The 72,089-nt window shown below is 37.7% G+C and overlaps 4 protein-coding genes across 4 annotated transcripts; 1 reads left to right on the forward strand and 3 right to left on the reverse strand.

Moving 5' to 3' along the window:
• Positions 1-13,174: 13,174 nt before the first annotated feature.
• On the reverse strand, positions 13,175-13,606 carry LOC142174528 (uncharacterized). The gene has a single exon (XM_075240339.1). The coding sequence runs from the start codon at positions 13,604-13,606 to the stop codon at positions 13,175-13,177; it is 432 nt and encodes a 143-aa protein (XP_075096440.1).
• Positions 13,607-15,028: 1,422 nt separating this feature from the next.
• Positions 15,029-15,679, reverse strand: LOC142174529 (uncharacterized). The gene has a single exon (XM_075240340.1). The coding sequence runs from the start codon at positions 15,677-15,679 to the stop codon at positions 15,029-15,031; it is 651 nt and encodes a 216-aa protein (XP_075096441.1).
• A 22,152-nt stretch (positions 15,680-37,831) lies between these two features.
• Positions 37,832-41,823, reverse strand: LOC107802923 (tryptophan aminotransferase-related protein 4-like). The gene is made up of 5 exons (XM_016626502.2): positions 41,474-41,823; positions 40,474-40,780; positions 39,508-39,800; positions 38,659-38,939; positions 37,832-38,162 (listed from the first exon to the last, which is right to left on the reverse strand). Exons 1-5 carry the CDS (start codon positions 41,758-41,760, stop codon positions 37,936-37,938), a joined length of 1,395 nt encoding a protein of 464 aa, XP_016481988.2. The 5' UTR covers positions 41,761-41,823; the 3' UTR covers positions 37,832-37,935.
• Positions 41,824-68,521: 26,698 nt separating this feature from the next.
• Positions 68,522-71,954, forward strand: LOC142174530 (uncharacterized). The gene is made up of 4 exons (XM_075240341.1): positions 68,522-68,782; positions 68,891-69,575; positions 70,366-71,449; positions 71,678-71,954. Exons 1-4 carry the CDS (start codon positions 68,522-68,524, stop codon positions 71,952-71,954), a joined length of 2,307 nt encoding a protein of 768 aa, XP_075096442.1.
• Positions 71,955-72,089: the final 135 nt, after the last annotated feature.

Raw genomic sequence — 72,089 nt, forward strand, 5'->3', positions numbered from 1 at the left:
GTCAAGAGGTAAATTCAGCAGGATGGGTAACACCTATTAATACTGCAAGGAACACAATTTGCAAGCAACAAGGAAATAGAGGAATTCAAATTAACCAACAGAACACTTTCAAACCACTACCTCAAGGTCCTAGTGGGTTAGTAGACCAATATTTTCAAGAAGTACAAAGTCAAGTGAAGAATGGGGGTGGGACAGTTAATTCCCCCTCTAATCATGAATAGTATTCTTTGTTGAATGTTAAGGGAATTAATGCCCCTAACAAACAAAAGAAGGTAAAGCTCCTTTGTACAAAAGAAAATATAGGTATGATTGGAATTTTGGAAACAAAAATTAAAGTCAATAGGATGGATCAACTGACAAACAAATTATTTGGAGGTTGGAGATATATCACTAATATGGAGTAACATTATAATGGAAGAATATGGCTAACATGGCGGCCAAATTGCTTTCAAATTGACCTAATCAGTAAAACTGCTCAAGCAGCCATATGCAAGGTTAATCACCTTAGTTTAAAGCTTACATACTTGTCAACATTAGTGTATGCTTTTAATACAAGAGGGGAGATAAGATAATTGTGGACATATTTGGAGTCTATAAGTGCAAGACTCAATATGCCATAGATAGTGATGGGAGTTTCAACTTTGTACTTCAACCAAATGATAGAATTGCAGGAAACCCCATTAGCATGTCAGAAATAGTAGAATTTAAAAGTTGTGTGGATGCTTGTGGTTTGATTGAACTACCCAAATGTGGAAGTAAATACACTTGGAATGATAGACATGGAGATAGAAGAGTGATGTCCAAAATAGATTGGGTGTTTATTAATACAGAGTGGTTGAATAGCATGCCAAGTTTCAAAGCTCAATTCTTACCTGAAGGAATAAATGATCATTGTACCATGAAGTTAGTTCTCACTTATGGCCCTAGAAGAGATAGAGCTACTTTTAAGTACTGCAATGTTTGAGCCACTCACCCATCCTTTTGGGATATAGTAAAGGAAGCGTGGAATCAACAAGTAGATGGATACAGTATGTTTACAGTGATGAAAAAACTAAAATACCTGAAGAACAAATTGAGAAAACTAAATGGCCAACATTTCAGTAATGTCATTGTAGTAGTTGATGAAAACACAACTAATCTTGCTCAGGCGCAGGCAGAACTACATTTACACCCTTAGGATACAGCTTTGCAGGCAAAGGAAAAGGTTTCAAAAATTCAGACAATCTTCCTACTTAGCTGAGTTATTCTTGCAACAAAAGAGTAAGGCAACATGGATAAGGTTGGGAGATGACAACACCGGATACTTTTTCTCTGTGATAAAGCACAAGAAACTTCAACAATATATCATTCAACTACCAGATAATCAAGGTATTGTACAAACTGACCAAAGTACAATTGCATCTATTTTTGTTGATTACTACAAAGACTTGCTAGTGAAGAAAGCTTCTGGCAGGATAAAAGCTTTCAAGAGTTTTAAGAGGAATGACAAATGTTTATCAGTAGAACAGTAGGTTGTATTGTTGAAACCATATACCAGTGCAAAGGTCAAAGCTGCAATATATCAGATAGATGTGAGTAAAATCATTGGGCCAGATGGATTTGGAAGTGGTTTCTTCAAGGCTTCTTGGTCTGTGGCTGGAGAAGATATAAAAAATGCAATCCTGGAATTCTTTGATAATGGTCAGATGTTGAAGCAACTAGACTCAACTATCATAGTTTTAATTCCAAAAGTTAAAGATCCTCAAAATGCAAGCCAATACAGACCTATTTCATGTTGTAATACCATATAGAAGTGCATTTCAAAACTCATTTGTTATAGACTGAAGGAAGTACTTCCAACTATAATAGCAGGGAACCAAGCAGCTTTTGTAAAAGGTAGATCCTTAATTCATAATGTTCTGATATGCCATGATATATTGAGATATTATAATAGGAAAACTACTCCAAGATGACTCATGAAGATAGACTTCAGAAAAGCATATGACATGGTTAGTTGGGAGTTTTGAGGAGGTCCTAAAGACTATGGTTTTCCTGCATCATTTGTCCAATTGGTGATGTTTTGTGTTACAATTCCTAGTTACACTGTCAAGGTCAATGGAAAGGGATATAGATACTTTCAAGGGAAAAGAGGACTCAAGCAGGGAGATCCTATGTATCCCCTGTTGTTAGTTCTAGTAATGGATTACTTGACAAGAGGCCTTGGTAAAATGAGTGAGCTAGCAGATTTCCACTTTCATCCAATGTGCAAAGGGACTAAACTGACACATCTAATTTTGCTGATGACTTGATGTTGTTCTGTAAAGGAGAAGTTGCCTCAATTAACAGGATGATGGAAGTGTCACACCTCCTTTTTACCACCCGAGGGTATATGGGAGTTTTTCTAATTAAAGTGACATAAATAGAAATGGGATTAATTAATTTATTAGAGTCGCCACTTGGAATAGTTTATTTGGTGTCCCAAGTCACCGATTTATTTTAAAATCCCAAATCGAGGAAATTTCGACTTTACTTTATAAGCCTGCGAACTAGAAATTCTAGATAAGAAATTATGTTAACCCGGGAGAAGGTGTTAGGTATTTTCGGATTCCGTGGTTCTAGCACGGTCTCTTAAACTATTAATAATTGGCCTATTATCTGATTTACTACATGTTTTAAACCTATTGTGCATTTTTAACTTTATAACCGCTTTTAAATTATTTTATGGAATTATTCTGGAACAAGTCATGATTGTCGTACACTTGTTTGTCTGATACACATTGTGAATCATGTCATCGGGAACCGTACCCATGATCTACAACATGTTTAATTTATTAAAGTTATTAAAAGTTGTGGTCGGGTCACATAAATGTATCCCCGAATTTGGGATTTAGGTATCTTAGCTACGCCACGGAAATCGTACATGTAGCTATGACAATTTATTTAATTAAATGCGCCTAAAGCAAACTACGAGAGTTCAAGGCATTTTCTACATTGGTTAAGATATCGATGTGAGGGCCATAGACTAGGTGATTGGATGGAACACCTCAATTTATTTTAAAAGAAAATATTTGTATTTCACTAAGGCAAACTAAAGATGCTCCTACTTAAATCTAATTTAAAATTAGGCATCACAACCACGTCACGGGAGTCGTACCCGTAGTTGTAATAGTTTAATCGCGTGCCTAAAAGCAAACTACGATTGTTTCATGATTATTCCTCTCTAAGTTTAAGATTATTGCAAGGTCAGGAATTATAATATTGGGATTAAAACTAATTCATTCATAAAGACTAAACTAAATGCAAACTAAATTCACGTCTAACGGGCTAAGCTTTGATTCATGCAGCGATCTAGTTTGGAAAAGAAAATAAAAGGAGAAGGAAAAAACCAATTTGGTCTTGTTTGCCCATATCTGGGCTTATCTATCCCACTTTAAGAAGGCCCACAACTAGAGTTTGTACAAAAAACCAAAATGGATAAAGGCCTCCATACGGGAGCTTTACATGCTTGCCAAGTCCAATGTACATTAAATAAAATAATTATAATGGTCTCATCCGTAATCCCAAAACCATATTTAGAAAAACAAAATGCTTCTGCCTAACAAACCATATGAGCAACTCAAAACAATGATATAAGATAGACTGACTTTAACAATCTAAAATTCATGATCCAATTAACGTGTCATATAGGACTTAATTACTTGATTCAGTAAAGAAAACAACTTGGCTTTACGGAAAACAAGATGAAGACAAACAAAATTAAGGCTGATTAGCTAAGGTTAAACCCAATCCTTAACTGGAAACAAATATCAAGGTAGTTCACTGCATATCATCATAAGCTATTTCACTATTTTTATCCAAATTAAAATCCAAATACACATTCATAGCCCATTAAAGCAACATAAGTTCTAACTTTGGCCAACATGAAATAGTTAGGAGGAAGTTCAATCAATTCTTAATCATTCAACAAAGCATAATACAAAGGGTTCAAAAACGTCCAAAATCAAACTTAGAGCAGCTGCTATACAGTGCTGTATACATGGACTATACACGAATTTTGTTTGGCATTAAGGCACATATGATTGAATTGAATTCAAACTCTTCAACACCGTAAAAATATTAAAACACTAACCCGAGTATCTAAATTTGTTTAAACCATTTTCAGATGGATGCCCTCACGCTTCAACACCAAACAAACAAGTCATTACTATATAATTTTGTGCTGGCCCTTTTTAAGGGATTAACCAACAAAAAGAAAAAGAAGAACAGAAGTTAAGAAAAATTGCATCACACGCTGGTTTCTCATGAACCAGCTCATAAACACTCCTAATCTAACAAAGTCTCAAGCATCATCACATTTCGATCAATACTAAAACAAATTAAGAAAGAGTAAAGAGATAATCCTGAAATTAAAGCTTTCAATTAACAAAACATTAGTGATTACAACAATTTAAACCGACTCGAACAAAGCCGCGACTCAAACCTTGAAACGAACAGCAACAAGACAACAGGAATCGACCAACTTGAACCAAATCAACACTGAAATTTCGAACCCCAAACTCAACTCCAATTTAAACTTTAAATCAAGCTTCCTTTTGAGAACTATAAATGAAGAGAAAGAATAAATGCTAAAAATCTGTTTTAGTGATTTTTGTTTTTTGAAATTTTCTCTTGAAATGAAGTAAACTCGAATGAAAATGAACTCAGACCATTTGTGCTTTTTGTGTGTTTTCTGAAGAGAAGCAAACTAAAAAGAAACAGCCTGAAGAAAGTGGCAACTTCAAGAACCCTAGAAAATTTTACTCTCCTCAAATTTCGAAATTTTTTTCTTAGATTTTTCTCTGATTTTTTTTCTACCCCTTAAACAAGAAAACACATCTTGTATATAACCCTCAAAAATCATGAAGCTTCTGCCCAAAAATCCGAAAAATCCCCTCGTTTTTGAACGATTTTAGGGACAAATGGAAGGCATGGATCAATTTACATCCATCCACGGCTCCCATTCATCCAGCAAATCGATCCATAGTACATAAATCGTGCAAATTTGGGGGGAATATTCCTTCTTCTCTGACAGAAATCCGTTGGAATAAAGTAACGTGGAGAGGAGGGGGCTCATTTGTGTGAACTCGCCTGAGTTTCAGGCGAGTTGAGGCTGACTCAGTGAAAAAGACGATGAATTGTACAGGTGGGTGTCGTTCTTGTTGTTTCTAGATTTAGGGTTTGAATTAGGGGAAATAATATAAGGATCTTATATAGTAAAGGGAGACGGGCGGGTCAAATAGGCGGGTCAGGTATCATTTTTTGGGGCTGGACCGGCGGGTATTTGGGCTGGGGGTTAAGACAAATGCATTTCAACCCAAATTGTTTTTCTCTTCTTCATTTTTTCTTTTTTTTTTAATTAATGAATTTCTAAGATAAAAATCCTAAATTACCTAAATTGTAAAATTAGATAATTATCTAATTATAAAAATTATAAACGTTACTTAATCTTAAATTAAAAGAGAAAAATTAATAATTTAAAAATAAAGGGGAAAATGTAGAAATGGGCCATTTTTTGTGATTTTTACTTTAAATAAAGCAAATATTTAATTAATTAATACTAAAAATATATTTAAAAAAATCTAAATGCAATGCATGGTATTTTGGAATTTTCATGATTTTCTAATAAAATTAAACATGCACAGAAAAATGCAAACAATTAATAAAAATTCTACAAAATTCCTAAAATGGCAAATAATTAAGAAAAAATTTATTTTCTTGGGATTTTATAGGGGTAGTTTGTATAGGGCAAAAATTACATGCTCACAGTTGCCCCTCTTTGCTCGGAAACATGAAGGGTTCTTGGACAAAGATAAAATGAGCAATTATGAGGGATTTTTGCCCATTGGAAAACTCCATGAGAAGCAGCTTTTGATAGAGTCTGACTGAACCTTGCTTCGGAGGTTGCCTACATATCATTGGCTATAAAGGAATCAGGTCAGTGTAGTTTTGGAAGTTTTGGTAGTTGGGACTACCGGTAAACTGTGATTTTACTGTTGTTGCTGTTGTTTCTGCTTGTTGAGCTCCTTATTACACCGAAATAAAAGATAAAAAGCTAAACTAGCTAAACCTATCAACTACGAGTTACAAGATTCCTATCTATAAACCTTCTAAAGCTTGATCTTGAGTCTTGGATGGTTCTTCCTGCAGACTTTGATCTGAATCTTGATGCTCGTCAGCTGCAACTGCTGGTTCATTCCACTTTAACTTTTCGGATCAAGGCGGGACATGAGAAGCTTGTGACTTCAATCAAATTTTGAGTAGTCCGCATCTTTTCTCCGCTTTTGCACCTTGATTTCAACTTCTTTTCTTGTTTTTTCTTCTCTTTTATTTGGGTTGAGACTTCTTCTTTTGGTCATCTCAAACCTTGTGCCTCACGATGAAAATCTGTTCAAGCACCAACACAAACAAATGAACGAACTTTTTTGCCCCAATTTTCACTAGAAAAATTTCGTGAGTTATTGTAACAAAATCAAAACTATTTCTTTATTGAAAGCAATAAAATCAGGATTGTGTGTCCTTGGAAAAAAGAGGTTAGGGAGTGGAGCCCTATATCTAAAAATAAAATAAACTAGGGAGTGGAGACCCTATGTCGGAAAAGGAGACTAGGGATTAGAGACCCTATATCTAAAAATAACTTCAACTAGGAAGTGGAGACCCTATGTCTATAAATAAACTCAACTAGGGAGTGGAGACCCTATGTTGGAAAAGCGACTAGGGAGTGGAGACCCTATGTCTAAAATAAACTCAACTAGGTAGTGGAGACCCTATGTTGAAAAGGCGACTAGGGAGTGGAGACCCTATGTCTAAAAAATAAACTCAACTAGAGAGTTGAGACAATATGTTGGAAAGGCAACTAGGGAGTGGAGACCCTATGTCTAAAAAATAAACTCAACTAGGGAGTGGAGCCCCAAGGCGACTAGGGAGTGGAGACCCTATGTCTAAAAAATAAACTCAACTAGAGAGTGGAGATCCTATGTTGGAAAGGCGACTAGGGAGTAGAGACTCTATGTCTAAAAATAAACTCAACTAGGGAGTGGAGACCCTATGTTGGAAAGGCGACTAGGGAGTGGAGACCCTATGTTGGAAAGGCGACTAGGGAGTGGAGACCCTATATCTAAAAATAAACTCAACTAGGGAGTGGAGATCCTATGTTGGAAAGGCGACTAGGGAGTGGAGACCCTATGTCTAAAAATAAACTCGACTAGGGAGTGGATACCCTATGTTGGAAAGGCGACTAGGGAGTGGAGACCCTATATCTAAGAATAAACTCAACTAGGGAGTGGAGACCCTATGTTGAAAAGGCGACTAGGGGGTGGAGACCCTATGTCTAAAAATAAACTCAACTAGGGAGTGGAGACCCTATGTTGGAAAGGAGATTAGAGAGTGGAGACCATATGTCTAAAAAATAAACTCAACTAGGGAGTGGAGACCCTATGTTGGAAAGGCGACTAGGGAGTGGAGACCCTATGTCTAAAATAACTTCAACTAGGGAGTAGAGACTCTAGGCTACCATATTTTTGATTTTTTTCTTCTTATCTTTTTTTTTTCTTTCCCTTCTTCTTTTTTTCATAGAATGAGTAAATGCGGGAAAGAATTTTGGGGGAACTTTCCTTTATGGATTGTTTCTACAAAGTTGTTTCTAGCTCTTGCGCAGTTTCTTTTGGTTGCACCTGCTTCTTGCAAGGTTGCTTTGGATTGCACTTGTTTCATGTTTTCAAACAAAGAACAACGGTTAGTTTGGAACGGTGGTTGGTTTTGTGGCCTTGATGTTTTGATCTTGGCCCAACTCTTTTAATGAAAACCTCTACTACTCATTGGCTTTCTGGAGATCGATTTCTCTTCTAAAACCAAGGACCTTGACTTTCCAAAATTTCACATGAGGGTTCACCCATGTGGGACTTTGTCCTTTTCACCTTATTCTACCTTTACGGACACTTGACTTTGGATTTCTTTCCTTTTCAATAAATTTGAACCTGGATCATTGGCCATCATGGCCAGTCGAGATCGACTTGATGCACCTGCTGAGGCTGGGTGCTTTTTTTGGATTTGGCTTTTGTTAAGCAGAAACCTATAAAACCAATCTTGCTATCTTTTCTTTGTACCAGTTTCGAATAGGGATTAGACCGAAAGAGACTCAATGAAAAGTAAACAAAAGATAGGATAATGAACTTAACGAGAAGCGTCCCTTTTTGGGGAAAGAAAGAAGGAATTATCTAGAGTGCATGCAGACTTCAATAGGCATGACATGCTTTTTGGACTGGATACCCGATCTGCGCAACCATCCGATCTTGCAAAGACCCTTCATAATCCATATCTCAAAACTGAGAAACCTTGCAACGACTCATATCAGTGCTGATGGTTGTAAAGAATTCCCTCTTTTCGATCAATGGTGCCCTTTGCAGGTTTTCGCCAATGGACCTCTCTCATTTCTCTTCTCATCGTCACCTTATAGTGCTCTTTGCGAGTTTTCACTAACAAGACTCTCTCATTTTTCAGCTTCTCTACTCACCATTGCCTTACAGTGCCCATGTTGGTTTTCACCAACAAGACTCTCTCATTTTGTTTCTCTAATTTTGATTGCATCGGATCCAAGTAGCCACGTTCTCCGATTTTGAACATCTTTTACCGATTGATCGGAAGGACTTGAACAGGGTTTGGGGTAAAAAGAATTTGGATTGAATTACAACTTTGGAATCTTTCAGGCGAACCGTCGTCAAATTATTATAACATCTGCTCCAGTTTCACTTTTGGGGGAATTTGGAATTTTGTTTTGGTGTGAATGAACCCCAGAGAGAGGCTGCCTACGTATCCTTTCAGAATCAAGTCGAACATAGTTCAGGTAAACTTTTGTTTTTGTTTTTTTTTCTTTTTGTTTTGTTTTGATTTTTTTCCAAACGTTTTCAGGTTCCAAATAGGGTAATCAAAGAAAGGTAACCGGCTCAAAGGGTTAGCAAAAGAGTTGAAGTGTTTGGGATAGCGAGAATGAAGGCCTTCGTCATCTCAATCAGATAATATTGTTGCTGCAGCAAGATTAAATATAATACATTTTGACTGCGTCTGCATATACAGCTGTTTTGGGGTCATTCTGCTTCATTGTCTCCCAGGTACAACACCCTTTTTGGCAACAGTTTCCCTATAATGTATGGACCCTTCCAGTTTGGAGAGAACTTTCATTTTCTTCTTGGTGGTGAGGGAGAATACGCCTCAAAACGAGTTGCCCCACTTCAAAGTTCCTAGGCCGCACTTTCTTGTTGTAGGCACGGGCCATTCTTTGTTGGTACAACTGCCCGTGGCAGATTGCGGCCATTAGCTTTTCATCGATCAGGGTTAACTGTTCCAGATGGGTTTTGACCCATTCACTATCCTTAACTTCAACCTCGACGATAATTCAGAGAGAAGTAATTTCAACTTCTATAGGTATTACGGCTTCAGTTCCATAAACCAATAGATAGGGGTCGCTCCGAATAATGTGCGCACAGTTGTGCGATATCACAACAATGCAAACGGCAACATTTCATGCCATTGCTTGGAACTTTGGATCATATTCCTAAGAATCTTCTTGATATTCTTGTTTGCTGCTTTAACAGCACCATTAGCTTTGGGCCAATAAGGGGTAGAGTTCTGATGCGTGATCTTGAATTGTTCGCATATCTCCCTCACCAAATGACTATTCAAATTCGTAGCATTGTCCGTAATGATGGTTGTAGGGATACCAAAATGGCAAATGATGCTGGAGTGCACGAAATCTACTATCGTTTCTTAGTGACGGCTTTAAGAGTGACCACTTCAACCCATTTTTGTGAAGTAGTCAATGGCAACCAATATGAATCTATGCCCATTTGATGTTTTTGGCTCGATTGGCCCAATGACATCGATACCCCAAGCAACAAATGGCCAAGGTGCTGACATAGGATGTAGTTCTATAGGCGGTGCATGAATCAGGTCACCGTGCACCTGACACTGATGACATTTTAGAACAAAACTGAAGCAATCTTTTTTCATAGTCATCCAGTAATAGCCTGCTCGAAGGATTTTCTTTGCCAGGATGTATCCATTCATGTGGGGTCCACACACTCCTGCGTGCACTTCATGCATGATTCTCCGGCCTCTTCGGCATCCACACATCTTAACAAGTTGAGATCTGGAGTCCTTTTATATAAGACCTTGCCGCTCAAAAAGAAACCACTGGCAAGCCTTCTAATGGTTCTTGTTTGGTCTCCATTTGCATGCTCAGGATATTCCTTCATTTTCAGAAATCTCTTGATATCATGATACCATGGCTGAACATTTGGTTCCACCTCAACCATATTGCAGTAACCATGCCTTTCCCCGATTAAGATTTCCAGTGGGTCAATGTGGAGATTGCTTGGATATGGAAACATCGAGGCTAAAGTAGCGAGTGCATCGGCTAACTCATTGTGAAACGAGGAATGTACCTAAACTTGACTTACTTGAACTGCTTGCTAAGATCTTCCACATGTTGCCTGTATGGAATAAGCTTGACATCCCGAGTTTCCCATTCTCCCTGAGCTTGTCGGATGATCAGATCCGAATCTCCCATGATTATCAATTCTTCCACATCTTGGTCGATTGCCATATTCATACCCATAATGCATGCTTCATACTCAGTAGTGTTGTTTGTGCATAAAAACTGAAGCCGAGCTATGGCTCGATAGTGTTGACCAGTGGGTGAGATTAAAATTGCCCCAATCCCGACACCTTCTGCGTTCACCGCTCCATCAAAGAACATTTTCCAAGTATTGGCATCTTCTGAAATTACCTCAACTGAATTCACCTCCTCATCCGGGAAGTAAGTACTCAAAGGCTGATATTCATCATCAACGGGGTTTTCAGCTAGGTGATCTGTTGAAGCCTGGGCTTTCAGTACCGTGCGGGTGACATAGACTATGTCAAATTCAGTGAGCAGTATCTGCCATTTTGCTAACCTCCTTATGGGCATCGGCTTCTGGAATATGTACTTCAAAGGGTCCAGCCTGGTGATGAGGTAAGTAGTATTGGCCAACAAGTAATGCCTAAGCTTCTGAGCGACCCAAGTTAGGGCGCAGCAAGTCCTTTCCAACAGGGTGTATTTGGCTTCGTAGCTAGTAAACTTCTTGCTCAGATAGTATATTGCCTGCTCTTTCTTCTTGGTCACATCGTGTTACCCGAGGACATAGCCGAAGGAATTCTCCAAGACTATCAGGTACAAAAACAAAGGCCTCCCCGGTTCGGGTGGGACCAAGACTGGCGGATTTGACAAATATTCTTTGATTTTATCGAAGGCTTCCTAACACTCATCCGTCAATTTAATTGATGCATCTTTCTTCAACAGCTTGAATATGGGTTCACATGTGGATGTCAACTGAGCAATGAACTGGCTGATGTAATTCAATCTTCCCAGCAAGCTCATAACCTCTTTCTTGGTTCTCGGAGGAGGCAAATCCCGAATAGACTTTATCTTTGTTGGATCTAGCTCGATGCCCCTCCGACTGACTATATATCTCTAGAGTTTGCCCGATAGAACTCCAAATGCACACTTCGTTGGATTTAGCTTCAAGTCATATTTGCGCAGATGCTCAAAGAACTTTCTTAGGTCCCGAACATGGTCATCTTGTGTCTTGGAATTAATGATCACATAATCCACATACACCTCAATTTCTTGGTGCATCATGTCATGAAAGATGGTGGTCATAGCTCTCATGTACATTGCCCCGGTGTTCTTCAAACCAAAAAGCATGACCCTGTAACAATAGGTGCACTAGGGTTTGGTGGAGGCTGTCTTTTCCGCATCTTATTCATCCATCAAGACCTGATGATATCCAGCATAACAATCCACGAAAGACTACATCTCATGTTTGGCACAGTTGTCAATGAGGATATGGATGTTTGGCAGAGGAAAGTTGTCCTTAGGACTTGCTTTGTTCAGATCCCGATAGTCAACGCACACTCGGGTTTTCCCATCTTTCTTTGGCACTGGGACCACATTAGCCAGCCATGTGGTATATCGGACCACTCAGATCACCCCCGCCTTCAACTGTTTTGTGACCTCTTCTTTGATCTTGTCACTGATATCAGTTTTGAACTTCCTTTGTTTTTGCTGGGCAGGGGGTAATCGGGGAAAGTCGGCAACTTGTGGACCACTAGATCAACACTTAATCCTGGCATATCATCGTATGACCAAGAAAACACAACTTTGAATTCAAACAAGAGTTTGATCAGTGCATCCCTATTTATTTCATCTGTGTGAAGGCTTATCATAGTTTCTTGGACCTCTTCTGAATTACCCAAATTTACTGGCTTGGTTTCGTTTAGATTTGGCTTAGGCTTATTCTCAAATTGTTCCAATTCTCGATTTATTTCCCTAAAAGCTTCTTCTTCATCATATTCCGGTTCTTGATTCATTATTTCATAATTAAACAACGTGTTTGGATTTGGGCATGAAGTCTGCAGGCATGTCATGTTATTAAAGCCGCATTATTAGAACTAAAAGAAAAAATAAGAAAAAGTAAAAAATCTAAAAGAAGAAAGAGAGATTCATGAACGATGAAATATTGATTTCATTTCATTGAACTTTGAATATAATAGGGTTTACATTGGAATTTAAAGACAGTAAACTAAAAGAAACATCCGAGTTACACCCTGGAATAACTCGTGATATAGAAAAGGTGGCAAGACTAAACTACCGGGTTCTCACCTGACTGGTAATGGAGTAGCCTTCCAGTTTTGCAACTTGGCATTAAGCACCATATACAGACCTCAGCGGTGCTCGAGCCTTCTCCTGGCTGGACCATGTTAGTTTCATACAATATCTGCCTCATGGCTCCACATATGTCCTCAATTTCCTCGGTCGTGAAGGCCTTATCTTCTTCCTCTTCGTTGTACTTAGGCCTGACGAATGTTTTGCAGAGATATGGAACCGGCTGAGGTAAAACCCAACCATTGCTCTTTCGTTCATTTTCCATGTCACATAAGCTTCTGTGGCGTGAAAACCCATACCGAAGAACTTCTCGCTGGTCGGTAAAGTGATAGGTTCTGTTATACCTTGCAATGATGCCCCGAGTCCCTACCCAGGCTTATAACCATGCTTGATTATTTTAGTAGTGACCATGATGGACGCATTTGACAGAAAGGGCTGAGGATATGGGCTTCCCTCATCTCATTGATCTGCGACCACCACCTCGAAGGCTTGATAAACTATATGCTCGCTACCTTCCCTGGCTTTGAGACATGGGACTGATGGGTCCCGGTAAATTGACTGCTCGTCTTCTCCATGAACCACAATTTCCTGATCTTCATATTGAAATTTCACCATCTGGTGGAGAGTGGAAGGTACGGCCCCTGCCGCGTAAATCCAAGGCCTTCCCAAAAGGAAATTATAAGAAGTGTCCATGTCTAGAATCTGAAATGTCACCTCGAAATCCACAGGACCGATAGTCAAGATCAAATCAATCTCGCCTATGGTGTCTCTCTTGATACCGTTAAAGGCATGTACACTGACATTGTTAGGCCTGATTCTCTCAGTCCCAATCTCCATTCTTTGCAAAGTTGAGAGAAGGCATATGTCGACCCCTGATCCACCATCCGCCATCCACCATGACTCTTTTTACATAGTACCCCTCACATTTAACTGTCAAATGGAGGGCTTTGTTGTGAGCGTCCACTTCTGGAGGCAAGTCATTCTTGCTAAAGCAAAATCTGATTGACTGCGAAGAATCTTTCTGTGATCCTTTCCAATTGTTCGACAATGGTTTCAATTGGAACATAAGCTTCGTTGAGGGTCCTTATCAACACTTTCTGATGCTTAGTTGAGCTTATCAGTAGAGACAAAAGGAAGACCTGAGCAGTAGACTTCCAGAGTTGGTCAATTATCTTGTAGTCAGCAGTTTTTATTTTTCGGAAGAACTCCTCTGCTTCTTCGGCACTAACTGGCTTTTTGAGCGGGAAGCGCTTCTGCTTGGCATTGTTCACTTCCTCCAGATTGAGGTATTTCCCATATGGGTTGGTTTCATTTACTTCCCCTCTGATTTCTTTCCCCTTGTACGTCACAATTTCTCTATTGTAGTTCCAGGGGGCTGTAGTGGGGTCTTTCATGGGCCTTTGTTGTGCGCGACTAATGACCACAGGCTCATTCAGACTAGGTGGATTCACTGGTCCCCGTGCCACATAAGTCCCTTTGGGTACATACATCTTAGGTCCCTTATTCAGATCGAACCTCTTAGGAGGACTCAATGCCAACTGTTCTTTCCTGTGAGCTTGGGGAACATAAAGAATGGTGTTTTTAGGGGGTACTGCCCCTGTTTTGTTTTACACAATCTTTTCTTCACTTCGAGGAGCGGAGCTACTCTTCTTCTCCCCCCTTATCTTGCTTTGCGGCAGCCTTTGGCTTCTTTTCCACATCGGCTATGGCAATGATGGCTTTCAGGGCTGGGTCAAACTCTTTATCTTCACAAATTATCCCAATAACTGGCCCGTTGTTGTGGGCCGATTATGGGTTGTTGGTCAATTTGGGGACCTCTTCATCTTTCAGCACTACTCTCTTTTGTTCTATTAAGTTTTCAATTTCCTTTTTGAGAGTCCAATAGTCTTTATTGTCATGCCTTTCTGCTCCCGAATGGTAAGCACATCTAGCACTGGGTCGGTAGGAGGGCGACTCTGGGTTTTCCTGGTTTGGGGTATGGGTTGCAACAAACCTATTTGGACCAGTTTAGGGAAAAGGCTAGAGTATGATTCACCAATAGGCATAAAGTTTGTTCTTCTGGGTGGCTCCCAAGCACGGACATTGTAGGGGAAGTTATTTTGTGGAGGTCGGTGATTTACTGAGCTTGGTGAGGAGGGTTATTTCTAGGAAATGGAGCTCGGTTTTAGTTAAACTATTGTTGTGGCCGAGCATATGACTGGGCGTTCATTACAGCGTACGGCTGAGGAGCCATAGCATAGGCCACATCCTGATGAGGATAATAATGTTGTGGGGTTCTTGGAGGGAAGTAACCTCTAGGTGGACGGGGGGTTCTCAGACTTGAAGATGCCATCGCCACCTCTGGGATGTAGCTCTTATGGAAGATTGGCTCAATATGCGCCCTATTTTCACACTATTGTCGACCATCTCACCAATTTTGATGGCCTCAGCAAACGGTTTCCCCATTGCAAACATTATATTCTGAAAGTAGCCAACCTCTTGGGCTTGTAGAAAAACACTAACCATTTCCATTTCATCCATCGGGGTCTTGACACTAGCCGCTTGTTCGTGCCATTTAACAGCATATTCTCGGAAACTTTTCGATGACTTCTTCTTGAGATTCGACAGAGAATTCCTGTCATGAGCTATGTCTATGTTATACTGAAACTGTCTGACAAAATCTCGAGCCAGATCATCCCAAATGTGCCAATGAGATATGTCCTGATCCATGTACCACTCAAATGCAATGCCAACTAGACTCTCTCTGAAATAAGCTATTAGGAGCTCTTCTTTTCCGCCTGCCCCTCTTAATTGGTTGCAATATCTCTTGAGGTAGGCTATGGCATCCCCGTGCCCATCATACTTTTCGAACTTTGGGGTCTTGAAACCCAGGGGCAAATGTACATATGGGAACATACATAGATCAGCGTAGGATACGCTCTTTTCTCTACTTAAGCCTTCTATATTCTTAAGGCTCTGTTCCATGCTCCTCAGTTTTTGGTTAATTTCCTCTTGCTCGGGGTTCTTTGTAGCCTTCTCCTATCCCGCGGTAAACTCGTACCGGGTTATTGAGGGTAAGAGTCGGTGGTGAAATGAGTAAGTTCTGGTGGAAAAGATGGTACTTGGAAAGTGAAAGATGATGGATCAAAGCTTAACCTGGGCACAGTTGGTTGTACTGCGCCCGAGGTTGGTGGTGTGGTAAATATGTTGGAGGCCACTCCCGAAACTACCTGGGGGTAAACCTCAGAAGGTGCTCCGGTGAAGTGAGTTGAGATGGTGGGGTATCCAAGTGGGGTATTCGGGTAATTTATCGGGACATTAGAATTTCCACTTGCTCTGGGAAGTAGCTCGGGGAAGCTGGGTATGGCACTTGGCGGTTCTCTACCATTGGACCAGGCATCCTACATTTCCAGCACGCGAAGGTGCAGTGCCCTATTCTCTTCAGCTATCGCTGACTCTGAGGTTGCAATAACTTGTAACGACCCGACCGGTTGTTTTTAGAATTTACGTCTCGATCCCCTGTTAACTACTTTACCCAAGTTTATTTCTGCTATTTTGGTTTGCCGGTACGTTCGGTTTTGAGTTTCGGAGACTTTTGGGACACTTAGTCCCTAAATGAGAGCTTAAGTGTTGGAAAGTTGACTATAGTCATAACAGTGTGAAGACGACCCCGGAATGAAATTTTTTACGATTCTAATAGCTTCATACGATGATTTGGACTTATGCGCATATTCGGATTTGGAAGCCCGTAGGATAATTCAGCGCATTTTGGCGAAAGTAGGGAAATAGAAGATTTTTGGAAAGTTTGACCGAGAGTTGACTTTTTGATATCGGGGTCGGAATCTGATTCTGAAAATTGGAACAACTCCATTATGTCATTTATGACTTGTGTGCAAAATTTGAAGTCATCCCGGATTCATTTGATATGTTTCGGCACGCGCTTTGTAAAAGGAAAAGTTTGAAACTCATAAGTCCGAATTGAGGAGTGAATTGTAGTTTTGATGTTGCTTGGCACGATTTAAAATTCCGAGTAAATCCGCATGACATTTTAGGACTTGTTGATATATTTGGTCGAGGTCCCGAGGGCCTCGGGTGGAGTTTGTATGGTCATTGGAGTTTAACTTGGGCATTTCAAGAATGTTTCGGTGTCGTTCTTCAAGAATAAGTAGTAACACATTAAGCAAATGAGCTCCAAATTCAGTTTTGATTGAAGCATTAGATCCGTATCGAAATTTCGGATCCATAGCAAAAGAATCGTCAAATTCGGACATCGTATGACTGAGTTATGCCCATTTTCGTGTCGGGGAAAAATAATTTCCCATCGCCAATGCCCAAGGTAGCGCGGGGTGCCATCCATGGCGCCAAAATTATTTTTGGCTACTGGAACCATCGCCCGGAGCCACCTGTGGCGCCCGAATCGTAAAACGTTATAAAACGGGGGGTTTGGCCATTTTTGACAAAAATAGAGTTGGGGGAGCTCTGTTTTGGCGATTTTCAGAGGGACTTTCACAAATTTGAATGAGGTAAGTGTTCTTTATCATAAATTCTTTATAGATCATGATTCCATACTTATTTACATCATGAATTTATGGAAGAAAAAAATCAGATTTTTACCAAATCTTCCAAAAACGAAAAAAATACGATTGAAAGCCAATACGATGTCGGAACTTGATAATTTTTGTACGGTTGAACTTGTATCAGAATGGGTTATCAGATTTTGTAAGTTTCGTCAGATTCCGAGACGTGGGCCCGAGGGGCATTTTGGTCATTTCACATAATTTTGCGTATTAGCTTAGATTTTAATTGTAGAATCAGTTAATTGAAGTGTTATTTACATTATGAAATTTAATTGAGTAGATTTGGGCCATTGGAAGTCGAATACTCATGGCAAGAACGTGGTTTCGGATTGATTGTGAGCCGGTTCGAGGTAAGTGGCTTGTCTAACCTTGTGCGGGGGACTCTCCCCTTAGGATTGGAATAGTGGTAATTGAAATGCCTTGTAGGTGAGGTTACGGGCGCGTACTTGTGCTAATTGTTGAAAATCCTATTTTCATTAAAATTAGCCTTAATTGTATTTTCTTCCCTTTTTGTTTACACTACTTGGAATTTAAGCCTGTTGTTATTCTAGAGAAGCATGTCTAATTGACTTAATAAATTTACTTGCTCGAAATGCCTCATTTGGATTATGTGCAACATGCTAGGCTTGAAATACCTGTTTTACCTTGATATGAAACTTGACTGTAATTGTGTATTCTTCGTGTTGATGCTGTGTGTTTACTTTGCGACTACGGATTTTATTCCGGGAGATTCCCCCTGCACACATATTGAACAAGTATATAATGAGGATACCAAGAGATCATCGGGATACCAAGAGATCTCTAGTATAATAAGGATACCAAGAGATCCTCGGGATACCAAGAGATCCCTAGTATAAAAAAATGAGGATACCAAGAGATCCTCGGGATAACAAGAGATCCCTAATGTATAATGAGGATACCAAGAGATCCCCGATTATTATCCTAGTGATTGTTTTAGCCTCTGTTTTGGTTATTGCATTTCCTTACTATCTCGTATCAAAATTTTTATTGCTGGTTGCAACTGAATTACTTATCTTACCTTGTCATACTTTATATCTTATTGTATCTCAGTAGGATCCTGACCTTCCTCGTCACTACTCAACCGAGGTTAGGCTTGGCACTTACTGAGTACTGCTGTGGTGTACTTATGCCCTTTCTGCGCATGTTTTTCATGTGCAGATCCAGGTACCGCTACTCGGGCCTACCATCCCTGAGGGAGGCGATTGCTATAGAGACTTCGAGGTATATCTATCGGGTCCGCAGACCAAGGAGTCCCTTTCTGTTCCCGTTTTAGTATTTATCCCTTCTGTATTATTTGTTCTATTTAGACATTCCAGAGTTAGAGCTATGTACTACTTCTTAGCTTGTGATTCGTTGGTTTCTGGGTCTTGGATTTAGATGTTGGTTTTAAGATCTCTATAAATATGGTGTATGCCGAGCGGCACATTTAATACTTTTATTGCCTTATTTCTGTTTTAAATTGTTTTACTTTCGCAAGTTTAAGCTTACCTAGTCGTAGAGACTAGGTGCCATCATGATGGTTCACTGAGGGCGAACCGGGGTCATGAAAAGTTGGTATCAGAGCTCTAGGTTCATAGGAGTCATGGATCACAAGCCGATTTATTAGAGTCTCGCTGATCGTTACAAAGATGTCTATACTTATCTACGAGAGGCTATGTAACCGTTAGGAAAATTCCACTTCATTTGATTTTCCGGTCGTGCGAGATTTTTTACATCACATTCCTAAACTTCTATCTTCTATTCTCTCACAGATGGTGAGGATACGTGCTACCCGAGATGATCAGGCACCCGTGCCCCCTACTGCAGCCGTCAAAGGCCGGGGCCGGGGTAGAGGCCAAGGACACACACATGGTGCAACCAGAGCACTTGCGCGAGCTGCCACCGAGGTACCACCAACAGTTCCAACCGGAGTCTAGGCGCCTGATACGCCTACTACCACTACCATTCCAGCACTTCAGGAGACTCTGGCACAGTTCATGAGCATGTACACCACTTTGGCTCAGGCAGGGTTGCTTCCCCTTGTTGCAGCCACATCCCGGGCTGGGGGAGGAGCACAGACTCCCGTAGCCTGCACTCCCGAGCAGCGAGTGCATGTTGATCAGATCCCAGAGGCTATTCTTGTACCGTCTGCAGTGCCAGTTTGACTCGAGGACAGGGCAGTTGTTTTAGAGGATGAGCAGCGGAGACTTGAGAGGTTCAAGAAGTATAAGCCTCCTATTTTTAGTGGTTTAGCATCAGATGATGCTCTGGGATTCTGGATAAGTTCCATCGTATTCTCCGCACTATGGGTATCTCAGGATCAAGGGGGGTTTCTTTCACTACATTCCAGCTTCGAGGGGCCGCCTATGATTGGTGGCGCACCTATAAGTTAGATAGTCCAGATGCGGCTGCTTCACTGACTTGGGCTCAGTTTTCGGATTTGTTCCTAAGAGAGTATGTTCCTCAAAGCCTTAGGGATGCATGGCGTGCGGAGTTTGAGCATTTGCGCCAGGGTGCTATGACGGTTTCAGATTATGTTGTTCGTTACACCAGTTTGGCCAGGCATGCACCAGCTTTGGTTGCTACTGTCCGCGAGAGGGTTCACCAGTTTATTGAGGGCCTTATTCCCAGCATTAGATCTAGCATGGCTTGCGAGTTGGAGATGGATATTTCTTATCAGCAGGTGGTGAACGTTGCTAAAAGTATTGAGGGTATGCATACCAGAGAGAGAGAGGAGAGGGAGGCCAAGAGGTCTCGAGAGTCGGGCTATTATTCTAGTGTCCGTACCCCAGCTTCAGGTCGCCATGGTAGGGGTTATATGAGTCGCCCCGTTCATTCAGCTCTTCTAGTAGCCAGCAGTGCTCCAGCTCCTCCCATATCTCAGGAGTCTTACTATGCACCTCTGATTTCTAGCGCGCCTCCTTGGCGGGGTGCTTTTAGAGGTCAGTCCAGCAGACCTGGCCCGAGCCAGTCACAGCTACTACGTACTCCCAGGGCTTGTTTTGAGTGTGGTGACACCTGTCATGTGGTGAGGGATTGCCCTAGACATGGGAGTGGTGCACCTCCACAGATTTCTTAGCCACAGCGTGCCCCGCAAAATTCTCAGGCTATGATTACAGCTCCAGCTGCTACCCTACCTGCTCAGCCAGCTAGAGGTGGAGGTTAGGGAGGTAGAGGTCTCCCTAGAGGGGGAGGCCAGGCTAGATACTATGCCCTTCCTACCCATACCGAGGTTGTTGCCTCCGATTCTGTCATCATAGGTACTATACTAGTTTGTCATAGAGAGGCATCGGTTCTATTCGATCCAGGCTCTACTTATTCTTATGTGTCCTCTTACTATTCTCCATTTGGGTATATCTCGGGATTCATTGAGTGCCCCTATTTATGTTTCTACTCCTGTGGGAGATTCTCTTGCTGTGGACCGCATTTATCAGTCGTGTTTGGTTGCTCTTAGTGGTTTTAAGACCAGATCCGATCTATTATTACTCAGCATGGTTGATTTTGATATTATCTTGGGCATGGACTGGTTGTCACCCCATTATGCTATTCTTGATTGTCATGCCAAAAACGTGACGCTGGCTATGCCAGGTATACCGTGTGTTGAGTGGAGGGGTGCTTTAGATTACACTCCCAGTAGAGTTATTTCCTTTCTTAAAGCTCAGCGTATGGTTGAGAAGGGGTGTGACGCATATTTAGCTTATGTGAGAGACGTCAGTATTGATACTCCTTCAGTTGATTCAGTTCCAGTAGTACGGGACTTTCCCGATTGTGTTTCTAGCTGATCTTCCAGGCATGCCGCCTGATAGAGATATTGATTTTGGCATTGATCTATTGCCAGACACTCAGCCTATTTCTATTCCTCCGTATCGTATGGCTCCTCCTGAGTTGAAGGAGTTGAAGGATCGGTTATATAAATTTCTTGATAAGGGTTTTATTCGACCCAGTGTTTCACCTTGGGGTGCTCCTGTCTTGTTTGTGAAGAAAAATGATGGTTCTATGCGTTTGTGTATTGACTATCACCAGTTGAACAAAGTTACAGTGAAGAACCGTTATCCTTTGCCTCGTATTGATAATCTATTTGACCAGCTTCAGGGTGCACGGGTGTTTTCCAAGATTGATTTGCGCTCAGGTTATCATCAGTTGAATATTCGGGAGCCAAATATCCCGAAGACTGCTTTCAGGACTCGGTATGGTCATTATGCATTTCTTGTTATGTCATTTGGGCTGACCAATGCCCTAGCAGCCTTTATGCACCTGATGCACAGTGTATTCCGGCCATATCTTGACTCTTTTGTTATTGTCTTTATTGATGACATTCTGGTATATTCCCGGAGTCGGAAAGATCATGAGCAGCATTTGAGGATTGTGCTTCAGACTCTAAGAGAGAAGAGGTTATATGCAAAGTTCTTGAAATGTGAGTTTTGGTTGGATTCAGTGGCATTCTTAGGCCACGTAGTATCGAGTGAGGGTATTCAGGTGGATCCGAAGAAGATAGAGGCTGTGAAAAGTTGGCCCAGGCCATCATCAGCTACCGAGATCCGCAGTTTCCTTGGTTTGGCTGGCTACTACCGTCGTTTTGTGGAGGGGTTTTCATCGATTGCAGCCCCTATGACTAGATTGACCCAGAAGGGTGCTCCATTTCAGTGGACAAAGGAGTGTGAGGCGAGCTTTCAGAAGCTCAAGACAGTTTTGACCACAGCCTCAATTTTGATACTGCCTATAGGTTCGGGGTCTTATACAGTCTATTGTGATGCCTCGAGGGTCGGCCTCGGAGCGGTGTTGATGTAGGATGGTAGGGTGATTGCCTACGCACCCAGACAGTTGAAGATACATGAGAAGAATTACCCTATTCACGATCTTGAGTTAGCTGCTATTGTTCACGCCTTAAAGATTTGGCGTCATTATTTGTACGGCGTACCTTATGAGATTTATACCGATCATCATAGTTTGCAGCATCTGTTCAAGCAGAAGGATCTTAATTTGCGCCAGATGAGGTGGTTAGAGCTGCTGAAGGATTATGACATCACTATTTTGTATCACTCGGGCAAGGCCAATGTGGTGGCTGGCACCTTGAGTCGTCGGGCAGAGAGTTTGGGGAGTTTGGCATATTTACCAGCATCAGGAGGCCTATGGCGATGGATATTCAGGCCTTAGATAGCCAATTTGTGAGGTTAGATCTTTCGGAGCCCAGTCGGGTTCTAGCTTGCGTAGTTTCTCGGTCTTCTTTATTTGATCGTATCAGGGAGCGGCAGTATGATGACCTTTATTTGTCTGTCCTCCAGGACAAGGTTCAGCACGGAGATGCTAGGGATGTGACTATTGGTGATGATGGGGTATTGAGGATGCAAGGTCGGGTTTGTGTACCCAATGTGGATGGGCTTCAAGAGTTGATTCTAGATGAGGCCCATAGCTCGCGGTATTCCATTCATCCGGGTGCCGCGAAGATGTATCAGGATTTGAGGCAGCACTACTGGTGGAGGCAGATGAAGAAAGATATAGTGGGATTCGTAGCTCGGTGTCTCAACTGTCAGCAGGTGAAGTATGAGCATCATAGACCAGGTGGGTTGCTTCAGCAGATAGAGATTCTAGAGTGGAAGTGGGAGTGGATCACCATGGACTTTGTAGTTGGACTCCCACGGACTTTGAAGAAGTTTGATGCTATTTGGGTGATTGTGGATCGGCTGACCAAGTCCGCTCATTTCATTCCTATGTGTACTACTTATTCTTCGGAACAATAGGCAGAGATTTATATCCGGGAGGTTGTTCATCTGCATGGTATACCAGTTTCCATTATTTCAGATAAAGGAACTCAGTTTACATCACGGTTTTGGAGGGCCGTTTAGCAGGAGTTGGGTACTCGGGTGGAGTTGAGCACAGCATTTCACCCTCAGACGGACGGACAGTCCGAGCGCACTATTCAGATTCTTGAGGATATGCTCCATGCATGTGTGATTGAGTTTGGGGGGTCGTGGGATCAGTTCTTTCCATTGGCGGAGTTTGCTTACAATAACAGCTATCAGTCCAGCATTCAGATGGCACCGTATGAGGCTTTATATGGCAGGCGGTGTAGATCTCCGGTGGGTTGGTTTGAGCCAGGTGAGACCAGGTTACTGGGCACAGATTTGGTTCAAGATGCTTTAGAGAAGGTTAAGGTGATTCAGGAGAGACTTGGGCTTGTAGAAAAACACTAACCATTTCCGTTTCATCCATCGGGGGCTTGACACTGGCCGCTTGTTTGTGCCATTTAACAGCATATTCTCGGAAACTTTCCAATGACTTCTTCTTGAGATTCGACAGAGAATTCCTGTCATGAGCTATGTCTATGTTATACTGAAACTGCCTGACAAAATCTCGAGCCAGATCATCCCAAATGTGCCAATGAGATATGTCCTGATCCATGTACCACTCAAATGCAATGCCAACTAGACTCTCTCCGAAATAAGCCATTAGGAGCTCTTCTTTTCCGCCTACCCCTCTTAATTGGTTCTAATATCTCTTGAGGTGGGCTATGGCATCTCCGTGCCCGTCATACTTTTCGAACTTTGGGATCTTGAAACCCAGGGGCAAATGGACATATGGGAACATACATAGATCAGTGTAGGATACGCTCTTTTCTCTGCTTAAGCCTTGTATATTCTTAAGGCTCTGTTCCATGCTCCTCATTTTTTGGGTAATTTCCTCTTGCTCGGGGTTCTTTGTAGCCTTCTCCTATCCCGCGGTAAACTCGTACCGGGTTGTTGAGGGTAAGAGTTGGTGGTGAAATGAGTAGGTTCTGGTGGAAAAGATGGTACTTGGAAAGTGAAAGATGATAGATCAAAGCTTAGACTGGGCACAGTTGGCTGTAATGCGGCCGAGGTTGGTGGTGTGGTAAATATGTTGGAGGCCACTCCCGAAACTACCTGGAGGCGAACCTCAGAAGGTGCTCCGGTGAAGTGAGCTGAGATGGTGGGGTATCCAAGTGGGGTATTCGGGTAATTTATCGGGACATTAGAATTTCCACTTGCTCTGGGAAGTAGCTCGGGGAAGCTGGGTATGGCACTTGGCGGTTCTCTACCATTGGACCAGGCATCCTACATTTCCAGCACGCGAAGGTGCAGTGCCATATTCTCTTTAATTGCCACTGACTCTAAGGTTGGGATAACCTGTAATGACCCGACCGGTCGTTTTTAGAATTTATGCCTCGATCCCCTATTAATTGCTTTCCCCAAGTTTATTTCTGCTATTTTGGTTTGCCGAGATGTTCGGTTTTGAGTTTCGGAGACTTTTGGGACACTTAGTCCCTAAATGAGAGCTTAGTGTTGGAAAGTTGACCGTAGTCAGAACAGTGTGAAGATGACCCTGGAATGAAATTTTTTACGATTCCAATAGCTTCATACGATGATTTGGACTTATGCGCATATTCGGATTTGGAAGCCCGTAGGACAATTCAGCGCATTTTGGCGAAAGTAGGGAAATAAAAGATTTTTGGAAAGTTTAACCGAGAGTTGACTTTTTGATATCGGGATCAAAATCTGATTCTGAAAATTGGAACAACTCTATTCTGTCATTTATGACTTGTGTGCAAAATTTGAAGTCATCCCGGATTCATTTGATACGTTTCGGCACGCGCTTTGTAAAAGGAAAAGTTTGAAACTCATAAGTCCGAATTGAATAGTGAATTGTAGTTTTGATGTTGCTTGGCATGATTTGAAACTCCGAGTAAGTTCGCATGATATTTTAGGACTTGTTGATATATTTGGTCGAGGTCCCGAGAGCCTCGGGTGGAGTTTGTATGGTTATTGGAGTTTAACTTGGGCATTTCAAGAATGTTTCGATGTCGTTCTTTAAGAATAAGTAGTATCACATTAAGCAAATGAGCTCCAAATTCAGTTTTGATTAAAGCATTAGATCCGTATCAAAATTTTGGAGCCATAGCAGAAAGAATTGTCAAATTCGGACATCGTATGAGTGAGTTATGCCCATTTTCGTGTCGGGGAAAAATAATTTCCCATCGTCAGCGCCCAGGGTAGCGCAGGGCGCCATCCATGGCGCCAAAATTATTTTTGGCTACCGGAACCAGCGCCACAGGCAGCGCCCGGCACCACATGTGACGCCCGAATCGTAAAAACGTTATAAAATGGGGATTTTGGCCATTTTTGATAAAAATAGAGTTAGGGGAGCTCGGTTTGGGCGATGTTCAGAGGGATTTTCACAAATTTGAATGAGGTAAGTGTTCTTTATCATAAATCCTTTATAGATCATGACTCCATACTCATTTACATCATGAATCCATGAATTTATGGAAGAAAAAAATTCATATTTTTACCAAATCTTCCAAAAATGAAAAAAATAAGATTTGAAAGTCAATCAGATGTCGGAACTCGATAATTTTTGTACGGTTGAACTTGTATCGGAATGGGTTGTCGAATTTTGTAAGTTTTGTCGGATTCCGAGAAGTGGGCCTGAGGGCCGTTTTGGTCATTTTACATAATTTCGCGTATTATCTTAGAATTTAATTGTAGAATCAGTTAATTGAAGTGTCATTTACATTATGAAATTTAATTGAGTAGATTTGGTCCATTTGAAGTCGAATACTCGTGGCAAGAACGTGGTTTCGGATTGATTGTGAGTCGGTTCGAGGTAAGTGGCTTGTCTAACCTTGTGTGGGGGACTCTCCCCTTATGATTGGAATTGTGGTAATTGAAATGCCTTGTACGTGAGGTGACGGGCGCGTACTTGTGCTAATTGTTGAAAATCCTATTTTCATTAAAATTAGCCTTAATTGTATTTTCTTCCTTTCTTGTTTACACTACTTCGAATTTAAGCCTGCTGTTATTCTAGAGAAGCATGTCTACTTGACTTAATTGATTTACTTGCTCGAAATGCCTCATGTGGATTATGTGCAACATGCTAGGCTAGAAATACTTGTTTTACCTTGATATGAAACTTGACTATAATTGTGTATTCTTCGTGTTGATGTTGTGTGTTTACTTTGGGACTACGGATTTTATTCCGGGAGATTCCCCCTGCACACATATTGAACTAGTATATAATGAGGATACCAAGAGATCATCGGGATACCAAGAGATCCCTAGTATAAAAATGAGGATACCAAGAGATCCTCGGGATACCAAGAGATCCCTAGTATAGTGAGGATACCAAGAGATCCTCGGGATACCAAGAGATCCCTAATGTATAATGAGGATACCAAGAGATCCCTAGTATAAAAATGAGGATATCAAGAGATCCCTAGTATAAAAAATGAGGATACCAAGAGATCCTCGGGATATCAAGAGATCCCTAATGTATAATGAGGATACCAAGAGATCCTCGGGATACTGAGAGATCCCCGGTTATTATCCTAATGAATGTTTTAGCCTCTGTTTTGGTTATTGCATTTCCTTACTATCTCGTATCAAAATTTTTATTGTTGGTTGCAACTGAATTACTTATCTTACCCTGTCATACTTTATATCTTATTGTATCTCAGTAGGACCCTGACCTTCCTCATCACTACTCAACTGAGGTTAGGCTTGGCACTTACTGAGTACCGTTGTGGTGTACTTATGCCCTTTCTGCACATGTTTTTCATGTGCAGATCTAGGTACCGCTACTCAGGCCTACCATCCCTGAGGGAGGCGATTGCTATAGAGACTTCGAGGTATATCTGTCGTGTCCGCAGACAAAGGAGTCCCTTTCTATTCCCGTTTTAGTATTTAGCTCTTCTGTATTATTTGTTCTATTTATACATTTCGTAGTTAGAGCTATGTACTACTTCTTAGCTTGTGATTCGTGGGTTTCTGGGTCTTGGATTTAGATGTTGGTTTTGAGATCTCTATAAATATGGTGTATGCAGAGCGACACATTTAATACTTTTATTGCCTTATTTCTGTTTTAAATTGTTTTACTTTCGCAAGTTTAGGCTTACCTAGTCGTAGAGTCTAGGTGCCGTCACGATGGTTCACGGAGGGCAAATCGAGGTCGTGACATAATCGATAGTGGGCTATCCTCTGAGATGGGAATTGTTGGTGGATGACCTTCTGACAACATATCTACACTGCCTTTGGATCTTGTAAAATACGGGCTTGAAGCCAGGTTACCACAAACCAACCACCTTAAAAACAGAACCTATACTCAACAGTAGACAACAAACCGGTTAGTTTGAAGCAATTAACACATAGGAAATCGTACATTGGGGGTGTGATGCACGTATACAGTTAAATGTGTTTCCACATATTTTACAACGATTGCATGTCTCATCCCAGCTTTGTTTATCTCCCTGATCTTCTCTCTTGCTCTCTTTTGCACTCTCATTTTTTCTCTTGTTCTCATTCTCTTTTCCTTTTTTTCTCTCTTTTCTTTTGGTTTTCTCTTTTCCACATTCCTCTTTTATTTGAGTTATTTAAAAAATCATGACCGGATCCGATGAGTATTGTCTACGTATCACGACGTCGTGTGAATCAGATTATCACGTAGTTCAATAAATAAAACAATTTTAGTTTTTCAAATTTTCATTAAAACAAAACCTTTAATTTTTCTCTATTACAAAGACTCGATCCTACATACTCGAGAATTGAAAACTAAAAACAGACTCGAAATAGACTTTTAGGAATGAAAATACAGACTCAAAAAAGAGAAAACAATCAGGAGTACATCAATGCCTCCAATCCTGGTCTAGGAACACCAATTGGTCTTGTTGCAGGCCTATGCGCCATGTCATCCTGGAGGCGATAGAGATCATCCATTATCTGGTAAACAAAGATCATGACCGTGGCGAAGAACATGGACCTGGTCATGTCCTCACACTCGTTGCATTTCATCACAACGTAGTCGGTGATTCTTCTAACCCTTTCCCTGATGATGCCCTTCTCTTGCAACAACCACCCAATTTGCTGAGATCTAGCCTCCAAGAGCTAAGTGGCAGTATGATTCTGTTCTTGCAAATGTTGTAGGTTTCCCTTTAGTTGTGCCATCAAAATGTATCAATGTTCTCTCTCGGCTTTGAAGCTCTTGGCTTGTTTGGCCATCTCGCTCTCGAGGGTGGTTAGCTTTTTCTTCAAGTTTGTGACTTTTCCATCGTATTTCCTTTTTAGTTTTCGAACAAACTCTGCCCGTCCCTCGGCGTTCTTTGCCAATTGTGCCCGAGCTCTTGTAAACTGCCTTCGGATTTTTCTAAATCATCCCCGTACTCACATATTTTCTTCTTGAGACCATTAATGAGTCTTTCATCTGCTCGGATTCTTTCCGGATTCTCAGTAGCTACCTTCATCCTTTGGATCTGGGCCGGGAGGACTTCATTTTCTTGGGCTAATTTTTTCTTCTCACCCTCATCTGCAGTAGCTTGCACATCACTATCAAACGTAAGGTTTCGGATCTGCCCTTCTAACCTGCTTATGGTGGCCCGGTATTCATTTTCTTTTGTCAACCACTCCCATTGTTCTTGTGGCGCTTCAACAAACTCCTGGAGGTGGGGTCTTTTAGCTGGCCTTCCAAACTCAACTTTCCTTTTGTACCAAGCGAGGTAAATGGGTGACACTTACCTCTGGACAGATCACGTACTCGTGTATTTGCCATCAAATATTGGCACTCACTCCAAATCTGGCGAACCACTGTTTCGTGAAACTGGCCATCAGAACGGATCTCGACCACATGAAGGCTAAGGTCTTCATCCTTAGGCACTATTTGACATCTTCCTAGCTATCTCAAAACCCGGTATGGGGCATAAGGCTGGATGCTTCTGAGACCCATCAAGAGGAAGTGGGGACCGGTGGCTGGCATGTATATGATTTCATCAACAGGAAGCCAACCCAACGTCCATTCTATTTGATTTGCAGTGACAGAGCGGAGGCAAGATATCCATTCTGCGACCCCTTCTGGCATGTTGAACCCATCAACCCTTGTATAAAACTCCTCTATGCAGCTTTCTCCTATCGACCCATAGTTCATGTACTGAGGATGATGACATAGATGCTCAATCATCTACATTTGTAGCAACAAGTTGCACCCTTCAAAAAAGTCTATTCCGGCTTTGCAGGCTGTGAGAGCTCGGAATATTTCAGATACTATCATGGGTGCGAGGATGCTTTTGGCCTGAGTAAGCAAAGTGTTGACGACCCCGACTATCCGTACATCGATACTCCCATCCTTCTTGGGGATTACTAAAAGACCCAAAAATACCACCATGAAAGCGAAGCATCTATGTTTTTCCCATTTAAGTCGATTCCCTTTGCTGCAAATTTTGCTTTCTGGATTGTTGAACTCCCCTATGTGTCTGTATCGCTGGTATATGAACTGTGGAGTGGAAATCCCAGCTGCTAAATCTGGGTATTGGACTCCCCTGCTTATCTTTAGCAAATCTAGAAACTTATGCGGAGTGACAGCTCTTGGAGCGACCAAGTATTTGTCTCTCAGAGCTTCAGTACTACCGATATACCCAGCCATCTCTTCCAAAGTGGGCGTGAGTTCAAAGTCCGAGAAATAAAACACGTTGTGGGCGGGATCCCAAAATGTAACCAAGGCTTTTATTATGTCTCCTCTAGGTTTCATCTTCAATAACCCGGTGAGAACCCCCAAGTAATGGTTGACCACATCTCGTCCTGATTTACCTAGATCTTTCCACCACATATACATTTCCAAAGGAATCTTGGCCATGACCTTCATTGGCAAGTTTTGACTCGTGCTCATTCTGCACATTAAAATTAAGGTGATTGGTTTAAAACAAAGCGAGGAAAATTTTGCAAAAACTTAAATAACGCGGTTACTTTTGCAAATACGGCCCTTCAGCACTTTGCAAAAGAAGATTTTAGGGTTGTGCTTGCTAGGTAGCCAAAATTTTGAAAAAGGGCAGTAGGTGGTTATTCTTGCAAAAACAGCCTTACAACGTCCTTTTGGGGACATTTTGGGCTATTTAGACAAGAACGACATTACCTAATTTTATTTAAGACAGAATAACAACAATTCCATTTTTTGGGTTATTTTTGCAAAAATAGAGTTAGATCCTGTGAGGGTTGCCTACGTATCCCACATCCGGTGAGAATCAAACTTGAGTAGTTCGGTCAGTTTTGACATAATGAAAAATATGAAATACTTTTTTTTCCTTTTTTTTTTGAAATAATTTTCCTTTTTCCTTTTCTCTTTCTTTTCAAAATTTTGGCAGAGTTTCGGTATACTTTGGACAACAGGTTTTTTCAAAGGCGGGTAATTATCTCTCTCATACCTCAATTATTTTTTCCAATTTCCTTCCTACTCTAGCAACTGGTCAACATGCAAATCGAAGCAAATAATTGTACAAATAGCACGTAAGAATGCGTCAGGATGGTCTTTTGATTCTGGGATCCACCTGTCCTAGACGGACCCCAACCCCTGTGTTGAGTCCCCAAAGTCAAATGCACATGATGCAAACATGCGTTCCTACTAGGGATCCGGCATGAGGTTGAGTTATTCTAAGTTTAAAAACCTGGGTGTATTGTTCTAGACTTGGTGTACCCGAGCAGACAACTCGAGTCGGGGGGGCTACGTACCGGGAACCAAAAGGTCATCCGCCTTTGTGACTTGTCCGAGCCTCTTTCTTATTCAAGGTATGACACTAACAGAAAGAGGAGTCACACCAGCGTTAACATCCCCGAAGATGAGAAGAGAAGGGTCTCGTAATAGTTTATACAGTTCAAATAATATCAAAGCGGTAAAAATCGACATTTAGCAATTAGGCCCAAACATGTAATAAAATTAGATAATAAATAAAAGCCAATTATAACAGTTATTCTAAGCTCGAATTCTTGAACCCTGAACCAAAAGTTATGGGTTACTATCCCCAGCAGAGTCGCTAGAGTCACGCCTCATTTTTACCACCCGAGGGTATATGGGAGTTTTTTCAATTAAAGTGACATAAATCGAATATGGGATTAATTAATTTATCAGAATCACCACTTGGAATAGTTTATTTGGTATCCCAAGTCACCGATTTATTTTAAAATCCCAAATCGAGGAAATTTCGACTTTACTTTATAAGCCTACGAACCAGAAATTCTAGATAAGGAATTCTGTTAACCCACGAGAAGGTGTTAGGCATTCCTGGATTCCGTGGTTCTAGCACGGTCTCTTAAACTATTAATAATTCGCTTATTATCTGATTTACTACATGTTTTAAACCTATTGTGCATTTTTAACTTTATAACCGCTTTTAAATTATTTTATGGAATTATTCTGGAACAAGTCATGATTGTCATGCACTTGTTTGTTTGATACACATTGTGAATCATGTCACGGGAACTATACCCACGATCTACAACATGTTTAATTTATTAAAGTTATTGAAAGTTGTGGCCGGGTCACATAAATGTAACCCCGAATTTGGAAATTAGGTATCATAGCTATGCCACGGGAACCATACTTGTAGCTATGATAATTTATTTAATTAAACACGCCTAAAGTAAACTATGAGAGTTCAAGGCATTTTCTACATTAGTTAAGATATCTATTTGAGGGTCATAGACTAGGTGATTGGATGGCACACCTCAATTTATTTTAAAAGAAAAGATTTATATTTCACTAAGGCAAACTAAAGATGCTCCTACTTAAATCTAATTTAAAATTAGGCATCACAACCACGTCACGAGAGTTGTACCCGTAGTTGAAATAGTTTAATCGCGTGCGTAAAAGCAAACTACGATTGTTTCATGATTATTCCTCTCTAAGTTTAAGATTATTGCAAGGTCAGGAATTATAATATTGGGATTAAAACTGATTCATTAATAAAGACTAAACTAAATGCAAACTAAATTCACGTCTAACGGGCTAAGCTTTGATTCATGCAGCGATTTAGTTTGGAAAAGAAAAGAAAAGGAGAAGGAAAAAACCAGTTTGGTCTTGTTTGCCCACATCTGGGCTTATCTATCCCACTTTAAGAAGGCCCAAAACTAGAGTTTGTACAGAAAATCAAAACAGATAAAGGCCTCCATACGGGAGCTTTACATGCTTTCCAAGCCCAATGTACATTAAATCAAACAATTATAATGGTCTCATCCGTGATCCCAAAACCATATTTAGAAAAACAAAACGCTTCTGCCTACCAAACCATATGAGCAACTCAAAACAATGATATAGGATAGACTGACTTTAACAATCTAAAATTCATGATCCAATTAACGTGTCATATCGGACTTAATCACTTGATTCATCAAAGAAAACAACTTGGCTTTACGGAAAACAAGATGAAAACAAACAAAATTAAGGCTGATTAACTAAGGTTAAACCCAATCCTTAACTGGAAACAAATATCAAGGTAGTTCATTGCATATCATCATAAGTTATTTCACTATTTTATCCAAATTAAAATCTAAATACACATTCATAACCCATTAAAGCAACAGAAGTTCTAACTTTGGTCAACATGAAATAGTTAGGAGGAAATTCAATCAATTCTTAATCATTCAACAAAGCATAATACAAAGGGTTCAAGAATGTCCAAAATCAAACTTAGAGCAGCTGCTATACAGTGTTGTACACATGGACTATACACGAATTTGTTTGGCATTAAGGCACATTTGATTGAATTGAATTCAAACTCTTCAACTCTGTAAAAATATTAAAACACCAACCCGAGTTTCTAAATTTGTTTAAACCATTTTCGGATGGTTGCCCTCACGCTTCAACACCGACAAACAAGTCATTACTATACAATTTTGTGCTGACCCTTTTAAGGGATTAACCAACAGAAAGAAAAAGAAGAAGACAGAAGTTAAGAAAAATTGTATCACAGGCTGATTTCTCATGAACCAACTCATAAACACTACTAATCTAACAAAGTCTCAAGCATCATCACATTTTGATCAATACCAGAACAAATTAAGAAAGAGTGAAGAGATGAACCTGAAATTAGGGCTTTCAATTAACGAAACTTCAGTGATTACAACAATTTAAACTGACTCGAACAAAGCCGCGACTCAAACCTTGAAACGAACAGCAACAAGACAATAGGAATCGACCAACTTGAACCAAATCAACGCTAAAATTTCGAACCCCAAACTCAACTCTAACTTAAACTTTAAATCAAGCTTCCTTTTGAGAACCAGAAATCAAGAGAAAGAATAAATGCTAAAAAATCTGTTTTAGTGATTCTTTTTTTTTTTTGAAATTTTCTCTTGAAATGAAGTAAACTCGAATGAAAATGAACTCGGACCATTTGTACTTTTTTGTATTTTTCTAAAGAGAAGCAAACTGAAAAGAAACGGCCTGAAGAAAGTGACAACTTCAAGAACCTTAGAAAATTTTACTCTCCTCAGATTTCGAAAAAAAATTCTTAGATCTTTCTCTGATTTTTTTTTCTACCCCTTAAACAAGAAAACTCACCTTGTATATAACCCTCAAAAATTCCGAAGCTTCTGCCCAAAATCTGAAAAATCCCCTCGTTTTTGAACGATTTTAGGGACAAATTGAAGGCATGGATCTATTTACATCCATCCACGGCTCGCATTCATCTAGCAAATCGCTCCATAGTACATAAATCGTGCAAATTTGGGAGGAATGTTCTTTCTTCTCTGACAGAAATCCATTGGAATAAAGTGACATGGAGAGGAGGGGCCCATTTGAGTGAACTCGCCTGAGTTTCAGGCGAGTTGAGGTTGGCTCAGTGAAGAAGATGATGAATGGTACGGGTAGGCATCGTTCTTGTGGTTTCTAGGTTTAGGGTTTGAATTGGGGGGAAACAATATAAGGATCTTATACAGTAAAGGGAGACGGGCGGGTCAAATAAGTGGGTCAGGTGTCATTTTTTGGGGCTGGACTGGTAGGTATTTGGGCTGGGGAGGTAAAAAGGGATTTGGGGTTGGGAGTTAAGACAAATGAATTTCAGCCCAAATCATTTTTCTCTTCTTTTTTTTCTTTTTTTTTTTAATTAATGAAATTCTAAGATAAAAATCCTAAATTATAAAATTAGACTAATTATCTAATTACAAAAATTATAAAAGTTATTTAATCCTAAATTAAAAGATAAAAATTAATAATTTAAAAATAAAGGGGAAAAATGTAGAAATGGGCCATTTTTTGTGATTTTTACTTTTAATAAAGCAAATAATTAATTAATTAATCCTAAAAATGTAAAAAAAAATCTAAATGCAATGCATGATATTTTGGCATTTTTTATGATTTTTAATGAAATTAAACGTGCACAGAAAAATGCAAACAATTATTAAAAATTCTACAAAAATTCCCAAAATGGCAAATAATTAAGAAAAAATATATTTTCTTGGGATTTTATAGGAGTAGTTCGTATAGGGCAAAAATCATATGCTCACAAAAAGTACTCAACCACTTCAGTGCAATATCTGGGCTTCTGGCTAACCTAGATAAATCCAATATTTTTCTTGCAGGGATGGATGAGGAATGCAAGCAGGAGATCCTTAATTGCACAGGGTTTTCTTTGGGTTCACTGCCTGTAAGATACCTTAGTTTACCTTTCTCCTCAAAGAAATGGAGCAAAGTGAAATGTCTTGCTTTGGTTGAAAAGATTAAAGAAAGAGTTCGCAATGGTTATTCCAAATTACTCTTGGATGCTGGAAGAATACAAATTATTAATGTTGTTCTCTTCTCCATGTACAATTTTTGGGGAGCAGTATTCATCTTGCCACAAAGTATGGTTAAAAGCATTGACAGAATATATAGAGATTACTTATGGGGGAATTCTATAGGCCATAGGAAGGTATCATTGGTAGCATGGCAAAAGGTCTGTACACCTCAAAAATATAGAGGATTAAACATTAAAGAATGTAAACAGTAGAATATAGCTTTTGTTGGCAAGTTACTATGGCAGTTGGCAACAAAAAGGATATACTGTGGGTAAAATGGGTCAATGAAGTCTATATGAAGTCCAATCACAACATCTGGGACCACTAACCACCACAGGATTGTAGCTAGTATTGGAAGAAACTAAATGCTCTGAAGGAGATTATGGCACAATGGTATACTAGAGTAGTTTACCAACTGACCACTAGTGGTTTGTATTCAGTGTCTAGCATCTATATAGCACTGAAGGGAAACATAACTAGGCTGAGGGAAGCAGAGCTTATATGGAATGTTGTAATGTTGCCAAGACAAAGGGTGATTACTTGGCTGGCATATCAAAACAAACTAACGACTAAAGAAATACTGATAAGGTTGAACATCCCTATCAATGGGGACATCAATTGCATATTGTGTGATTGTAGAGTATCTGAGACTCACCAGCATCTATTTTGTAACGACCCGACCGATCGTTTTGAACTTTTGCACTTTGATCGTCAGTTCCCGGGCATGACTTGCCCTTTGTAACGTATTATGATTGATGTATATTGTTGGTTTTGGTTTTCAGGAAAAATCAGAATGAATTTGAAGGAACAGTCTCAGTTGAAAGCTTTGAATTTGAAAGGTTTGACTAAGAGTTGACTTATTTGTATATGAGCTCGGATCGGAAATTTTATGATTTGTATAGCTTCATTGGGTGATTTATTACTTAAGAGCGCGATCGGAATGCATTTTGGAAGTCCGTGGAAGGATTTGGCTTGAATTGGCAAAGTTAATATTTTGGCGAATTCCGGTTGATAGGTGAGGTTTTCATACGAGGGTTGGAATAGAATTCCGAGAGTTTCTGTAGCTTCATTATATCATTTGTGATGTGTGTGCAAAATTTCAGGTCATTTGGACGTCGTTTGGTAGACTTTTTGATCGAATTCGGATTTCGGAAGTTTTGGAATTCTTAGACTAGAATCCGAGGGTGATTTGATATTTTGATGTTGTTTTGAGCATTCCGAAGGTTGGAACAAGTTTGAATTATGTTATGGGGTGTGTTGTCATGTTTGGTCGGGGTCCCATGAGTCTCGGATAAGTTTTGGAAGAGTTTTTGGAAGATTTTGTCGTTTTGAGGATAAGCATGTAATGATCCAAAGATCCATTTTTATTTCTAGAGATCAAAATTTGATTTCGAGACATCTGAAATTTTGATAATGAATTATAGGACTGATCTGGAAAGTTTGGTCTAATTTCATCAAGTAGCGATTGGGTTTTTGACACGAAACATGAGTTAATTGTTTAACGAGCGAAATGGGTATTGAACTGATCAAATGAGATCCGAATTGAGTTTCGACTGAAGGGCTATGTTCGTATTATTATTTGTGACTCATAGGAACAAGAATCATCGAATTCCAAGTTCATATGATGGAGTTAGAGCCTTTTTAGTGAAAAGAAAAGCTGCTGCAATTTTCTGGGCGGTTTCTGCATTTTTCGCACATGTGAACAGTGACCGCACCTGCGTGAACAGTACCCCATGAACAGTGTAAACGTGGATTCATTATTTCCTACTGCTCAGCCTTTATTTACTCTTATTACTTACTGGGTTGGAGTACTCACATTACTCCTTGCACCTCGTGTGCAGATTCAAGTATATCGGAACCCGGTAGCGGGTGTTGATAGCTCAGCCGCGGAGTCATCAGAGTTAGCAAGGTGGTAGCATGACGTTCGCAGCACCGCTTCCTTCCCCTCATTGTTGCTACTGTATTTAGTACATTTTTAGACTTTTGTTGTATTCAGACCATGATAGTTGCTCATGACTAGTGACACCCCGATGTCGGGCTGGTATTTTATTCCGCACTGTTATTCCAGGATTTTATTATGAAACATTGTTTAATTTAAAGATTTAAAAATGACTCTTAATGCTTAAAGGGTTAAGGTGAGTGTTGTGTCGGCTGGCCTTGTCTTCACGAGAGGCGCCATCACGACCGGGCCGGTTTGGGGTCGTGACATATTTGTGGATTGTATCTAGACCCAAAATATAAGGGTGGCACTGCTCAATTGGTCAGGAATAACTATCCCATCCTATATTGTTAGCAGGAGTTTACAGTGGATCAAGAATAGGCTCTGGAGGCAATTCAGGAAAGAAGTAGCAGTAGCAATCATTGGTGCGATAATATACTACACTTGGCAAGCTCGGAATTGGAAGCATTTCATGAAGATCAATGTAAATAATGCATTTATAAAGATACAAATTAAGAAGGAACTTAGAGAGACGATTAGTATGTTAGCAGGATCGAGAAGAGCTAGAAATTGCCCGATTTTGATATAGAAGCTATGTAGTTAGAGCAGTTAAAACTGATAATAGTTAGAGTTCCTTGTTATTTTTTTTAGAGCTAGAGAGATTCCAATCCTAATGGATTGGAACAGTTGGCTGCTCTTAGTTTGTAAATTATTTGGTTTGTTATGGTAATATTCACAGAGTATTACCAAAAAAATATGGGTATCATGATAAATTATGCACCTTTATTTATTATTTATTAAGGGGTGTGCAAAGTCAATAATGGACAAGAGGGGTTGCTCTGATGGTAAGCAACCTCCACTTCCAACCAAGAGGTTGTGAGTTCGAGTCTCCCCAAGAGCAAGGTGGGAAAGTTCTTGGAGGGAAGGATGCCACTAAGTAGGATTATACTGATGATACAAGTCATTTGGCGGCACCCTCCAATGTTTCATACGATATAACTTATTAATAATAAAACTTTTGACATATAACTTTGCTACACGGAAAATAATAAAATTGGATCATGTGGCGAGAATTTGAATATATGCTGGCAAGTCATAGTTTTATTAAAGAAATTTTGAAAGTCTAGGAAGTTTACACGACATTTTTAAACATATAGGAGGTATGCATGCATAATCATAGAGTGGTTAAAAACTTGAAATGGCTTGTGCACCGACTCCTCCTTCTTGAGAAACCAATTTTTTCATTTGACTTATCAACATCTCAAAATCATGTTGACCCTTCAGCAGGCTGAGCCGAACATAACGATTTTCTGCAAAGAATTTGCTACCTGGACGACCTATGATTTTTGCTACTCTGAAGATTTCAGTGCAGTTTTTATCTTCTTTCCTCTTACACTTCACCCACGCATAAGCTGCCATCAACGCCACAATGATTTCTCTTTTAGAATACCCAACACACACACACAGTGGCATACGCAAGATATATAGTTTTGTATAGGTGGTGCCAGCTTATATATTGTCACAATTCTGCTTGTAAATAGGTCTGATTTGATACTTTAAATGGTTTAAAGAATGCTTACTTCCAATCTCATATTGATACAGTTAAAAATCTCTATAATAATCTTATTTGTGGTGATATTTTTGGCTATTATAGTGAAGATGTATATTATAACATAACATAAAAAATTAGTTCCAAAGAAAACTTGGCTGTTATAGTGAAGTGTTGTTATAAAGGATGACTGTTATAGAGAGGTACGGTATATAATTTGTATTATTTTCAATAAGTGGCAACTTTTGTAGACAAAAAGTGTTCTTGAGTAAAACGAGTTTAAAACAAAGCTATTTTTTATGAAAAAAAAAGTTTGCTCTTTTTATGTAAAAAGTTTTGTTGAGTTAAAAAAAGGTCACCTGGAGATGGTTCTCTGATTCTGTCAAGAAATGTGCAATACTGAGTTGGAATGCGTTGGAGGCTAAAACGTTTAGATAAAGAGAAAATGCGACTCAATTTTTCCCAGCGATGACTTAAGATTTGATGTGCAAAATTGAAGAGTTGCTTGTCATCTCCTTGAGCAACAACTTTCAGTAAAGTTAAGGCTCTCAACTGACCATCCTTTGAGGTCCCCATTTCAGCAACATCAATAAAATCCATCATTCTTTTATATACATTCACATCCTTTACAATTGCCCACCTACTCTTGTCAATGGTAAAAAGGAAAAAAAAAATAATGATATAATTCTTCAAGAATAAACTATCATGATATACAAAATTAAAAAAAAGGGCAGCCCTCCCGCTATTATGTGTCTTGAACTTATATTGAATGCGGTTAATATAAATTTTGTAACATTTTCTGATTTTTTTGATAATCGTCAATTAAAAGGAGACATTTTCTCAATTTTTGTTATAGCTATTGCAGTCGCTGAAGCAGCCATTGGACTGGCTATTGTTTCATCAATTTACCGTAACAGAAAATCAACTCGTATCAACCAATCAAATTTGTTGAATAATTAGTATTAATCATCTAGATTCTAATATTGATAAATCGATTTTAATTAGCATGTTTGCTACGTAAGGTGTGATCTTGTTTGCAAAACATAAGAAATCAAAGTATTTTGGCCCTCTCTCATATCTCATAAACAAATCCAGAGAATGTTTGTGTATAAAATTTGTTTTGCTTAACACTGTTCTATTCTATCTACTAATTTCATGCAAAAAAAAAAAAAAACATTTAAGTATTGGATGTTGTTTACTAGTATTACCCAACTCTGCTTCCAGCATGACCAGTGAGCTTAGATATTGAGAAAATCATGAGATCTTCATCAGCTGGAGCTGGAATTGCTGTGTAATGAGGCCAATAATAAGCACGATCATAAATTGTCTTCACATTTGGGCCTTTTAAAACTGAATTTCTCAAATTCCCATCTGGATTGTTTGGTGAAGTCACAAACTCAATCACATTTCCACCAAAATCTGATTTGTTCTTCAACATGGATGAATCTCCTTCAAATTCGTAATGAAGTGTTTGAAAGAACTCCGTTTGAAATTTATAAGGCTGAGAAGGTTAAATCAAATTAGTTAATTTCAAGTATGCTCAAGAAGCATATATTTATTATGTTCCCTAAGATGGAGATAGCAAACAAAAAGTTACCCTCGAGAACAAATATTTCAAGATATGATTATTTTTACATTGACAGTGCAAATTATTTATATGTTTAGGTAACTTAATAGGTAATAATAAGTATCCGTCGATAAAAAGTGTTCCGGAAACAGCTTCTCTACCTTCTTAAAGGTAAGGGTAAGGTCTGCATATATACTATCCTCCCCAGACCCCACTTAGCGGATTACACTTGGTATGTTGTTGTTGTTGTCATTACCGATAAAAAGTAAAGATTATTAATCTAAAAAATAAAGTACATAACCTTTTTTTTTCTCTTTTTGGTTTAATCATCCGGAGTTCGTGGCGTGTTTAATCCAGATTCAGGCTGCGGAAAGCCCCACATAGAGAATTTTAGCGCTCCCTACTAAACAATACTCTAATTTTGGCTCTAACTTTATATGTATGTTAAAGTTTGAAATCAAATAACTCAAAGGATCAGTGGGTTCAATGGCATCCCGAGCCTAGAATAATTAAACTATATTAATATTGTAAAACTGAGTTGCATTGCAAGTATATATAAGTAAATTCATAATTTAACTCATGATGTGGATGATTGAGAAGAACGAACCGAATAATAAGGGATTTTATTTGCGACCACTTTCGTAGTGAAGGGAGAGGAAGAAGAACTCTCCATAGAAAGAGCATGAACTGCAGCATTTAGGAGCTGAGTAGAGCCAACTCCAAAAACAATGTATCTTCCATCTGTTATAGCATTCTTGGCAATAGCATGTATCTTTCTTATGTTTTTCTCGAGCTCCTTGGATATGTAAGACTGATTAGGAAAGAAATAACTCATTCTATGCCAACCTGCTACTACTACTGCACTGTTTGCTGCATTTTGTATCCAAAAAGGTTCCAAGAATAGGGGATCCCCACTGCATTAAACAATCAATACATTACGTATAGCCCTATTCCGATATGCGTAATAGGTAGCGACTAACTCAGGTATTTCATCAAGGGGTGTTCGAAGCTTTTTCAAAATTTAGTATGTATGTATAGAAAGTAATTTTTTATTTATATACACTATAGTTTTTTGGGGAAGAATATATACTCAACTAGTCACCCTTCGAGCAATATAGTTCCAAGCCAGCAAACATGGTACCCCAAATATAACACAATCCTCCCTTCTTTGATATTTAGCATAACAAATGGAGTACAGTTTTAAACATGAACATGTTTTGTTCCTTACGTTAATTTTATATTTTCCTCTATTTTGTTTAACAAAGTTAAATTATTGTGTTCTTTTTAATTGGATATTTGCTTTTAAACTCACTTATTGCCTTTAACTTATTTTATACGTATGGAGCTAGTTTAAAAACAAATTTGGAAGAATGGATTAAGTGCATGCATCCGGTAGTAAAAATTTAAAACCAAAATAAGTTAGTATTGTTCCATGAAAATAAAAAACATAAAACAAGGGGTAAACTTATCTATTTCTAGGTTACGAAATAGTGTTGTCACATTAAATATGAAAATAGGAACGTTGGTGCAATATTTGACACCACAAGGCAGACATGTATTACAAGCCAAAACCTCATGAATCGAAAGTAAGGAGAAGAGAATATTACCCTTCAACATCAGCAGGACAGGTGGCTAATAACAAAGAGCAATCATTGCCTCCATAACAAGAATAGCATTCACATATAGGTTTTCCATCTACTACAATGCCATCAACAAATACTCTTCCATTTCCTGAGCATGAAATTGCAGCTACTGCTTCTGCTTCTTCTGCTGCTCTTTGGCTCCAACTCAACTTATCCTTCTCATAATACATTTTTCTAAAAAAGAATATATTCACAAGTATTGAGACCAAAAGACACACAACATAACTAAACCTCTGAATATTCTTTGCCATTATTCTAGGCTTCCCTTCTTTCTTTAGATTATTATGGGCTTTGCAATTAATAACATGCAGGGTTATTAAGTATGCCTGCTGTGCTCTCTAATTCTGCTTTTTTATTTATTTATTCTGCTTGATTGTTTGGAAAAGATAAATCAATAAATGACCAATTAAAATCAATATTATTTAATGTTTTTTTTATTTTAAAACAAAAAAAGTATAAAGTATGCAAATGCTAACAAAACAGACCTTCTTTTCCACGTAGGAAGCATAATAAGATAATGAGAAAAAATATTGGAGCATCATAAAGTGAACAAAACAAAAAAGTAAATGTTGAATGCGTGGAATCAAAACACGTTCAATTTGCTTTTTCGAGTAGGTGCGCTTGGGGATTAAGAATATTTAAAACTTCTAGCTGTAAAACTTGTGGAATGAGAAAATGTGTGAATGCTACAAAGATTACTCCCTCTGGCTCAAGTTATCGGCAGTAATTTTTAAATATAGTTGTCTCAAATAATTTGTTATATTAGAAGTTCAAGACAGAATTAATTATATTTCTTTTATTTTATCGTTAATAGTAATTATTTTTAAAATGGAGATAACACATAAATAAAGTAAAAATATTAAATTTAGAGGAATTATATCTTATAAATAAAAAAAATAGTCCAAAATTACTTTATTTTTTTTAAGGAACGTGTAAAAGAAAAAAACGCCTAATAATTTGAGAGGAAAGGAGTAACATTTAGTAGGTTGGGACTTGGAATCACTATAATTGGTAATTGTTATCTCATTCTTTAGATCGACTGAAAATAAAGTGCAGGTTCCTGATCACGCACGAAGTTTACTAGTGCTACTTTAGTAGTTTTTCGTATACCCTTTTTCCGCTAAGTCTACACGGATACTTAGAGAATGTGTAGGTCATCAAGAGTTTTAGAATCTAGTTTTGTGTTTCGAAGTCTCAAATATCTCATTTTAGCCTTCTTCGATTTGTGTGCATAGTTCAGATATTTTATTGGAAGGCTTTTATGTTAAAACTAATAAATATAAAATTTTGCCTTTAAATCCATTTAAGTTGACTTCGGTCAACGTTTCGAGCAAACAGACCCGGATCAGTATTTTGACGATCCCTGTGGATCTGTATCGTGATTTAGGACTTGGGCGTATGCTCGGAATCAAATTCGGAGGTTCCTAGCTCGAGTTATCGTATTTTGTTGAAAAATTGAAGTTTAAAGGCTTAATGACTTTGAGAGTTTGGCCAATGTTTGACATTATTGATATTGGGTTCATATTTTGGTTCTGGAACCCGGTATAGGTCCATTACTATATTTATGACTTGTTTGTCAAATTTTGTGAGAAACGGAGTTGGTTTGACGTGATTCGAACGTCCGGTTGTTAAAATAGAAGTTCATGAGTTTTCTTGTAAATTTCGATTGATTTGGTGTTCGATTCGTAGTTCTATGTGTTATTTTGGCGATTTGATTGCGCGTGCAAGTTCGTACGATATTTTTGACTTGTGTTCATGTTTTGCTTGGAACCCCTGAGGGCTCGGGTGATTTTCGGATAGGCTGCGGAGTTGTTTGGACTTAAAAAAACATAGCTGGTGTGCTTCAGTTCTAGTGCAGGCCTCAGACCTCGCAATTGCAAAGTCAGGCCTCGCATTTGCGACATTGCAGAATCCCTGTAAGGTTCGTAATTGTGAGTTATTTCCTTGCAATTGCGAAGAATAGCTGGGCACCACATGGTTCGCATTTGCAACCAATCCTTCGCATTTGCAAAGTAGGGCTGGGGGACTGTGATCGCATTTGCGATCAAATGGTCGCATTTGCGGGGTGGCAATTGTTCGCAATTTTGAACAAATTGTTGCAATTGTGATGATAGCAGAAATACTGGGACTTCGCATTTGCGGGGTTCGCAATTGTGATATCTGTAACTGGTTAAATATGAGTTAGACGGAATTTTCTCTCATTCTTAAAATTTTCAAATCTATAGAACCTTAGAGGCAATTTTCCCAAGGGCCCTTCTTCCCCAAATCATTGATAACTGATTCTAGCCTATTTTCTTTCAATCTTCCTTTACATTTCATAACATTTCAGCCTAAAATCTAGTATTTTCATGGTGGAAATTGGGGGTTTGGATAGAATTAGAGTTTTTTGTAAAATTAAGATTTAGACCTCAAACTGAGGTCGGATTTCAAAAAAAATTATAGAATCGGGCTGGGGGTGAATGGAAAATCGGGTTTTGGTCCGAATTTTGGTTTTAGACCAAGCGGGCCCGAGAGTTGACTTTTGTTGACTTTTCCAATAATGACCTAAATTGAATCTTTTGCAATCGTGGATAGTTCCTAAGGCTTATTTTGAATCCTTTGGTTGGTAATTTGCTAGATTTTGTTGGTTCGAAGGCTTCTTTGAAAGGCAAAGTTGTGGTTAAACTTTGAGTCGATCTTTGGACTGAGGTAAGTGTTGTGGTTAACCTTGACTTGAGGGATTAGGACTTGTTTGCCTATTTGCTACTTGTTTAAATGTTGGGTAAAATGTATATGTGAGGTGACGAGTACTTATGTGTTGTTATTGGGTTAAAGCATGCGGGTGGGACTTGTTTCTTGTGATTTATGCTTTTCTTGATCATGGTATCCATGCTTAGACTAGTTAATTACTAAATTAATCGTTCTTTCCGCGTTTATAGACTATCTGTGATAATTGAATATTGTTTCTGAAATTGAGGTTGGTATTGTGGGGCTGTTTGACGTAAGTCTTGTTCTTGTTCATTCTATCTCCATGTTGTTATATATTCATTGTTATCTGGTAAGGGAGAGTATTAAGGCACGAAAGGTGATGTCGTATCATATTTGAGTGTTAATGCATGAAGGGTGATGTTGTACCATATTCTGAAAGTTAATGCACGAAGGGTGATGTCGTACCATATTGTGAGAGTTTTAATGCACGAAGGGTGATGCCTGTTACACCCTGCAATATTACATCCTGCAGTACTATATTACGACAATGTTATGTTCTGCAGTAATATTTTACGATAATGTTACGAACTGCAGTATTAAGTGACGACAGTGTTCTACCCAGCAGTATTACATTACAAAGATGTTACGCTTTGCAGTAATAAGTTGCGACAGTGTTGCACCCTGTAGTATTACATTACGGTGATGTTGCGCTTCGCAGTAATAAGTTACGACAATGTTGCACCCTGCAGTATTTTATGTTGAATTTGTCGTAAGGTAATTGACATCAGTCCAAGGAAAAGATTATTTGGGAATTATAAGAATCATGCTATTTCACAAGTGATTAGTAAATTCATGAAGGTGAAAGGGGGAGCAAGTCTAAGAAAATGAATTTTGTCAAAGTTTGGAATTTTGGGATAAAATACGGCCCGAGCTAAAATACCCGGTATTTATGGACTAGTACCATACAAGGTACCTCATGACCATGATAATAAGGTGTATAAGGTGTTATAAAATTAAGTAGTATTTTAAGTAATTTGAGATAATTCTTAATTATGTGGATAACCGATTAATGGTGGAGATAATTGTGGTATTAATTGTATAAGAGCTTTTTTTTGGATTTTCACTTGGCATAAGCTTAGCCAAGGTGGAAAAGCATACAAATGAGTCATTTAGATAAAATGCTATCTTGGTAACACGTGAGGATGGCTGATATCTTTATTGGAGAAATGCAAAAATTTTGCAAAGTTAGGCAAAAACAACATTTCACTCCATTTTAAAAGATATTCCATATTCAAGACTAACCCATAAGAATGGCAATCATTCTTACATCAAAATCTCCTTCCAACCAAAAAACAACGTTAGCTATCTTACATCTTTCAACCAAAATTCTTAAAATCCAGAACATTATCAAGCTTAAACATGACTTTTCGAATCCAAAAAAATCCAACGAGAAGTTTTTTTTAGATGCTTAACAACGTACAAATTTTGTGGTTCTAAAGGGGTACGGTGAAACCTTTTCCAAGAATATCATACGGATTTTTTTCCCTATCTCAGGTATGTTAAGGCTATTCCTTCTTTCTTCTGGCAGGATCCATACGATACGAACGAAACGTGCAAATGCACAAATTCCATGAATGATTCTATTCATAGAAGTATTAAAGATATCTATGTTCTTGAATTTCCGTGTATCATAATATTTTATCATCTGTTCATGGGTCTCAGAAAAAATACGAAAGTTGAAAAGAGTTTACTTTATGATATTACTCAGAGGAAAAATGGTCTTATGACATTCTGAATGATTTTATTGACGTACTTTTCATGCATTGTATTCATGTGCATTGACCCATGACCAGATGGCATTATATACGCGTATATATGTAAATATATGTATATGGGATATGGGAAAAGGTTACGGCGTTATATATGCACCACCACCTGATCAGCTGGTATATGATGATGATGTTGCCCACAGTGGCCGAAATATGATTCAAACGGCGTTATATACGCATATATATGTAAGTATGATTCAAACGGCATTATATACTCGTATATATGTATGTATATATGTATATGGGATATGGGAAAGGCTATGGCGTTATATACGCACCACCACCTGATCAGCTGGTATACGATGATGATTTTGCCCGTAGTGGCCGATATGATATGATGGGATGCCCTCAGAGGCTGATGATGTTGTGAAACATGTACCTATGCACGACATGACATTCATACGCATACGCATGACGTTAAAAGTAATTTATGATTTATAAAGTTATTCAGACTTACAGGTTGAGTCATGTACTCTATATGTCTTCCATATCTCTTATGTATTTATTTATGTGCCTTACATACTCAGTACATTATTCGTACTGACATCCCTTTTGCCTGGGACGTTGCGTTTCATGCCCGCAGGTCCCGATAGACAGGTCGATAGCCCTCCATGTAGGCTATCAGCTCAGGGGAAGATGTTGGTGCGCTCCATTTGCTTCGGAGTTGCTTGTTTGGTTAGTATGAGTTAGACGTATATTGTTTGGTATGGCGGGACTCTATCTCGACCTTTATGATATTTATGTATTCTTAGAGGCTTGTAGACATATGTCGTGTACGTGAAAGATTGTACGGCCTTGCCGGCCTATGTTTTGAGTTTATAAATGATTATGTTGGCCTATTAGGCCCGTATGTCACGTGTATATGATGATGTAATAAGAAAGATACGTTACATTGGTACTCGGTTGAGTAAGGTACCGGGTGCCCGTCGCGGCCCATCGGTTTGGGTCGTGACAAAAGTGGTATCAGAGCAGTTCTGTCCTAGGGAGTCTACAAGCCGTGTCTAGTAGAGTCTTGTTTATGGGTGTGTCGTGCACCACACTTATAAGCAGGAGGCTACAGGGCATTTAGGATTGTCACTCTTTCTTCTTACTCTAGATCGTGTGGTAGAGCTCACTTATAAGAATTCATGTCCCGAACTTCTATATTTTTTTATTCGTAATAAAACGATGCCTACGTTCAGAAAGATGATCGATAAGAGATATAGTTGTGGAAGAGCTGAGTTAGAGGAATTGGATTTCTGTATGATGCCTATGATAAGTAAATGTGAGGTCTTTAGCAGACCATGGGTATACTGAAAGGTGTAAGTTTTCTTATAAGAAGTCGTAGGGCAAGAATGTCTATCCATCTTTGTGGTGAAAGACAATGAGAGATTAAGAAGATAAATACAAGTTTCAACAAGCATAAGAAGCAAGATGAAGAAGGGTAAGGGGCTCCCAGTTAATGAAGGTTAACATGGTTTATAATTGAGGCAGAGGAACATAAGATTTTTGAGTTATATTCAATAGTAACAGAGGTATATACAATTGGTCACACCCATTCCGGATATGCCCTATGGGGATTAACAGAAGTAGTATAAGAAGATATGATTGATGAATTATTTGCATTAGTTGACATTTCTGAAGGATATTGCAAATATGCTAATAGATCTCATTATGAGACATCCAGATGGTGCACTCTGAAATATTGCAGCCAGATATGAGTACTATAAAGACATGCACTATAAGCCTTGAAGGGATAAATATTACCTTAGTGTGACTCGCGTCTCTAGTAAAGCGAGAATGTTAAGCAAATTGAAGAGCCATTGGATGGAGCAAAGGGAAACAAAAAGCAAAAGAATGTCTTGTTTAAGTTTTCAGAATAAAGTGATAGGCATAAATGTTAGCGGGAAATAAGAAAAGAGTTAATGAAGCATTATGAGTAAGATGTGATACATGAATCAAAAGATGACAATATTGCAAAATCTATAGTCAAGTGAAGGAAGAAACGAGAAGTGGCAGGCCTTAGGACAACAAAAGAGTATAGGCCATACAATAATGTCCTCATTTCGAGAAATAAGTTCGCAACTCTAGCATGGTTACCAAGAGGAGAAGTTAGACCCCAGAGTAATAGAACCAGTATGGATTGGTGAACAAGATAAACTAAACATAAATTAAGGCCTGAGTGACTGATGATAGTCGCCATCATAAGAATTTCTAATTTTGTTCCGCCAATGATAGAATAGACGACAAAAGAAGATTCATGAGAAATTTAGAGAATGGTCATTTAGAAAGACGCTTCCCTATAGCAAGCAATGTGAGCAAAGTTCAGCTTAAGGGACTATATGTGCCAGTTATACTAAGTTTCACCCTCGTAAGTAAGGAATTTTGTTATCCTTGGTAAGGAAGGATTACCGCAAGGCAAGTAAGGGTCATCGATGATGTGAAAGGATGCCAAAGATGAAAAGGTGAAACATCTATAGGCAGGTCATTGTAGCTCCAGCTCTTAGTACTCCCCTAAAGTGGGGAATATGGAATGATAAAAGGAAGAATGTGATAAAAATGAGAAAGTGATGGGATTGCACTTATCCAAATGCTACACATATGCTACGATTCCAGAACTTTACGCAAACGCAACGTCAAGGAGAAGAACTAAGGGTTCCCGCCCAAGATATTATTGATAATTAAGGATCCAGTGCGCGACGAAAGTTAAGACTAAGGAAATAGCCCAAGAAAGATTACGAGGAATATTGATATCAGAATGGGCCAACGAGTAGTTAGTGGTCAGGAAGATCCCAGTTATGGCTAAATAGGAGGTTACAGATGAGTCATCAGATCGTGCAAGATAAACATAGTAGAACCCAACATGAAGAATTTAGCCTCGAAGAATATTATTATAATACTTGAGATATATTCAAACAAGAGTCAGGGAATGAAAACTCTGGCAAGTGTGGGCACTAAGATAAACTAAGTATGGACGCAACAAGGGGCAGAAAGACCCGGGAAAAAAAATAATTGCACACGTTTAAAGAGAGCCAAGATGCAACGAAAAGAACTATTCGATCAATGATCCTGAGTTACTACGTTATGGATACACTCAAGAATTTGGAGCATTATCTAGGAAGCATATTTGTTGATAATCATATAGCCATAGAAGACTTTGATATAAGTTAAAAGAAAGAATTGAGCCCAGGGCATAAACAAAGGATTGAATTATTAGAAGATTGCACCATGGATATTCCATAACGCCCATGAAAGGATAAGGTAATAACTGATACCATGAGCCACAGATCGGAAGATAACTTAAGCCTACGTAAAAGCTGATCAGAAGAAAGATGAGACTAAAGAATTACATCACCCAAGTAAATCAGGAGTCTGATTATCGGACCTAGAAAAATTATCGAAGTTGTGCTTGAGAACATGACAGAATTGCTCTTAGTATCAGATGTTCAAGAGAGATAGCACAACAACCATGTTCTATAATGACTCTATGATAAAGCCTGTTAGAAGGATACTAGTCTCATAAGAAGTCAGTATGAAACTGCCACGGGATTGTGTATGTACCAGAGGTGCAAGTATTATAATAGAGGTTCAAGTTATGCACGTGAATTACACCTAGGTGTAAGGGAGGTCATGTGAGAGATAGAAGATACGATGCAAGATTTTAAGGTAAGTAAGATAAAGGTGAACAACGTACGAGATACACAAAGGTAGAAGATCGTAAATAGTTCATACTTCGGATAAAAGGGGTAGAAGCATGAGGATTCAATATCCAAGAATGATAGTGGTATCATCAGTGGCATATCTTCTAGTCAATGATTTCTAGGTATCGAGAGGACTAGTTAATAAAGTAAAGAAGAGTTAGAGACGATGTGATGTCTCACTTGGTGTTCTAAAATAACACAAGGAAATTTAAGCAAGTTGAAGGAAGATTACGACTTAGTATAAATAGATATGTATAGGCCGCAAGCTAAGTATGGTAAAGAGACAAGGTTTTAGGAAGACGGGAATGCAGATAAGAAAGAGCAATGAGAAGGTGTAGAGAATGGATTAGTCCTCAGGATTAGGCCATGAAAATAAGGGAGTTAATGGCTTCTCTATGTTATAGAAAGCTCAGTATAGCTTGAATGGACTCAAAGGAGTTACTCTTCATAAATAACATTTAGAAGAGATGGAATGTTGTCCTAATAGTAGAATAAGGGTGTAATTGTGATAGATAAAGGATGACGTTTGGGTCTTTGATTGAGTAATGATTTGGAGAAAAAAAAGTAAAAGAAAAAGGATACATAAATTGTACAGGATTAAAATACCCATGTAAGAGAATCGCCTTGGAATGTTATAGTATATGGTTATTGCAGTACAGTATCGCCGCTAAGTGGATCAGGAAAATTACTTCGAATATTCCTTGATATAACGTAAGCCCTAGTGGCAAAGTATTGCGTAAGAAGTCTCAAATTATCAGTGGTATATTGTATATCAATATTAAGGTGAATCGACAATGGATGGACAAAAGTTACAAAGTATGAGATGAGATTAGGCCATCATTATAAAGATGAGCAGTAATGAAGAAGCATTAAAGGACTTAAATTTATACATATGGAATAAGCAATGAAAGTAAGCTGGGATTTGGTGGCAGACCTCAGCAAAGATAAATTAAAGTAAGAGTTATGGCAATAAATTCATACGGATGGCTAAACAGACCTATGCGATGAGATATAGCAATATTCGTGAATTCAATAAAGTACCAAGCGAAGAACTTCAGTATACTCATATATGCTTAAAGGGATATCTTATCAAGCTCTACGTATGAATCATAGAGATTGGGTACACTTACAAGGTCAAAATTGTACAGAATGCATGATGAAAGGTAGTAACAGTTGTGATATTAGGAAGATTTCGACCACAGGTCATGATATGAGCAAAAAGACTAAAGGGAGAAATACCCTAGACTTTGGATTTATTCACAGAGCAACTGCTTGAATGGAAAGAAGTGTATTAATGTATTCACAAGAGCGATAAGTTACGAAAACGATAAGAGCATTAGTCAATATTCGAGGACGAATGTTCCAAAGGGGGGAATGATGTTACACCCCGCAATATTACGTCCCGCAGTATTATATTACGACAATGTTATGCTCTGCAGTAATATTTCACGATGATGTTACGAACTGCAGTATTAAGTAACAACAGTGTTCTACCCAGTAGTATTACATTACGAAGATGTTACGCTTTGCAGTAATAAGTTGCGACAGTGTTGCACCCTGTAGTATTACATTACGGTGATGTTGCGCTTCGCAGTAATAAGTTACGACAATGTTGCACCCTGCAGTATTTTATGTTGAATTTGTCGTAAGGTAATTGACATCAGTCCAAGGAAAAGATTATTTGGGAATTATAAGAATCATGCTATTTCACAAGTGATTAGTAAATTCATGAAGGTGAAAGGGGGAGCAAGTCTAAGAAAACGAATTTTGTCAAAGTTTGGCATTTTGGGATAAAATACGGTCCGAGCTAAAATACCCGGTATTTATGGACTAGTACCATACAAGGTACCTCATGACCATGATAATAAGGTGTATAAGGTGTTATAAAATTAAGTAGTATTTTAAGTAATTTGAGATAATTCTCAATTATGTGGATAACCGATTAATGGTGGAGATAATTATGGTATTAATTGTATAAGAGCTTTTTTTTTTGGGGATTGCCACTTGGCATAAGCTTAGCCAAGGTGGCAAAGCATACAAATAAGTAATTTAGATAAAATGCTATCTTGGTAACACGTGAGGATGACTGATATCTTTATTGGAGAAATGCAAAAACTTTGCAAAGTTAGGCAAAAACAACATTTCACTCCATTTTAAAAGATATTCCATATTTAAGACTAATCCATAAGAATGGCAATCATTCTTACATCAAAATCCCCTTCCAACCAAAAAACAACGTTAGCTATCTTACATCTTTCAACCAAAATTCTTAAAATCCAGAACATTATCAAGCTTAAACATGATGTTTTCGAATCCAAAAAAATCCAACGAGAAGTTTTTTTTAGATGCTTAACAACGTACAAATTTTGTGGTTCTAAAGGGGTACGGTGAAACTTTTTCCAAGAATATCATACGGATTTTTTTCCCTATCTCAGGTATGTTAAGGCTATTCCTTCTTTCTTCTGGCAGGATCCATGCGATACGAACGAAACGTGCAAATGCACAAATTCCATGAATGATTCTATTCATAGAAGTATTAAAGATATCTATGTTCTTGAATTTCCGTGTATCATAATATTTTATCATCTGTTCATGGGTCTCAGAAAAAATACGAAAGTTGAAAAGAGTTTACTTTATGATATTACTCAGAGGAAAAATGGTCTTATGACATTCCGAATGATTTTATTGACGTACTTTTCATGCATTGTATTCATGTGCATTGACCCATGACCAGATGGCGTTATATACGCGTATATATGTAAATATATGTATATGGGATATGGGAAAAGGTTACGGCGTTATATACGCACCACCACCTGATCAGATGGGATATGATGATATGTTTCCCACAGTGGCCGAAATATGATTCAAACGGCATTATATATGCATATATATGTAAATATGATTCAACGGCGTTATATACGCATATATATGTATGTATATACGTATATAGGATATGGGAAAGGTTATGGCATTATATACGCACCACCACCTGATCAGCTGGTATACGATGATGATTTTGCCCGCAGTGGCCGATATGATATGATGGGATGCCTCAGAGGCTGATGATGTTATGAAACATGTACCTATGCACGACATGGCATTCATACGTATATGCATGGCGCTAAAAGTAATTTATGATTTACAAAGTTATTCAGACTTACAGGTTGATTCATGTAATCTATATGTCTTCCATCTCTCTTATGTATTTATTTATGTGTCTTACATACTCAGTACATTATTCGTACTGACGTCCCTTTTGCCTGGGACGCTGCGTTTCATGCCCGCAGGTCCCGATAGACAGGTCGAAAGCCCTCCATGTAGGCTATCAGTTCAGCGGAAGATGTTGGTGCGCTCCATTTGCTTCGGAGTTGTTTGTTTGGTTAGTATGAGTTAGACATATATTGTTTGGTATGGCGGGACTCTGTCTCGACCTTTATGATTGTCACACCTCCTTTTTCCGCACCCGAGGGGGCGCAGGGGGAGTTTTTTCCAATTAAAGGACAATCGAAACGAGATTTGTTTATTTATTTCAGAGTCGCCACTTGGGAGATTTAGGGTGTCCCAAGTCACCAATTTTAATCCCGAATCGAGGAAAATAATGACTCTATATTACAGTCTGCGTACCAGAAATCTGGATAAGGAATTCTGTTAACCCGGGAGAAGGTGTTAGGCATTCCCGAGTTCCGTGGTTCTAGCACGGTCGCTCAATTGTTATGTTCGGCTTGATTATCTGATTTTATACAAGTGTGAACTTAGCAAAATTTAACTTTTAACCGCTTTTATCATTTATTGTGTTTATCAAGAATTGCAACGTTGTGAAAATGTATCTCGAACCGCGTTACAATCAATGTACCCGTGGTCGTCGACACACTTTAACTCCGTTGAGATTTGGATTTGGGTCACATCAATGTGCACCCGAGTTTAAAGAAATTAAATTATTAAAGGCGCGCCTAAGGCGACTAGCGTATTTATTTTGGGTGGGACCGTGGAATTTTACTAAACGGTCCATCCTGAAATCTAAACAATTTTTAAAGCAAATATTTACTGAGGGCCCCGCAATTTGTATTTTTATCTGGTGAGGCTCATCTCATTCTTATTTTAAAATGAATTTGCAACGTCATGGACACGCACCTCGAACCACGCCACAATCAATGTACCCGTGATTAGAAACACATTTCGACTCCGTTGAGAATTGGATTTGGGTCACATAAATGTGCACCCGGGTTTAAGAAGGTAAGATTTATTAAGGCGCGTCCTAAAGAGTCTAACGTATTGTTATTTTAGGAGGGTTGTGAGACTTGCTAAACGACCCGTCCTGGAAATTAAATGCTTCGATAATGTATATTTAACGAGGGCCCCGCATCTTGTGCGTTTTTGTCTATCGGGGCTCATCTCGGCTTTATTTTAAAAGGATATCCTATAGCTACTACGTTTCTTGTCGCATTTGTCTCTAATAGTTGAGAATAAAAATGACCCTATTCAACTACACGCTTGCTGGTTATTATAACGGAATTCCGAGTGCCTTTGCAAAAATAAAAAACATGGCCATGCCCATGGGCAGCTAATCGAGCATCGTGGGCCCAAACCCAGCCCACACAGTATCGGCTGGACCTGGGCCAATGCCTTTCCGATGAAAGCCTGCTGGTTCGTTTGATCCGGGCTCGACCTTCGTGAGGTTGAGAAGTGCAGACTTGCACCGTTTATTTTAAGGCAATGGTTTGTCAATTATGAGGAGACAATTTATCAAAAGGGCATGAAATTAACTAGCATGGATAGTTCTATGCATTTAAGGACATGCTAATCATATAAAACCTAGGATACAACCTACTGCATTGGAGACCCTTTTATCTATTAACATACATGTACAAACTAGCATTCAATCACCCCATATTTACATCTACTGGGCACACAGGCTACCTTCAGTATCTAAACAAGAATGCAAACTATTATACATTACATGAATATTTAATGTACAAATCTATGTATAAAATACATTCTTCAGGACTTTCATTTGTATTCATGCTCAAATTTTCCAATTACATTTTTGACAGTGCATTGGTTGTGTACCTGGTATAGAGGACAAAGAAGAAAGGAATGATCAGCTGGGCAGTATGCAGTAAACAACAGCAACAGCAGATACACAGCAACAACACAGCAACAAATCAACAACCCAAGTGTTTTCCACAACCCACAGACAACCAGCAGTATTTCCCAGAACAAAGAGAACCAGCAAATAGTCGAGCACCAAATGAGCAATCCCAGGGAAAGAGTGATGAAACAACAGCAGTAACAGGGTATTCAATGCAGCAACACCAACAGTTCAACAACCACAAACAGCTCGGTCAATGCAAACAACAGAACTTGGCCAAGGCAGCTTGACCAATATGAATTCTTATACAACTTTCAGATAGTGTTTGGTTACAATATTTTTGGAAACTACCTTATGTTTTTTCAGTTTTCTTTAAACTCAGTAGACCTCTCTTCAAACTAAAAGTTCCAGTCTCAAGACTAAAAATTCCAGCCCCTTCTTATGTTCTAAAACAGCTTATTTATAAGCTAAATGACCCAGTGCAGTTAAGCTGCCTTCCTGCTGCAACTTGCAGTCTGCACATACTCTTTTAAGCCCATGCCTAAGCATCTTTTGGTGCCAGCCCCCTGTTCCTCACGCCTGGTTTTTGTTTAATCAAGAGTTATGGGCTCATTTTATTTATTCATTTTAAACCTCATACCCTTGTATCTTGTTCCCCATTGAGCATTAGTTTAATCCTAAATTAGTACCCTACTTGTCAGCTCATTAAAAATAATTTTTCTGTTCTTCTCAAGCCCCAAACTACCCCTGTTAGTCCTTGATTATTACTGTCCTGCATCACTGCAGCCTCAGGACATTTTGAACTTCTGAAAGTTCCATTTCAGAACTGCCCTAGCCTGATCCTTTTAATTGTTTACAACAATGTAGTTACAAACTAGCATTCATAGATAATGTCCAACACTCAAATCATAATACAGGTCCATTCAGTCAAGTGAGGTTGTACATATTAGAATATTTGAACATTCAGTCGTAGGAAATTAATCGACGACATTTATCAGGTCGACTATACTAATTATAACAGGTAATAATCAGTCGCTCATATAGACAATACGTTCAGGGACCTAAAGGGCATCATACAACTTTTGTTCAATTACTGGGGCCTATATGAATTAACTCATTTGACGACCAATCTAATTGACGATCACGTTTATCATGGGGTACATTCAGAACACAAACAGAAAACAATTGACCAAATAAGAGGCCTTTGACAGAGATGGAAGAAATCCGAATGAAAAATAACAAAATAACAAACAAACACAACGAAGCATGCTGACAACTTAATTAGAACTAAACAAAGAGAAAAGAAAAATTACCGAAAAAGTTTGAAATCAAAACGACCCAAATCTGACTCAACCTCGAACTCTTGAGGCCGAACAAACTTTAATCAGGGTGTTCTCACATGAGAACACCTTGACTAAGGTCTATTAGCCCTCAAACCCCTGTTAAGACTGGCCGGATTCCCCAGGTGCATGTGTTCTAAGGTCCGGATTTTCAGATCTGGTTTTTTGGGAGTCGTGGGTAGATTCGGACCAAACCAAGCTTGGTTTGGTCACGAGGAGGGTCAGGAGAGTGTCTGGTATGAAGATGGGGTAATTTGGCATAGGTCCGGGTTCGGCTCAAATCTTCAAATGAAGATTCGAGACGAAAGAAAGTGATTCGAGGCAAATGGATAGCAGATCCATGTTCAGGAGAGTGAGGGGGACTTAGGGTGTTCAGGAGGTGGTCACCGGCGTTCGTGCCGCCGGGTTCTGGTGAAAGGGAAGCTAGGGCGGCTTGCTAGGGTTTGGGGTTTCAGTGTTTGAGCTTGGGGACGATGAAGGGGGGTTCGGATAGGGGGCGTGGGGAGTGATAGAGGGTTTACGGGGATAGGGGATTGGATCTGAGCCGTTAGATCAGATGATCTCAACGGTTTGGATCTGATGGTGAGAAATGAGACGGGGTCGTTTGGTAGTTAAACGGGGTCGTTTGGTTTAAGTGAGGGGTTGGGTCATACCGGTTATTGGGTCGGGTTTTGAAAATGGGTTGCTGAAAGAGGTCCTGAGTCGTTAGATCGGCCTGGACGGACGGCTCAGATCAAACGCCTTTATACGGCGTCGTTTGGGGGGGTTTGCCTGAGGCCTGGTTTGGACTGGGTCGGCTCGAATTGGTTTGGGCCTATTTTTGGTTTATTTTCTTGGCCCAAACCGTTTTCTTCATTCTTTTCTTCTCTTTTTTTTCTTTCTTTTTTTTTTCTAATTTTTAAAACTAAAAATAAAATGAAGTTCAACCAAACATTAATTTAACACCTAACATAATTATCAAAATATTTAAATAGATTAAATCGCACCCTAGAATATTTTTTGTGAATTTTCTTTTACTGAACGAATTATGGTCTAATTACCATGACATACACATTTTGTATTTTGTTTAATAATGTTAAAAATAGCAAAATGGACAGAACCACACATGACTAGCAGCACGCGTTACGGAAAATTGAAAATTGTACAGCGAGGTCCTTTGTCACTATTTTCTTTCGGAGTGACTGTCCGTGAAGCAAAAATCACGTGCTTACAATGATATTTATGTATTCTTAGAGGCTTGTAGACATATGTCGCGTACGTAAAAGATTGTACGGCCTTGTCGGCCTATGTTTTGAGTTTATAAATAATTATGTTGGCCTATTAGGCCCGTATGTCACGTGTATATGAAGATATAATAAGAAAGATATGTTACGTTGGTACTCGATTGAGTAAGGTACCGGGTGCCTGTCGTGGCTCATCGGTTTGGGTCGTGATAATGCCTTTGAGAGTTAAGGGTGATGTCGTATCGTATCTATTGATTTATGATGAAAGTGAGAGTAAAAGCACGAAGGGTGATGTCGTGTCGTATTATTGTTTCATTGTGAGGTTGAGAGTAAAAGCACGAAGGGCGATGCCGTGCAGTTTTATTCATTGTGTTTATTCGTTTTCCTGGTTAAAGGCATATTAACTGTTCTAGTTATTATTTCCTACTGTATTTATCGTATCTTGTACCCTTTTCGCATGTCCCCTCCCAATAGTACATGTTTAGCCTTATGTGTTGTTATCTTGTATGTATATTGTTATCTGCACAGGTTATTTACGTGGGTGTCTTGTCATAGCCTCGTCACTACTTCGTCGAGGTTAGGCTCTACACTTACGGAGTACATGGGGTCGGTTGTACTCATACTACACTTTGCACTTCTTGTGCAGATTTTGGTATTGGTCCTAGTTGCCCGTGAGGTGACTAGAGGTAGATCTGCTTGCGCCCGCAGATCTTGAAGTCCCCTTCCGCTTTCCCCTTATTTATTGTTTTTATCATTCGAGACAGTTGAACTTATTTCAAACCCTGTATGTTGAAACTTTAGAAGCTCGTAAACTTGTGACTCCAGATCCGGCCGTACTAGATATTAATTTATGTTATTCCGCACTCAGTTTTAGTTTCATTTTGGCTTAATTAATTGTACTTATTGAAATTGATTAAAATTGGCTTAAAGATCCTCTAACGTTGACTTGCCTAGCAAGTAAAATTTTAGGCCTCATCACGGATCCGAAGGTGGGAATTCCGAATCGTGACAGAATGTAAGTAGATCTTTTGAAATAACTTTGTCAAACGATTTGCTTTATCAAACTCAGTCGATTATAACAACTTGGTATTAGAATGAGATTTCTATTCTAACAATAAATATGTTGGTAACAAAGACTTAATCAAAGTACCAGCTTTGAAGTATGGTATACGTAACTCACACTAATAATGTAGGATGGAATATCAGCATATCGAATCAATTTGAGTCCAGAAAAATAAAATCAATTTGAAGCATAAGTGAGAAGGCCTCTCCATCCTTAATTAGCAAATTAAATGAGGCCTTCTTTGCAGAAGGAAAAGAAAAAAGAAACAGACTAGTAAAACGGAATTCAAGAACGTTGTATCTTTGGAAATTCAGATGAAAAGGTGCTTGAAATCACCAGGGATCATTTACCAAACAAAAGGTACTTTTGTGCAGTGATTGGTAATTAAATTGTAGATAGACTTTAAAGACAGCCAACATGGCTGTAACAACCACTAATTGAGTACTGGATATGTTATCAGAGTACCTAACTCCACCAAACAACAAGATTTAATTCAACCTTCCATTGAACTTATTATAGTGTTAAATTATGGGTTTCAAATTGAATATTTGTTGAAATTTTAGTTGATTTTTACATATATATATATATATATATATATATATATATATATATATATATATATATATATACTATGTCAAAGGTAGTCTGAGATGAACCCATAGCCAAGAGGCTACATATGTATATTGAACGAGTGAAAATCGTCCAAGTATTTGTGCAAATAGATATAATCCATATAACCACATAAACTATCAAAATATAAATAAAAGCTCTGTCAGGAAGCTGCTGCAGCTGTAAGCTAATAAGTACGCAATGTTCTCACTTCTTAATAAATCTGATCTCATTCTTATGGGTTTAAGTGAGTATTGGCTGAAGAGATATGAATTGCCACACCCCAAAATTTCATTATGTCTAAAGGGCGAACATTTTTTAGTTAGGAAAAAAAAAAGAAGTTTTGCAACAATCTGGTGGCTTAAAAGGGTTCGGTAAAATAATTTGGAGCATAAAAATGAATAATTTAACTAAAAATGACATATAATGGTTTAAACATTTAATTCATCTAAAAGTCGAAAAATTATTATTACACTAGCATAATACATGATTCAAAAATAAAAGGATATCATTAGAACTTACACAAATGATCAATTTAGTCATGTTAGTTAGATAATTATGTATTATAGTTTAAAAGTATTTGATGTGATGATGTCTTACCGAACACTTTTTTGTAAATGATTTTTTTTTGTATATGTTAATTTCTTTCTAATGCTTTGGTTGCTCTGCCGTAACCAGAACTCTTGTTGTCGGTATTGATATTCATCTTGAAAGTGTAACATATAGTTGTTCGTGCAAGAAAATATATTGCAATAAATATAGTCTAATATTTAGGATGTTTGTCCTTATGCTTTATTTATTATAATTGTAAAATATAAACATACTTAAAATTATTTTCACACAGATTTAAAAGGAAATTCTTTAATTTCGGAAGACGCAAGTTGAATTCAGAGATAAAAATATACTTAAAAGTACATTGAGCAGTATCATAATTTTTCTATGTACGTGCTATTACGTAAGCTATTCGGCGGATATAAGTTTTTCAGTAGCATGACGCGCATATTTTTTTCCAAAATCAATATATATGCAATGGAAGATCAATTTTAATTTAGTATATTATATATATGATGACGCCCACATATGTAAGAATTAATAAACTTGACAATATACCTGTGTGGTAGAAGGCCATTTGGTATTAAAGTATTTAAGTATTTTTCTTGGTAGTAATTGTTGGTATCATCTTCTGCTAAGTAAAAAACTGAAAAATATTTTTTTTTACCATAAAATTTCGCAATTAACTTTTTATTTAGTTGATCAATATACTCATTTATGCTAGCTAAGATAGCTTTTTAATTTCTATCATGCAATTTTCACAAATTGTATTTTAATATAATGATAGAAATATTTCCCTTATAAATGCACTATTATTTCGAAATTATCTTTTATTAGATGCTCCCCTTCATTTCTGTCACGAAGCAAGAAGTCACCAAATACTCGATCTGATCTTACTTTATATTTCTTGTCAGTTGAATTTTTTTCATTTGAGGCTATAAGTATAATTTTGGCAAGCTAGTTTTTACAGTCTCTGTTTTCATCGATTTTGAAACTATTGGTAGTACTTGATAGAAATCCCCTTCCAAATTATTAATTTTTCACCAAACGGTTCGTTGATATTCAATATATCTCCAGTAACCTCGGGCAATTATTTTGATCATTTGACACTTAGTCTCTTCATCCAATATTATCAATTTTGATTTCCTTATAAATTTAGCAACATTGCTTTGCTTTGATATATTTGTGATGGTTATTTTAGTTGTTTGAAGAGGTATGTCAAATCTAAAGTGAGTGGCCTCGTAATAAAATCATTCCTGGTACACCATTTGTTATTATTGTTAATAGTATCATGCCTTTTGATTGACATTTGTAAGTAATGCATGACATAGAGATATTATTTCGATTTCGATGAAGGCATCTACAAAGGATAATTCCGCTATACCAGAGCCGATTCTTTATAATGTAGTCTTGAAAGCTTATTCTTGTTCAGGATTTAGGTTTGATTATGCTTCAATAGACAATTGTATGGTCGTTTGATTCTCAATACTATACTAATTACTTTTTTAAGTTTGCGTTCTAATTTTTTTAATCTACAATGCTTTTTTTATGGAATAAATTTAAGTACCTTAAGATTTTTTTTAATTTATAAAATAATTTTACTTATATGATGAATTTAATAAATAATTAAATTAGATTCTCTTACTAAATAATTAATTGAAAGATTTTATTGTTTGGTCTTAACATAAAAAATAAATTTTTTATTTTGATTAGATTCTTACTATTAGTTAAAGATTTAATCTTAATTATAAATTATCCACCATAAATTTTATTTTTAAAGAGTAAAAGGATAGATCTGACATTTTACTTTTAGATCTTTATGTTTGTAGAATCATTAGTGATATTGACTCTTGCTAACCATTTTTCTTTCTCTTTCTCACACATTTATATTCTTAAATATTTTCTTAATTGTTGAAATTACATGAAAAACCAATTAAAAATATGTTATTTGAGTAGGAAAACGTTCAAATATAATATAAAAATATAATCGGAGAATTTTTTTTCTCAATTTCAACTCATGAAGGAAAATTTAATTAATGAAAGAATTTTATGTATAATAATACAACAATCATCTAATACCGAAAAATATTATTACATTAGCATAATACATGAATTTAAAGTAAAAGGACATCATCAAAACTTACACAAATGATCAATTTTGTCATGTTAGTTAGATAATTATGTATTATAGATTAAGAGTATTTAATGTGATGGTATCTTAACGAACACTTCTTTGTGAAAAGTATTTTTTTGTGTATGTTCTCTCCTGATGCTTTGGTTGCTCCCCCTTAACCAGAACTCTTGTTGTCGATCTTGATACCCCTCTTGAAAGTGCAACATACAGTTATTCGTGCAAGAAAACATATTGCGGTAAATATAGTCCAATATTTAGGATGTTTGTCATTGTGTTTTATTTATTATATTTGCAAAACATAAACATACTAAAAATTATTTTCGCACAAATTTAAAAGGATATTCCTTAGTTTCGAAAGGCGAAAGTTGAATTCAGGGATAAGAATATACTTAGAAGCATATTGACCAGTATTATAATTTTTGCATGTATGACATTATTGTCAAAACTTCTATATATCACATAAGCTATTCGGCGTATCTTATAAGTTTTTTAGTAGCATAACATGCATATTTTTCTTCAAAATCAACCTATATTCAATGGAAGATCAATTTTAACTTAGTCTGTTATATATACAGTGACACTACTATATGTAAGAAATAATAAACTTGACAACAAACATATATGGTTGAAGGCCATTTGGTATTAAAGTATTTAAGTATTCTTCTTGGTAGTAATTATTGGTATCATTTTCTGCTGAGTCAAAAACAGAAAAATACTTTATTTTTACTATAGAATTTTGCAATGAAACTTTTATTTAGTTGATCAACATATTCATTCCTGCTAGCTAAGATATCTTTTTAGTTCTTCATGTGATTTGCATAAATTGCGTTTTAATCTAATGATAGAAATATTTCTCTTATTAAATACACTACTATTACCATTGGGGTTGATAACCAAGTGTTCAGAAAGAAGCAAAATCATCTTTTATTGGATGCTCTTCTTTGTTTCCGACACAAAGCAAGAAGACATTGAATATTGGATCTGTTGTTACTTTATATTTAATAATAATAAAATATTATTTGAGTAGAAAATCAATTCAAATATAATATAAAAATATATTATCATGGAGATATTGTTTTTTTAATTTTAACTCTTTATGCAGTTATTTAACATTATTTTTATTTTTTCTGGTATTGGACATTATGGAGTGGTAATGTATTGCCAATATGGGCAATTCTTATAAAATTAGTTATTAAACCTTCATGTATATTTTTAAAAAATTATAATTTAATAGGCAAACTATTATTAATTTAAAATATTAAATATTAAAAATTAACATAAAAAGATATTATAGTTAAAAGGGGATCAAATTAAATAAAAAAGGAACGTATTAAACACCTTCCGAAATCTGCATAAGGTGATTTCCATACTTATATTAATTGGAATTATATGATTAAGACATACAAGTTATTATTCTAAGTGAGCTAGGCATTAAAGAAACAATAATTATAAACAATGGAAAAGATAAACTTTAGATACTAATAAGTAAAGTTTTGTACGATAAACCAATTCGAGTACAAACTTTACATAAGGGAAAATAAGTATACAATTTATACTAATAGGATTCCTAAAGATAATCATATAGGATTCCTAACGTATAGTATTATGTCCTAAAATTAATAGGATTATAAGGCTAATATTTAGAATTCCGGTTATGTCCTTTTATTATGAGTTATTATGCTTAATATTATAAGGTTATTTTTGTAAACCGACATTGTATTCATACTTTTATAATAATATAGATATACATACATATATATATATAATTTTGCTTAAGGCATTCGGAAAATGAAAAAAGAACAAGAAATAACTATTGCAACTTAATCAAATAAATGAATAAGCAATAGAATAAATAATTGCTAGAGATGAGGATTTGAATGAATTATATCTTTTAAGAAAAGAATGAATACATCGCCTTCGGATAAACAAAAATGAAAATCTAATACCAAATCTTGACCCTGCATTTTGTACAATATTAGCACAATCGCATAAAATCTTAATTACATTCTTTGGCACATGCACAGTATGTCAGTATTTTTTGTTTCTCCGCTGGTATAAATTCTAAAAACACAACTTCTCTCTCTAGCCAAACACCTCACTTTTTTTGGTGCTCTTTTTTTTATTTATATATAAGTATGCTAAAAACAACTACCATTAGCAAAATATTATAGTCGAAATTAACTTATTGGCATGCACTATCATATTTAATCTGCATGGAAACTATAGAAAGAAAAAATAGCTTATTGACATTAAAGAAAGACTGAAGAAAAGAATGAGAATCTTCTTATATCCTTCCAAATAGAAGGGCATCATATTCATGTGTATGAGCATCAAAGGATGTGGTGTAGCGCATGAGGTTGTTCTTCCCTTAACTAGAGATTTCGGGTTCGAGCCTTGGATATGAAAAAATCTTTGGTAATGAACGTTTCACCCCGAATGGGGCTCTACACGGCGCGAATCCTAATATATATAGTCCTGTTCCAATACAAATATCGGATACCAGGTAGGAAATCAAAAAAATATTAATGTGTATGGCCTACCTATTTGCATATGGATATTTCATGCATCACAACTTGACAATCACGAGGTGTCCAACTATAAAAAGTAAACAATAATGCAACAATTAATGTGATTGACCCCAACACTTTTAGCTAACACACGAGATCCTATCGAAATTAATTTTAATTCTTAAGGTTACATATTAACATGCTAAATATGCGCAGCTACTGTCGTATCATGTGATTATAGACCATTAAGCGATAGGTACTGAGCTGGCCTTTTGGAAAAAAGGTGAGCTTTATTTTTGTTTAAAGAAATGGAGAACCCTTTAGTGAAAAGAAAAAGAAAAATTGCCTTTATTTTGAGCTGATAAAGGGAGTCATGTTGGCATATATAACCTTTTAGGTAGAAAGGAACAAGTGATAATTCAAGCTAGTTCTCAGCCTTATTAGCTCATAAACCTTTTGAAAGAAGATAAGAATGATGTTATAAATAGACCGCAGATGTATAATATAAGCACGCGTGCACAAATACACTAAGTGCCTCTACAATAGCAACAAAGAATTGACCCATCCACCTCTTAAATATCGTGCATATAAAAGCGTATTATTTTTTACAGAGAGACTATCAGGCAGAACTTGGGTTAGACTTTGGTTGGGCAATGGTAAGCTAATTTGCTTATGGAATATGTGTGTGTATATATATATATAACCTTATGCATAATATATGTATAATCAGTGTATAATCTATGTATATCGATTAAAAAAATAAATTTTGTGAAGTATTTTTTTTATGTATTGTCTCAATTGAGAATCTAGGATTAAGCTTATAATGGAAAAGAAAGATTGGAGTGTCTTGTTCAAACTTTAAAACCTGCAATTCGAATTGTGACTATTGAATACTCTTTACTAGGGCTGATGATTTGATCCACACACACTTTGCGATTTGTTCTAAGAATTCCTGCTCAGTTTAATCTGTTGGGCTTTTGATGAATTTAGTGGGCTTCATTACAGGTGAAACATTACTGACAAATTAATGTTAGTCACCAAAAGAGTTTGCTGTTATGAAGTTAGGTTTTAAGTAAAAATCTATGAAATTATCACTAAAATTAAATATAAAGACAGAATTTTAACATTCACGTCGCTTCAAATTTTATTTATCAATTTGTCCTTCTTCGTTGTTAAACATAACACTGGAAAATCTATGCTTTTTGTAGATTTGAAGAATATATGGGGGCATATACTAATTTTCTAGTACAAAAACAGAACAGACAAAGTATATAAAAACTTTTTTTCTCAAGAAATAAATATTATTGCACCACAAATATAAATAAATAAATAAAGTAGTTAAATTGGTCATTAAATCCTTTTCCCTTTAGATATTTTTCCCCACGGATTTTCCAATATAATATGATTGAGTTATTTTACCCATTGTTTCACTCTCCAACCGTCCAAAACTTGCTCTAACTTTTGATTGGTTTCCTTAAGTTTGATTCCACGACTGAGGCAAAATTATAAATAAATAATTAAACCTCCGCTAACAAATCGACACTTGTAAAAATATTAGGTAGGCACGATGTTACAGGTTAGACTTTAGTAATACTAAATTAATTGTAATCCTCAGCTTTCATAAATCGGTGCCGACTTCTAACGTTTTCTCTAATTCTTTTTTATATTATATAATAATTAAGTGCGTAATAGAATTGTCTTAATCATGGAACTTTTCCCTTGTTTCAACCTTCTGGATTGTTCTATTGATTTTCAGAAGATTAGTGGTACTTTTAGTTTGGAATAATCACTTTTGTTCCCTCGGTTATTGTTAAATTCTTATTTCGATCCTTCTAATATTTCATTAAGCAGAAGATTTTGTTAGAATATATTATAAGCCATGCGCATTGTTATAGTATTCTTTATGAACAATTATTTATTTATTTGTTTAAATTCAATAAAGTTTCATTTTAAATAGATCATGTGTTGGTTTGTGCGTCCATTGCTTACATAGTAGATGATTTAGTGTATAGAGTTTAGCTTATACACGGAAGATTAAATTTTCGGTTCTTGTAAGACATAAAAGTTAATGTTCACAATTTAATGATGGAATTGGACAAATCATCGGAATGATTGTAGCACAAGATTAAATATAATTTATCTTGATTATGGGAATTGTTTAATTCCAACTTCTTGTGCTAGTACATTTTGTATGTATTGAACGGATCAAGTAGAGATGAGTATTTTATACTGACTTTATAAAATAATTTCTCTAGTCCATTTAATGTACTTATACTCTTAATCCTGATATAATTATTATTAGTTGTGTATGTCACTTGTTGTTTTGATTTATTAAAAGACGAGATTCTTTCGCGAGTCAATAAGCCTGGTAAATTGGATAACAATGATATACATTGGCGAAGTAATAATTAGTTGATGGAATCCATGTCTCGATTTTGAGATTGATGATACTCCTTTATGAAAGCTTATAAGTTTTCATGTGTAAACCCGGCCGGTGGATTTTGTATCCGACACATGAAATAAGTTAAGTGTAAGTCTAAAGGAAGTAATCAATAAATTAAATAGTCAGTAATTTAATTTGATTGATTAGTATCTGAATCTTAACATGGGGAGTTAAATAAGGTTTTATGGAAGAATTTCGAAATTGAACTAAGGAGTGCAATTACGAATTTTTAGTGGAATAATTCGAAATTTATTATGATGGAAATTAAGTTCAGAATTTCGAAATTAATATCATAATAGGAAGCCTTGTTAATTAAATTCTGTGGTCCCTGCTGTGCCTAAATAATAGAAAATAGTGGAAACTGTTACTTAGTGCGAAAGAAAACGTGGAAACCGTCCCTTAGTGGGAGAAGGAAACCTAACAGGTTTTGAAAACGGTTTTGACCTAAAACGCAGCTATATATATGGATATAAGGGCTGGATGTTTTTGACAAGATTCAGACTGCGGTTTCTACTAGAATTTTGCCCACCCAAAATTCTCTATTTTCGGTTATTGTTTGGGTAACACAGTAGAAGATTGTGGAAATCTGCTGGTGTGTTTTCAACTGAGGAACTGGAGAACGACATAGATTTGTTGTGTTTACGCTTCAAGAGGTAATCCTAAAATCTCCATACGTGCTAGTTGTTTAGATTACACGTGAATAAGATTCTGTTATTGCTTCCGCTGTGGTATATATTCCAACAATTGGTATCAGAGCCTACTCACGTCTAATTAAATAATTAGGATAAACCATAAGGATTAATATCATGTTCTATATGCAAGTTTTGAATTACATGCAATGTTTGTATTTCTGAAAACCTGCACTATTTTTTGGTGTGATTATCTGTTATGGATTGTGTTGATTATTCTGAAAACTTGATGTATCCTTTTAATATTGGTGATGTTGAGTTAGAATAATGTGAAAGTTGAATTTTATCATGTAAAACGGAAAAACAAGTTTTGTCGAATTAGGGCAGAAAATCGGAGGTCAAAAAGGTGACGGACTCCGATTGACCTGAAACTTGGCAGGTCCATGAGAAACGGCCCAGTGCGCAATACATATGGATTTCACATGACTGAAGTCGTTTTTTGGGCTTTCGGGGTCGTTTAGATGGTGTTTTTGTTGTTTTTCTAAAATTCTAAATTTTTTTTTAGTTGCTTTTAATTCTAGTAATTGTGGGGATCAATTCCCTTGGTCCCCGAGCTTAAAAAATTAGTGATATAATGTTTTTACACGTTGACGTAGGTCTTCTTCCATATCAGATAAAAATATTATGAATAATCACTATGTTATACTAGTCATTGATTATTTGTATTTACGCTCCATCTGAGTATGCATGTTGGTTCAATGGGACTAATATATGTTGAATGTTGATATTCACTTGGCTTAAATTAACAGTTTACTCTCCATCTGAGTATGACCTGTTTAAGTTTATGGAGTGAAAATCTATTATTATATATGTATATTGTAAGAATAGCTTCTTTCCCATTGAAATTTGTTGTTCAAAGTGCATAGATTGTATATATATAATGTGTTTTGAATTTTAGTGTTCATAATACAAACTTATTTGATCTATTTAAATATTTAATGTCTCCCAGATTGACAATGACTGCTTTCAATCCCCTTACTGCCATTCTTACCCAAAACAAACTTGAGGGTCCAAATTATGTTGATTGGAAACGAAATTTGGATATTGTTCTAATTGCTGAAGAGTACAAATTTGTGCTCGATGAGGTGTGTCCAAAAAAACCTGGAGATGATGCCACAGATGATGAACAGAAGGCTTACCAGAAATGGATTAAGGCTGATGAGATGGCGCGGCGTTACATTTTGGCATCCATGTCGAATGTTCTGCAACATCAGCATCAGTCGATGGAGTCTGCTTATGACATTCTGGAAAATCTCAAAGAAATGTTCGGAGATCAGAATCGTGCGGCTAAGCAGACTGCCATGAAAGCCCTTCTGAATACCAAAATGGTTGAAGGTTCATCGGTCAGGGACCATGTTCTGAATATGATGAGTCTTCTGAATGAACTGGAGGTCCTTGGAGCTAACATTGATAAGGACACGCAGGTTGAAATGATCCTGCAGACTTTGCCTGACAGTTTTCAGCAATTTCGCCTGAATTATAACATGAACAAAATGGATTTGTCCCTTGCGAAATTGTTGAATGAGCTGTAGTCGGCAGAGACTATTATCAAGTCCCAAGCTCCTCCCGTGGCATTGAATTTTGAGGCAGGTTCTTCTTCTAAGCCGAGAGGCGGGCAGAAAAAGAAAAAGGCTCAAAAACCCTCTGTTGGTGGCGTGACTGTTGGTGTGAAAAAGGCTAAGGGCAAGTGTTATCACTGCAAGCAGCCCGGGCATCATAAGAAGCAGTGTCCAACTTATCTGGCCAAGCTGAAAAATAAACCAGGTGATTTACATCTACTTGTCGTTGAAACATTTTTAGCGGCTGTTTCTACCATGTCATGGTGTGTAGATTCGGGAGCCACTAATCATATCTGCACTTATTTGCAGGGGTTTCAGGTAACGCGGCGGCTAAGTAGAGGAGAAATCAATGTTTATCAAGCAGACGGTTCAGCAGCCCCAGCTTTAGCATTAGGAAATATTAGTATTTCGTTTGGTAGTGGTAGAGTTTTAGCTTTAAAAGACACATTATATGTACCTTCTGTTAGAAGGAATTTAATTTCGGTTTCTAGCGCTATGAGAGATGGTTATGATTTTAATTGTCATGACGTTGATAAATGTGTTATTACTCATAATAAGCGTTATCTCTCTTCGGCTACATTGATTAATGGTCTTTTTGTTGTTGACTCTATTCCTAAACCGTTACCACCTAAAGAACTAAATAATGTTGATTTACCAAGTAAGAGAAAATGTTCTTCTGAATTGAGTGAAACATATTTATGGCACTTGCGTTTGGGTCATATAAATCTAAACAGAATTTCCAGGTTGGTTAAAGATGGACCTTTAAGTTCATTGAAAGTGGAGGCACTACCAACTTGTGAATCTTGTTTAGAAGGAAAAATGACAAAACGAAATTTTCCCTCAAAAGGAAATCGGGTAAGTGATAAATTAGAGTTAATTCATTCTGATTTGTGTGGTCCAATTAATGTCCAAACAAGAGGCGGTTTTGAGTATTTTGCGACTTTCACGGATGATTACTCAAAATATGGATATATTATTTGTTGCGTCGAAAGTCTAAATGTTTTGAAAAGTTCAAAGAATTCAAGACTGAGACTGAAAAGCGACATAATAAACATATCAAGACACTACGATCTGATCGTGGTGGGGAGTACCTCTCTACGGACTTCATTGGTTATTTATCAAAATGTGGAATTACATCTCAATTATCTGCTCCTGGAACTCCACAACAAAATGGTGTAGCTGAAAGAAGAAATAGGACTCTTATGGAAATGGTTATATCAATGATGAGTTATTCCGATTTGCCTTCGTCTTTTTGGGGACATGCCTTAGAAACGACGAATTATGTTCTGAACTTAGTTCCTTCAAAGTCAGTACCCTTGACACCTACAGAATTGTAGACTAGGCGCAAGCCTAGTTTGCGGCATATTCGAGTTTGGTGTTGTCCGGCACATATGCTAAAGGGGAAACGGATAAATTGGAGGCAAGAACGGATGTATGCGTGTTTATAGGTTATCCAAAAGGGACGAAAGGTGGTTTATTCTATTGTCCTAAAGAGAAAAAGGTAATTGTTAGCACAAATGCCAAGTTTCTAGAAGAGGACTATTTGATGAACCATGTTCCTAGAAGTAAACTCGTTTTACAGGAACTTAGCAAAGGAATGGAAACTCAGTCATCTGAAAATCAAAAAGACCATATCCAAACCCCGGAAGTCGATTTTTACATACCATTGCACTTTAGTAGTGAGAGAAATGTCAATAGACTTAATGTTCCACAAGAACAAGTGCCCGCAGTCATACTACTACAAAGTAGTGGGAGTCATGTTGAGCAGACTGCACAACAGGAAGAAGTCGTTGATATCCCTGTGGATAACATAGAGACTCAGGTTCCTGATGATGTTGTGGTTCAACCACAAAATCAAAGTGATATAGTTGCAACTGATGTAGTGCGTAGTCGTAGTGGGAGAGAAATAAGACAGCCAGTTCGTTATACGCTCTTGGGAGAATCATATGATAGGATCCCTGAGGAGCCTACCTCCGAACATGTCAATTACGACCAAGCACTACATGATAAGGATGCCGATAAGTGGGTTGCTGCTATGAAATCAGAGATGGAGTCTATGTACTCTAATCAGGTCTGGGATCTTGTAGAACCAATTGATGGGGTTAAACCCATTAGATGCAAATGGATCTATAAGAAAAAGAGAGGTGTAGACGGAAAAGTACAAACTTTTAAAGCAAGGCTTGTAGCGAAAGGGTTTACTCAGAAAGAAGGGATCGACTATGAGGAAACCTTCTCGCCGGTAGCCAAGCTTAAGTCTATAAGGATTCTCTTATCCATTGATGCTCATTATGATTATGAGATTTGGCAAATGGATGTCAAGACAGCTTTCCTTAATGGAAGTCTTGATGAGTGCATCTATATGATGCAACCAGATGGTTTTATGGAAAATGGCAAAGAGCACATGTTGTGTAAGCTTAAAAGGTCCATTTATGGACTAAAACAGGCATCTAGGGCATGGAACACTTGTTTTGATAAGGCGATTAAAACTTTTGATTTTGATCAGTGTCTTAATGAATCTTGTGTATATAAAAAGTAGGATGGGGACAAAGTGGCATTTTTGATCTTATATGTAGATGACATACTGCTCATAGGAAATAATGTGGGCATGTTGAATTCAGTTAAGTAGTGGTTGTCCACACATTTTGATATGAAAGATTTGGGAGAAGCGGCTCATATTCTTGGGATCAAACTCTTGCGAGATCGCAAGAAAAGGATATTAGGCTTGTCCCAAGGTCTTTATATTGATACAATACTCTCCAGGTATAGCATGCATGATTCCAAGAAAGGATTCCTTCCTTTCAGACATGGAATTTCTCTATCTAAAGATCAGTCTCCTAAGACTGATGAAGAGATAGAAAAGATGAAGGCGGACCCTTATGCATCAGCTGTGGGGAGCCTCATGTATGCTATGTTATGTACTAGGCCTGATATCTGCTTTGTCATTGGCATTGTTAGCAGATTTCATTCTAATCCTGGGAAAGAGCATTGGACGGCGGTTAAACATATAATCAAGTACCTGAAAAGGACTAGGGATTAGATGTTGATCTACCATTCGGATGACCTGGTACCTATTGGGTATACTTATTCGGATTTCCAATCAGACAGAGATTCTAGAAAGTCTACCTCAGTTAATGTGTTTACTCTTGGAGGTGGAGCCATAAGTTGAAGGAGT

This window comes from Nicotiana tabacum, chromosome 20 (genome assembly GCF_000715075.1).
Source record: "Nicotiana tabacum cultivar K326 chromosome 20, ASM71507v2, whole genome shotgun sequence".
In the NCBI taxonomy this organism is placed as follows: domain Eukaryota; kingdom Viridiplantae; phylum Streptophyta; class Magnoliopsida; order Solanales; family Solanaceae; genus Nicotiana; species Nicotiana tabacum.

Bases quoted from the DNA above. Each gene is read 5' to 3' on its own strand.
- LOC142174528 (XM_075240339.1), bottom strand. From the start codon at position 13,606: ATGGCGGATGGTGGATCAGGGGTCGACATATGCCTTCTCTCAACTTTG.
- LOC142174529 (XM_075240340.1), bottom strand. From the start codon at position 15,679: ATGGAACAGAGCCTTAAGAATATAGAAGGCTTAAGTAGAGAAAAGAGC.
- LOC107802923 (XM_016626502.2), bottom strand. From the start codon at position 41,760: ATGGCAAAGAATATTCAGAGGTTTAGTTATGTTGTGTGTCTTTTGGTC. The intron at 40,781-41,473 runs GTAATATTCTCT...TGTTTAATGCAG, and splicing joins TGTCCTGCTGATGTTGAAGG to TGGGGATCCCCTATTCTTGG. The intron at 38,163-38,658 runs GTGACCTTTTTT...CGTTGATGGCAG, and splicing joins AATCAGAGAACCATCTCCAG to CTTATGCGTGGGTGAAGTGT.
- LOC142174530 (XM_075240341.1), top strand. From the start codon at position 68,522: ATGGCGCGGCGTTACATTTTGGCATCCATGTCGAATGTTCTGCAACAT. The intron at 69,576-70,365 runs GTAAGAGAAAAT...GCGTGTTTATAG, and splicing joins AAATAATGTTGATTTACCAA to GTTATCCAAAAGGGACGAAA. The intron at 71,450-71,677 runs GTAGGATGGGGA...AATACTCTCCAG, and splicing joins GAATCTTGTGTATATAAAAA to GTATAGCATGCATGATTCCA.